The sequence below is a fragment of the Trifolium pratense genome, linkage group LG3 (assembly GCF_020283565.1).
Source record: "Trifolium pratense cultivar HEN17-A07 linkage group LG3, ARS_RC_1.1, whole genome shotgun sequence".
In the NCBI taxonomy this organism is placed as follows: domain Eukaryota; kingdom Viridiplantae; phylum Streptophyta; class Magnoliopsida; order Fabales; family Fabaceae; genus Trifolium; species Trifolium pratense.
In genome coordinates, this window is record NC_060061.1 from 38808190 (window position 1) to 38880278 (window position 72089).

General features: G+C 34.9%; 5 protein-coding genes and 1 pseudogene across 8 annotated transcripts in view; 2 read left to right on the forward strand and 4 right to left on the reverse strand.

The window, feature by feature from the left end:
• LOC123913665 (PH, RCC1 and FYVE domains-containing protein 1) overlaps positions 1-2555 on the reverse strand; it is a 7734-nt gene extending 5179 nt beyond the window's left edge. The window contains exons 1-5 of one of the 3 annotated variants that reach the window (XM_045964479.1): positions 2033-2555; positions 890-976; positions 318-407; positions 91-177; positions 1-9 (exon numbers count right to left, since the gene is read on the reverse strand). The exon at positions 1-9 is cut by the window's left edge and continues 186 nt beyond it. In XM_045964479.1, coding sequence (XP_045820435.1) covers positions 1-9; positions 91-177; positions 318-407; positions 890-976; positions 2033-2101 — 342 coding nt within the window. In that variant the 5' untranslated portion in view covers positions 2102-2555. Of the gene's footprint in view, positions 10-90; positions 178-317; positions 408-889; positions 977-1280; positions 1377-1811; positions 1922-2032 lie in introns of those variants that run through there. The other 2 variants (XM_045964481.1, XM_045964480.1) reach the window with 2 other exon arrangements.
• A 21761-nt stretch (positions 2556-24316) lies between these two features.
• Positions 24317-28976, reverse strand: LOC123916575 (annotated as a pseudogene).
• A 5147-nt stretch (positions 28977-34123) lies between these two features.
• LOC123916217 (expansin-A13-like) lies at positions 34124-36135 on the reverse strand. The gene is made up of 2 exons (XM_045967619.1): positions 35288-36135; positions 34124-34528 (listed from the first exon to the last, which is right to left on the reverse strand). The coding sequence occupies exons 1-2, from the start codon at positions 36055-36057 to the stop codon at positions 34219-34221; spliced, it is 1080 nt and encodes a 359-aa protein (XP_045823575.1). The 5' UTR covers positions 36058-36135; the 3' UTR covers positions 34124-34218.
• A 1187-nt stretch (positions 36136-37322) lies between these two features.
• LOC123916218 (protein REVEILLE 1-like) lies at positions 37323-40631 on the reverse strand. Of its 2 annotated transcripts, XM_045967621.1 has the most exons (7): positions 40207-40609; positions 38779-38919; positions 38570-38681; positions 38374-38435; positions 37909-38232; positions 37831-37851; positions 37323-37734 (listed from the first exon to the last, which is right to left on the reverse strand). In XM_045967621.1, the coding sequence occupies exons 1-7, from the start codon at positions 40216-40218 to the stop codon at positions 37465-37467; spliced, it is 942 nt and encodes a 313-aa protein (XP_045823577.1). In that variant the 5' UTR covers positions 40219-40609; the 3' UTR covers positions 37323-37464. The 2 variants fall into 2 exon arrangements, with proteins under 2 accessions (XP_045823577.1, XP_045823576.1); XM_045967620.1 differs by having other exon boundaries at positions 37831-38232; positions 40207-40631.
• Positions 40632-42941: 2310 nt separating this feature from the next.
• On the forward strand, positions 42942-48433 carry LOC123916534 (FACT complex subunit SPT16). The gene is made up of 2 exons (XM_045968007.1): positions 42942-43400; positions 45023-48433. Exon 2 carries the CDS (start codon positions 45035-45037, stop codon positions 48239-48241), a length of 3207 nt encoding a protein of 1068 aa, XP_045823963.1. The 5' UTR covers positions 42942-43400; positions 45023-45034; the 3' UTR covers positions 48242-48433.
• Positions 48434-52129: 3696 nt separating this feature from the next.
• LOC123919022 (F-box protein At5g07610-like) lies at positions 52130-55599 on the forward strand. Its single transcript, XM_045971245.1, has 2 exons — positions 52130-52325; positions 54248-55599. Exon 2 carries the CDS (start codon positions 54300-54302, stop codon positions 55458-55460), a length of 1161 nt encoding a protein of 386 aa, XP_045827201.1. The 5' UTR covers positions 52130-52325; positions 54248-54299; the 3' UTR covers positions 55461-55599.
• Positions 55600-72089: the final 16490 nt, after the last annotated feature.

Here is a 72089-nt window from a genome sequence, read left to right on the forward strand (position 1 = left end):
CTTGCATATCTACACTCAAAATAAACATGTCAAGCTATATAGGAAAAACAAACGCAAATATAAGTCAAATGTAGATATAAAAAATATTACCAGATCAAGAGAATGTTCACCATTAGCATAGATCAGTGAAAATGAATGGCATTCCTTTTCGGTTTCGTTTTGTCTCTGAGACTTTATCTGAAAAATGGTGAGCCATAATAATTATTAGACCAAAACAGGATTTATTTATTTTTACTCTTTTTATTTCTCTTTCAAGCCTTCATTTTCACATGGATAGTGAATCAAACAAGAATTCAATGATGCTAATTGTTACATACATTTCCTTGTCCTTGAACAATTTTTGTAACTCCGCTCAACCGCAAATGTTTTTCCTGCTGTCCTGAGCACCAGATCAAATTTCTCTCATCCTAGATAGAATCAAGGGACAAAATATATAAGTTAAAACCTTCACAATTATGAAATGAACAAAGACAAATAAATCAATTCTCATACAAAGTTACATTTTTCCATTTTATGCAACAATATAATTTTGACAATAACACAGTTAATCAAAAGTTTACAAAGTGGATATAGCACTTAACAGTTAAAAAACAATTAATCTAATCTAATTTTCAATAAATAAAAGGCATTCAATAGAAAGCAGTATTCAATTTTGCTTTGTCCAAGATCAATTGGATAATTTTCTTTTATAAGACGAATCAAAGAGACAAGGACGGGATCTCAGTGGATCGTTGCAACAAGACCTCTCAGATATACAATAATACCCTGCACGTTTAAGATTGAAATCCCAAAGGCAAGATTTTGGAAATACAAGGGAAATCATATTTTGAAGAAACAATATGTACTAAGAAATGTGATCCATAGAAAGTTTCATCTCACACGTGCTTACCGGAGAAAGTCTGAAAGGGCAGAGCTTCGGCTTTCCTCGACTACCACACTTGAGTAAATATGCACCTTTCTTTATAGATACAATTGCCTGAAAAGTAACACAGAACAATTTTTCAGTTTTGGAGAAAAGCAAAACTAGTTCTCTAGGAGGTAATGTAAACAAAAATAGTAAGAAAATATTGCACAAAGAAAATAACATAACAAAATATACTAAATATCAGTTACATTGGCAAATTTCAAAATAAACACTGAAAGCATAACTTTCATAATTAGAAGGCAACAATTAAACATCACTAGCACCAGATGTGTTGGGTTTCAGTGTGAGTTGTTAAGTCTCACATCGACTATGAATTGGAAGAATGTTTGATTTATAAGAGAGGTGATTCATTAACCTAATGAATTAAGGTTTTTGGGTGGACATGTAGCGTCTCATTATCCAATGATCCTGGAGCATTGACCTCATTATTTCTCCCGAGAGAGATACCCATTAATCTAATGTCTTAAGATTTTCAAGGATGTAGCTTATCCCTCTCTCGTGATCCTGGAGCATTTGATCCTAATGTTTCTCCCAAAAGCTCCCGGGGACTCCTCAACAAGATGAAGGAGTAAGAGGTGCCCTTTGTTAAACAAAGAATTTTGCTATGTCAACAAATCACAAACTTTCATACCATTGAAGTGAAACGCTTTCAATAATCTGATGGTTTTGATTGATCATTTCTAATAAATCACTCTGGTGCCAGAGTCTCGAACCGAGTACCTCGAAAAGTGTTCTTTCAACCAAGTGGCCTCTCCGGGAGGCTGACACTAATAAATCAAATAAAAAATCAATTTTTTTTTGTGAAAAGTGACATATAATCCAAAATCAATCTGTGACATTGTCATGAATAATAAAAATAAAATTTTGGACTAAACCCAGAAGTTACCTTCCAAAATTAAGGACACCCATTAAATGATTTATACACATTGCACATGAAAATTTTCTCCAATTATAGGGTAAAACAACAGAAAAACACAGTTAAAAAGAATGAATTGAAGCCAAGAATTTGAGTCTAAAACACACCAATGTAAAATTTTGGTAACAAGATATTAGAAAGAAAAAAAAAATACTATTTTTTTAACAAGTGAGGAAGAAAAAAACAAGGACCTGTTCAAGAGCTCTATCAAAAGGAACTGTTCCTGGCAAGGAAACTTCTTCATGTTCTTCCATTGTCATATTGCAGTATCATGTGAAGAGAGAAGAAGACAAAGAAAACAGAAGAAGAATGAGGTTGTTCTTGGTTTTCACAATAGGTGGAACCTTATCATTAAGATGCTTTGTTTCTTTCTTTCTCTTTCTATGATTATGTTAAGAAAAAAAAATTGTTTTGTGTGTCTGAGAGAGTGTGTCTGAACAGAAGAACATAACATAACATAAGAAAACAGGTTAGACAGAGTGGAAGAGAGGTTCTTTCTCTTCCTTTTATGGATTCATTTGTTTATTATTTTAAGGATTTGGTGAGTTAGTAAGTGAATCTGTTTTTTCATTTACTTCGTAGGTTGTGCAGTGAATGAATGAAAGAAGCATGTAAAATTGTTTGTGTGTATGTGTGTGTGTGTGAAGAACAACTCTCTGTCTTAACTCATCATGTGCACGTGTATTCCCACATCACATGCTTTTTCCTCTTTTTGTGTCATCAAATAAAACACTAGTAAATATTACCACATGCTATTATTGTCTTTTTTTCATTTTTTTCATTAATCACAATTTTTTTATTAATCTTTTGTTTTGTTAGGAATCGAACTCAGAATATATGGCGTACTATCCAAATTCTTTACCACTAGACCAAATTTAGTGGCTTAATCTTTTGATTCTTACTTCTTAGAAGATTGAACTCGGATAATTTAGATTCTGATTACGTGATAAGTAAAGTCTAGTAAAATAGTTTTCACCAAAAATAGAAATTGGTATTAGGACTTTGGATTCGACTGGTTCATAAATTTTCCCTTAGATAAAAGGTTTAAGAGAATTCGAGTTTAAGTGGAAACAATTTTTGGTTAAATTTTATTTATTTTGCCATTGAATTTTAAATTTAGAAACTAGGGAATTAAGAATAAACAAAATTTGGTAATAATTGATTTGCCATTTTAAAAAGTTCTTGATTTTCGGCTATTCATAAATTAACAATTAAACTTAATTAATAGTAATAATATGCCAATTTAATAAGATGCCAATTTGGTCTTTGGTAGTCTAATATTTACGGATGAAAGCGTAATTACAGACCATATTTTTATGGTACCGGTACAAATTTATGGTATTTTTTAATGCAATTTTTTTTTTGAAAATTATGTATTTTGATTAAATAGAGTCCACGATCAGTTTGTTTTAGAGCATTTTTCAATAGTGATAACCGCCGAGTATCATATATTATTAATAAGGGGTTCATACAATATCATGTAATATTTATAGAACTCATATATATTTTATTTCAACGGTAACGGTAATATCACTTTGAATATCATACATTTATAACAAGTAGTCTTCTCAGAATTGAGTATTGGGTCTAACTTAACCCTACAAAACCGACTTGTAAAATGATGATTGTCTCTAATTTATAAGCACTTAGTCAGGCATATCGCAACCGATGTGGGACTTCTTAACACCCCCGCTCGCGCCAAGTACTATGGGCTTGAGGTGCGGATATGAATGGTGGAGGGCCCGATCAGAAACCTAATTGCAGGCGGCCCGACGAAGTGGCCCAGCAAATCGTGAATAGGCTCTGATACCATTTTAGAATTGAGTATTGGGCCTAACTCAACCCTACAAAACCGGCTTGTAAAGTGAGGATTGCCTCAAATTTATAAACACTTAGTCAGGTCATATCGCAACCGATGTGAGACTTCTTAACTAGTCTATTCTATAATTATTATTTTAACTTTATTTAAATACAAAAAAGTAATATTAAATCGATGATACGATACTTTAAACGTCGTATCATCAATTTTGATATTCTCTATGTCATGTCATAGAACTCCAATAATAAAAAAAATAAAGTACTCCCTCCGGTCCTTTTTATAAGGAACACTTAGGGCAAAAAATTTGGTCCTTTTTATAAGAAACTTTGACCAATTTTCAAATGTTTTAAATGTTCAATTTCACTTATGCCCTTATTTATTATGAGAGAGAATTTAAAAATAAGTAAGTTAGTTGAATAAAGAGTAATTAAATAAGGGTATACATGGAATAAATTTAAATTTATAAGAGTATTAAATGAAAATAACTATGTTAAATGTGCTTCATTGGTCTGTGTGATTTTTTTAAAGTGTTCCTTATAAAAAGGACCGGAGGGAGTATAAATCATTAGCTTATCAAACAACCTAAATTTAAAAATGCTAATTATTGGCATCGGTTTCATTAATAATATTAGCTAAGGCTATGTTTGGATTGATGATACATAACGGAATGGAGCGGAATGGAACATAATGGAATGGAATGGAGCGGAACGGAACACAAATTCCGTTCCATTGTTTGGATATTCAATGATGGAATGGAACAAAATTACCACTCCGTTGTTTGGAAAGTGAACGGAATGAAATAAAATATAACATTTTTATTCGAATTTTACCCTTATTGTAAAACATAACTTGTGAGCTCGTGACGTACAATACCCTGCCGCCGCAATTCAGCTGCTTCCCTCATAAGCATAGCAGCTAGTCTATTTTCGGTTTCCAGATCATCTAATAATATTAGCCAAAAACAAAGTTATAAACACTAGAACTCTAGCATTATACGAACTGATTCAAAGCTATAAAGGGTGGAAATTGAAACAAAGAAAGATGTGAAACTAAATAAAACCAAAACTTTTGCAAATAGAAAGAATCAGAGGCGAAATACAATAGAAAAGTTGAAATCCATGAAAACAAATTGAAAATTGGGGAAAACATTGGCCGGAAAGAAAATACAATAAAGAAAATGTTGATATCACAGAGGAAGAGGTGAAGGAGAGAGTGTTGTGAAGAAATAAACCCTTCTTGCGTGAAATATGAGTATTTGAGAAGAGGAAGAGACAAATTAAAATTGAAAAATGTAGATTTATTGACTTATATTTTATTTTAAATTGAAAAATTAAAATTTTAATTTCTAATGGAAGTAATAACAATTACATAAATATTTACAATTTTATTTAATTTAATAATTAAAATAACACTATATGATAAAAACTAAATGTAAAATTTAGTTAAATAAAAATTTAGTTTAAATAAAGTTTAAAGTCAATTTGTTGAAAAATAAACATCTCACAATATTGATATTGGTTTTTTTTTTTAAATTAAATTAAAACAATTATTTTACTTAAATTACTAATATGCAAGTTGAGTTTCTATTGTGGACTCTTGCCGCTAATATCAAATCATCAAAGTATATTTTTTCACATTTACGATCAATTCATTGTGCACTAAAATAGTATGCTCATTCGTATATTAGTTCTTTCTATATCCCTGTCACAACTTATATTAGGTTTTATGCTATTTTATAAGTTCACACTAGTAAAAATTGTATTTTTATAAGCTATTTTATCATAAACTACTTTGACAAACTTATAATAATATATAAAAATTGCATAAGCCGTTTACATAAGCTCAAAAATAAGTTAATCCAAACAGGCCCTTAATAAGAATTTAAATAGTCTTATTTAATAATTAAAAAAAAAAAAGCAATTTGTCACTATTAGAGTGCCATAAGTATTTTTATATGTAGGGTTTAGACGTTTTTTTAGAAAGCTTTAGTATTGAACGTGCCAATATATAAGTGATAATATGTATATTTAATTATAAGAAAGAAAAAAAATAAACGGGTCACATGTCAACCTACGAGCCCCTGCTTATCCGCATAATCAACAGTTTTATCAGACCAATTCACACAGACCAAAATATAATCACCGGGCCAAGAAAAGTTGGTCTTAAATTTGCGCATGCTACAAGTTAAAGAGATCAGTTCGTAAATCTTAACCCATATACCCAACTCTATCAGTTAACATGACCCTAATTTATTCTTACCTTTTTTCTTTTCTGTGACCATAAGTGATAAGTCAACTAGTAGAGACGGTATCTAATGGTAGGATTTGAATCTGAAAATTTTCAACTCTAATCACTAAGCCACTTGTCCAAAAAAAAATTGATTTTTTTTCACACGGATCTTTTTCTTTGTACATTTACACTTATCTTCTATCTCCTTGATAACTATTTAAAATAAATACAAATAGATGGGGATGTAGTAAATTACTAGTTGAAATGAGGTTATCATGCGAATTGAATAGTAGCGGGATGTAGTAGCAAATCTTGGTCGTCCAATTCTAAATAGATGATCAAGATTCAAGATCGTTAAAGTTGTTTTTTGAATGTATAATTGAAATACTTTGATTGCAAATCAACGTCCAAGATTACCTAACTACTATGTCAAAATGCATAAAATGCCTACTATGATTCGGTAAAATATTTGTTACCATATCATGTATGAATCACGGCAAACCATTATGATTAAGCAAAAACTACACATGTCAAATTGTATAAAATACTTATTCGATAAAAAGTTTGTTGCCATGTGACGTTGGAATTATAGCAACCACTGTAATTCAGCAAAAACTACACTTTAAAACTTTAAAAAATCACCGTGGTGTCACCATAATCTTATAAAACTCACCCTTAATCCAAACAGAATAACTTATCATGGTCATTGTATGTTGTACAATTTTGTTTTTTTTTACTTTGAAAAGTGTAAATGAGGAAGCATAGCATGATCCTCATGGACAAAAATTGGCAGAGAAAAATAGAAGGTAGTTGAGCAATTATATTATGGCAATAGTAGAAATGGTAGATATCTTAAGGAATGGAATGGATCCGTGTATCAGTGATTTTTCATTTGCTTCCAAAGTTAGGTTTACTAAAGTCAGATTAACTCTGTCATTTTGTCTACCAAGTAGGTCCCATAGACAGTTCATCTTGACCTTTTCAAGTTTTTTTTCCCTTTTGTGTGTTTTCACATTTGAATTCTCTGCTTAGTCTTTTCCAAATAGTAAATCTTACAAATTGAGGGGGGGCCTGTTTTTTTTTTCTTCTATATATACTATTCCCAATTCTTTCTATACTAATTAACTTGTTATAGTACCTTACATAGACAATGTTCTAACATGCACAAGTGCTTTCCTAGCTAGATATTGAATATTGATCCATTTTGTTTAGGTGAATTGTATAATTCATTGTCATGTCCTTCACTAGATATTAGAAATTTCTTATTCTTATTCTTTTGTTATGAAAAAGTAATTTTATGACAATACATATCTATGAGTAGTTCATAAAGTAGAATAAAAAGAGAATGAAATGGAATGTATAATGCATTATTCATTTACAAGGTCAATATGACCTTTTTCAAGCCAAAATAAGTTATGTATCACTGTATTAGTCAATGCCATGATGAACTATATATGTTCATCATTTACTTATCAATATTTGAAGGAAACAAATCGTAAGATGAAAGGAGTTTAAGGAGTTAAAGGATTAAAAAGGTAGTTTATAACGTATGAGTTTATATCAAATAGTTTATAAGTTAAGTTTTAATTTATAGTAAATAAATTAATCGATTGAATTTTAGTGTTTGATAAAACTAGTAGTTGAAATAGTTTATTGTTGAAATACAAAAGTAAGTATATTTTTATCGTCTCCACAAGGACTGATGCGATATTGATGCCGTTCAACAATTAATATAATTTTAAGTAAAGTGGTTGATAGAGTTAGTTTATGAGAAAGTACGAAAATATAGTGATGGTAAAGAAATGATTAAAATCACAGAGAGAGAGAGATAAGTTTGATGGGATTTAGACATCGCTAACTCATTCGTATGTATTCTCCTAATCAGTTATATAGATTTTAGTCATCTACCAATATTATCACGTATAGCACGTCGAACGTTTCCGTGTCCGGATAACGCCGAGATATCTATTGTACCTACCTATTAACCTCCGATGTCTCGGATTGTCAATCAATACAATAGCACTAAGATTCGATACTTCAAGTGAATATTAAACCTAAATCTATCTCTAGAATTTAGACTTTAATAGATATCATCCTAGTTCTTAGATTCAAAAGGTATATATGTCTATAACAATTTAAATCCAAAGATAAAACATTGAAATCAAAGATAATATCAACATTAATAGATAATCTAGAATCATACATAACACCATGATCAAGATAAACACATACTAATAAAATTAATTACATCTAATCCCAACAAAAGTGTCTTTAGCTACTCATTACCATGGTAGCTTTACACAAGTGAGAAGAAAAAAAAAGAAATAACAACACCGGTTGATTTCTCGAACATTTGGTGTGCATTCACCTTTGTTTCCTCCGTCTGTTCCGCGCTCTCACTCTCTGCATTTTGCTCTAAAGCTCCCTCTGTTTCTAGTGTTGGTCGTGTTGTGAGAGTTTAGAATGGATTAGATGTGAATGGGCTCTGAAAAAATGAAGTCTGATGGCCTTTTATAAGTGACAGAAAAGTGGATCTTCGCTTAGCGACGGAACTGCTCGCTTAGCGACAGAGGTTTCTTCACCCTGAAGTACTCTTTAACCGCCACAGCTTCGCTGGCTCTCGCTACAGCTCGCTCAGCGACAACCTCTCGCTATCCCTCGCTATCTCTCGCTACAGCTCATCCTGCCACTGACTTGACTCGCTATCCCTCGCTATCTCTCGCTCAGCGACAACACTGATTTTTCTGCATTTTCTGACAGCTTGTGTTGTTTTGTCTGTCGCTTTGACGTCGCTTAGCCAACAACTCATACTCAAAATTTTGATCTCTTCATTCCAAATTCCATTAAATCCAAATTTTCCTACAAAAAGTGTTGGAATTAGATAGAAATAGCAAAAATAACTAATTTTCTCATTAAAACTAATATTTACAATTAGTTGGTTTTTTTATATGAAATTACTTTTACAATAAGTCAATAAGTGCTTAAAATATATATGTAAAATTACCAATTTTTGGCACTTATCATTTATAAGTATGAAACGACATAAAAAAAATGTTTAATTAATTTTTTTTTTCCATATAAGATGGTAAGGGTAAAATTGCAAGAAAAAATGATAAGCTATAAGCTCATAAGCTACATGAAATAGCATTTAAAAAATAAGCTATAAGCTATTTTTAAAAAATTATTACCAAACATGTCTTTTTTAGCCAATTGAACTTATAAGTTAGTATAAGTTAGCTTGTGTGTCTTTTCAAACAGAGTCTTAACGTTTAAGATAGTTCTAATGAATAAAAAAAAAAAGTTAAAATTTATTGTTATTCTTATGAGTTGGTTGCATTATAAAGCTAAAACAACTTGTGCAAGTATAAGATGTGCAGGTGCAACATGTTGAACAAAATGGGTCATACATCTTATTCAGGGGGAGAATACATATATGTGCAACATGTTAAACAAGATGTCCCAAACAATGGCGTAGGACATCTTGCCCCCAGTACAGCAGGCTGAAGAACTTAAAGCTTATCAAATACACGCAAATCTCTCTAAAGTTGTTATACTAGCGTAAATTCAAAGATTGCCAGTTGTTTAAGATGAGATAATAAAGTCTCTTATGATTGGGGATCATAACTAACTTTGATAAAGGATGAGATTAAATCTTTTATCTTATGGAGTTTGTTTTAAAACAAAAGTTTGTTTTAAAACTGAATCATATGAGCTGGCATCTCACAATCTCTACATCAAGAGGAGGCGTCGAAAGATTAACATGAATCTTTAATCTTATGAAGGAAGTTTTAAATCAAAAGTTTGTTTTCAAACTAAAATCCCCTATTAGTGTGCATCTCAAACAATCTATAACCAAGAGGAAGAGCATGACTATAAATAGAGACTCAAGCATACGTTTTCAAGCACGTGCAATAACTGAAGATTGTGAGTCCAAGACCTTGTGCCCAATGTGCAAGGTATACAACCGGTGAATAAGACTTAAAGGTGTTAAGTTCTTAGTTGCTAGGTTGTTATTTTTTATTTTTTTTTTGAAAAAGCTAAAATGAGATATATATTAACTAAAGAAAAACAGCCTCCTCAGCACAAGATGTGCCAAGATAGACTACAAAAGTTTACAATGGGACCAAGAAAGAAATACAACAATCAAAATCAAACAAGGCCCAAACATAACAAAGGACTAGACCACCAACTATGGTAGTTTAAAACTAGAGTAACACTCGTCGTCTTCAACCACCTATAGGAAAAAAGCTTGATCTTGTCCAATAACTGAATAAGGGTACTGGTTGAGCCTGTAAACAATCTGTGATTTCTCTCTGTCCAAATAACCCACACACTAGCAAGCCAAATAAGTTGCAGAAAAGACCGACGCGCCCGAGATCCACCAGCTAAATAAGTGAACTGAACCAAATGATCCCGGATAGTAGTAGAACTCATCAATGGAATGCCAATCCAAGTGCACACTAAAGCCCAAAGAGAACCAAAACAGCTACAAGAGATAAATAAGTGATAAGCTGACTCTGCCTCCCCACATCCAGAAATGCATACATGAGATACAGGAGATAAAATGCCTCGAGAAATCAGGTTGGACTTTGTAGGCAACCTGTCCCGCAACAATCGCCATGCAAATATGGAAACCTTCAATGGAACCTGAGAATGCCAAATAAGGTGCTCCGCATCATCCATAGTGACCGAATCAAGAGTAGTCAAAAGCTCATAAGCTCCCCGGACAGTGTAACCTGTATCAGGATCTGACTGCCACTGCCACCTATCTGAAAACTGTGCCTGCAATGAAAAGTTAGATAGTAAGGTCTGACACTCCCCCAGCATCTCCTCCTCCCACGCCCTCAGCTGCCTCCGCCACACCCACGCTGCCCCATCTGACCCCCAACCTAAAGTGAACATCTCGTTCACCGTGAACGACTTAGTCTCTGACAAGACATACAGACGACCAAATCGCTCACATAAAGGAGTCTCATCCAACCAGGGGTCTGTCCAAAAAAGAGTATCAGAGCCATCCCCAACCCTCCGTACCACATGCTCCCCAAACCACCTGCCCCCTGCCTCATCAACCCCCTCCCTAATCCTCGCTATCTCTCGCCACCACGATGACCCTCGCCGCCCTCCATCTCGCAATCTCCCTCTTTCCACCCCATACCGAGCTGCCAACACCCGAAACCACAACCCCTCTCGATCCACTAGCATCCTCCAACACCATTTACCTAAAAGTGCTAAATTAAACTCCCTCAACTGCCTGACCCCCAAACCTCCGTACTCCTTACGTAAACAAATAGTTTTCCAATTGATCCAAGCTGTTTTCCTAGTATCCTCACACCCACCCCAAAAAAATTTAATTAAAAGAGATTCAATAGAGGAAATGATACCTGAAGGTTGTTATTGTCGTTGAATGTCAATTCAACTTTATTTGTAAAAGACAAAGAAGAAGAATCATCACTTGTGATAGTGGTGAGAGGAAGGTGAGCAGTAACTCATATCTAGGAGAGTAGCTCTTAGGTAGAAAAACACTAGGATTAAGAAAAGACATACATATCAATAGGTTTTGGTATGCATTGTAAGACTAAGTATTAATTTGGAGTAGTATGTTTCCTTTCCTGATTTGGTATCCCCAGAGTAGGTGTGGTTTGCATTGAACTGAGTTAACAATTACTTGTGTCGTTTAATTATTTTCAGTATTTACTTCAGTATTTTTAAGTTGATCCTGCGATCCAGTTGTCGAACCAATTGTCTGAGACATCTAGCAATCTACACAATTGTCCCAGACATTGTGTAAGACATCTGTCCTACCGAGAACAAAATTTCATTTATAAAATAAAAAGTTAAAATAATAATTAATTACTAGCATTTGTCTATCTCTAAAAAAACTATCAATTAAATCGGTCAATTATTACTATTATGGACATGTTTGTTTTAACTTTAATTTTTTTTTTTTTTGTATTTTTAAAAATTATTTTTATGATAACTTAATTAATAATAGTAAAATTTATTTATTTTATAAATTAAAAAAGTGATTATTTATTATTATTATTATGAACTATATATGGGTTTTGGATGGAGATGTCTATAGGGGTATGATATGCTCACAAGTGCACGAATAATTGTCGTAATAAAAAAATATCGAATACATAGAAACTAATGAGTAACATGGTATAATTTGATTCAAGGAAACTTATATGTATTTTATATGAGAAAGTAGTGATGATGATTATAATAATTATATATGATGGTGATGATGATGATGATTATCTTTGGATTTTGGATTCTTTTTATGATCAAAGCAAGCTAGCAAATTAATGATTTGTATTTCTTATACATTAAAACCTCCCAGGATCATGGGTTTCACCTATAACATGAATTTCTAAATCTTTCCCAAACATACATTTGCTATGTGAAAACCTTCTTTTTAAAAGCAAGTTATAAGTTGTGAAAGAAAAGAGATGTTAATCAACCCATATGCTTACACTACTGTAATTAAAAGTAGTTACAAACCCTAAATTATTGACTCTAATTTGATCAAAGACTAAGTAAAACAATAGTCAAAGTAGAACTATTTGTATTATCCATTTAAACTTTGTTTTAAAATTTCATTTCTCATTTTCTTTTGCTTGGCCTTATGAAACTCAATTTGTACCTTTGTGGTGCAATTCATTTGGTGGAACGATAGTGTCTATTTTCATATTTATTTATCTTTAAATTGAAACCTCCAACATAATTGTTTTTGAACGAAATGATTTACCATCACATGTCATGGTGATCAAATCAAAGCCACAAGACAATGGCTGGATGCCATTTTTTTCGATTGTAGTAATTAATAAAATTAAAAATAGAAACAATACAAATTGCATAACCCCAAAGCACACTAATAATGTGTTAATTCTTTGGTTCTAGACCAACAAAAATATGTACACAAAACACCAAAAAATATATTATTTATAATCTTAAAAGGTATTTAACTTTCTTTCCATTTTGAGGAGTGGACCATGTTGCACGTAAAGACGAATTTGTCTTTGTCCCAATGCAGCCACAGCAACAATAATATATTCAATAGAATTGTAAAACATAGTGCTTGATGCATGATTCTTATTTTATTTGTGATATCTTGATAATTTTGTGGCTAAGCAATTCAAATAAACTCAGAGGATGTCATTAGTTTTAAATTGAATAAAAAACTCTTCACTTTTTAATCCGTGGTTGAATACTTTAATTAATTAACAAGTCTATAAAAGAAGGTAATTCTTTATTATTTTCTCATATGTTTTCTCAATTGTGTGCTTTGTATGACTAAAAGGACATTAGTTAGATTAAAAAAACTGAACTATATATAGCAAGCATTGCATCAGCATAAGTGTTATACAAACACAATAATTCGACAAATATTCAATACATGTGAAAATGTGTGCTTTATTATGTGTGGTCTCATGAATTTTCTTTAGGAAAAGTAAATATGAATTATATATTTGTCAAATTTTTATGTTTGTATAACATTTCTCTACTAATAGTAGTAGATTTAACTATATAAAAATTAATAAGAATTATAAATCCCTACATATATGACATATATACATCAAATAACTCGATAATTTGGTCGTAAATTTAACTATCAAAAGAAAAGAAAAAAATACTAATATATGTGAAAATCACACTTATTTAACTAAAACAGAATGAAAAACTAATTTGAAGGGGTAATTTTATGCCTAAATTGATCTTTAATCACGCATCTTCAATGAATTAATAATTGATAAGAAAAAAAGAATAGTGACAACTAAGGTTAGAAGAAGATCAAGAAAAAAAATATTTATTTACAAATTTTTGATAAATTTATTTATAATTTTATTTTTATTTTTTATAAAAGGTAGTGAACACTACAAATCACAAATTTTCTAACCATTTTTCTTTTTAGTTATAATTTCTTTGTATTTCCTTGTATTATTTTTCATTTATTTATATTCATCGTTCTTTTTAATGAATGGTCCAGATTTAACTGGAGGAAATTTACCTGGGAGAAGATCCACTCTCTGGTATGTAATATGAGTTTTAGTGGATTTTAGGATGAAGGTTCTATTAAATCCCTTACTGGTGTATCACTTTATACGACCACTAGATTAAGGGTCTTTTTGTTTCAGATTTTTCACCAAAAAAATATATTTTTCCCAAAAACAAGTCTATTTTTTTTATCTTACTTGTGTTTGTTTCATATTATTTCAAAAATCATTTTATTAAAAAAATCATTTTTTTCATGAGAATCTATTTTCAGTAGCTTTTATCAAAATTCATTTTTCTATCATTCATCATCCCTCACTATCTTAAAAAATAGATTTTAATGATTATAAACAAACGGTAAATAGCTTTAAATTTATTTTAAAATCTCTACAAAAAAATGATTTTCTTGAAAATGATTTTTTTCAAACAAAAAATCATCTTTTTTAAATCTCAAACAAACATGCCCGATAATTTTTGAAAAACATTATGCTGATCTTGATTCTTGTTTTATGGTATTGGGAATTGCCCCCCTAGGATTAGTGTGGCTTAGTTCTCTTTCTTAGGCTTAGAGGTCCTCTTTGCTTCGAGAAAAAAATGATTTAAGTACATTTTTTAATTCATATATACTTATTCACCAAAATATAAATTCATCAGTCACTTGCACTCGTTGCGGCTTTCAAGATGAATCTTTCCTTCATTGCATTCAAGACTTTGAGTTCTCTCGTATCTTTGGAACCACATTTGTTTTAACAATCATGATTTCTTCTCAAATTTGGATGTGTGCGATTGGTTCAAGCAGGGTGTCACAGGTTCACATGCCCTCATTTTCTCTAGGGGTGGCAGGAAAACCTAAACCCGATAGACCCACCCGAATCCAAACCAAAGTCAACGGGCGAAACTCGAGTTGACTGAGTTTGAGTTTGGGTTTGGGTGACACCCGAATATATGAGTGTGGGTTTGGGTAGTATCAAACCCCAAACCCACACCCAAAACTCATTCACCCACCCGTTTATATATTAAATTACTTATTTACCTCCATGTATTTTGCTTCTTTTTAAGTTTTTGAATGTTGTACTGGTGCATGTTGTAGTGATGATAACATTTGATGAATTATTTCGTGATAAACCGCACAAACCGAACAAACCGAACAAACCCTAACCGCATTGGTTTGGTTTGGGTGACTTTTCAAAAATCAACTGAACCAAACCGCATGCATTTTTATCTCGCGGTTAGGATGACTTTTATCTCAAAGAATCAAACCGCACTGCGAGCATCCCTAAATACGGCACGATCCAATAGTTGGGGGCGGGGATTGTCTCGCGTGTAAATGTGACGGCAGGGAGTCCAGTTTTATCATCCACCCGTTATTAATTGAACAAAAATGTGACTGGAACCCTCTCCCCAATAGTTATGTTAATTTTTTGTCATTTTTTTTTAAAAATTAATGTCTAGATTCTAGACAAAAACCTGTCACTAGAAGTCAATTATTTTTTAAATAGTTTTAGTAGATCTTGTGATTTTGAAAGAAGTAATAAATTAGGGGTATGAAGTAAAATTCTCTTTACAACATTAGCCATAGGCCCATTATATGTATACCCGAATGATGTTTTCACTTCCGACCCCCGATGTTTTCACTTCCGACCCCCGATGTTTTCAACTTCTTGAAAAAAAAATTCGGTTTCTAGAAACCGAAATTTACTCTGAATTTGTACTAGAAAAAATTCAGTTTATACGAGCCAAAATTTTATGCAAGGACAAAATTGGAATATTGAGAGGTGTACAAGAATCGGGGTGGTCGGAAGAGAAAACATCTAGCCAACTCCTACCTCACCCTAATCTCAAATACTCTTCCAACTTTTTCTCAATTAGGAGAAATCATTAATATATTTCCAACTCTTCTGTATGTCAAATTTCTTTCTTTAAAAATTATTTTATTTTCGGTCCTCATATATATTTTTAATTTGAAGGGTCAATCACATATCAAAAGTGATTCTCTTAGTGCTATTCATTTCATCTGTCAGAGTTACTTAATAGGTCATCCTTATTATCCTATAATTACCTTTTCATTGCTTTGATGTAGTTCCTAGTTTTTTGTTTTTCCCTAATGACTGATGCTGCTGCAATCAATTTTCCTAGATATTTTTAGTTTTGATTTTTCTTGAACCTTATTCCCGTTTGTTCATTAAAAAAAAGCTCAACGTTTGATAGAACTAAAAGAAATGGTAGGTATAGAATCAACGTTTGTATGAGTAGATAAAAACTACTTATACATGTTTAATTTTATCTACCCAAGTTGATAGCTTTCATTAGCAAATAAGTAATTTTGGACCACTCTGAAAAAGTTCATATGACAAAATATTTATTCAGTTAAAATTAGAGTGGTCCAATTCAACCATATACACAAATGTGAAAGGTAACATATATTTATAGACTTTGGTCATGTGTATACAAATAAAATACTCAAAGTCAGCACCAATGATACCCAAAAAAGTGTGAAATGGAAACATTATACTATCATCTAAATTCCTACCAAATTTATGATTGAAGTGAATATATCACTAAAAAATGTTTGGCATGCATATTTATAGACCAATTAAAATTTGGTTCAATTTAGCTCATTGATTTGCACATGCTACCATCAATAACCTTTCAATACAAACAAATTTATCAAATGGTTTTGATCTTTTACATTTTAATTTAACATAAGAAAAAAAAAACAAATATAATAATAACATTTTGTATTCTCTATAATACAAAAAATGCATGGAAAAGCTATAAAAAAGTATAGAAATGGTTCAAGCCTAGATCATATCATGTCTTGCTGCAGGGGACAAGTCCACAATTATGGATCCCACCATGGACCGAATTGAAAACTGACAAAGGGATCATATAACTCTGCATACATTAAAGTACAAAGGATATAGTGGAGACCTATGAGCAGCTTTGTAACATGTCCCTAAACTATCTTATGGTTGATACTAGCTCTGGTTCATGTCTAGTAACATTTTCATATATCATGTGGTTGGTTGTATAGACTATAGGTTATCATTCCATGTGTTTACAGCATGAATTGCCTTAAATTTAGGATACGAATTTAATTTAATTTGAAACATATTCACATGTCCTGATTTGATGTCCCTTATTGCAATAAGGTCATTCACATGGTCCATACCGTGATGAAATATAGTTACCCACATTTGAATTGCGGCGGTTGATTTGAGATCAATTGATTCATATTACATGAGAAAGGATTTTCTTAAGTTGAAAAAAATTGAGGAAATAATGTTGGTGTTTGGATCATTGGATTGTAAATATAAAACAATATTTAAATCTAAAAGAAATGGATTAAAGTTGATTGATGGTGGAGATGTGAAAATTGAGGAAATTTAAGAGAAAATAAATTGAGAGGGTCCTTTCTCACATTTACTAAATTACTGCTAAACAATCATTACCGATGATTCAAGACTGAACCACTTACACCCACATAAAAAAATTTGTTGACTAATTATTTTGCTCATAAGACCTATTCTGTGCATTCACATATTTATGCATTTGATGATTTCTGCCATTAATTTTGATCAGATGATTTTTATAGTAAGATTTCTATTTGCTGTTTGAATAACTAGTAATAAAAGAAAATAACGAATAAAACAAACAATGAACACACCGGAAGTTTGATAACGGAGTTTCCTAAGTGGTGAGTATACCTCTGACCGTAGAATTCGCTGCAGTACATTTCTATTGGATTTCAGTGTTACAAGTGGTATTTATAACAATAATAATCCAGCGCAGATAACCTCAAAAAAAAACCCTGAATCGTACTGTGGGGGCTAACGCCCCCTAACTCAGCTTCTGGGCTGCCCCCAACCTCTGATGCCTATGAGTCATACTCAATGATTACAAAAGTTGAAATATAATCCGTTTAATCCTAATCAAATAATTCTTAAAATATTGATTGTGTGAATGCGGGATTCCTAATTGCGGAGACTCAAGTCGGCTCAAATTCTCCTAATAAGTGCTTAAATCCTTTTCCAAAGTGCTTTTCCACAACTATAGCGATAGATTATTAAGAAGTAATGTTTCTTTTGTTAGCCAGTTTTAATTTGGCTGATTTTCTTGGCACTTAATAAAAAGATTTGAATTTTTTGTCTGACTAGTCAAAACTAGTAGTTTCTCTATCATTAAGAGCCACAAATTGAAGTAACATATATAATTTAGTAACAGACATATGTATAAGGTTAAGAAAGATTAACTGATTGATTACATTACAAGAAAGGTTCTTGTCCAAGTTGAGTGTTAGTTTGACTCAACATTAGCTGAATCAAACTTAAATGATTAATCAGGGTAAGAACAAAGATAACTATATAGATATTAATCCACTAAATGCTATATATAATCAAGTCAAATAATGAAGAACAAGTTTTAATTTGACTGGAAACTTATAAAGTTATAAAGGGTCCAAAAGAAATTCATGCATAATTTGAATCATTCTGTTCAAGTGCATTCATCTATGCAATTAATGATTAGTATGGTTAGCATATGATTATCTAACAAAAACCAATGATTAACATGTCAAACAACTCCCTTATATATATAACTAATGATTAGCATAATTATATCAAAATCAAATGCATAATGCTTGGCTAGCTGATAGTGCATTTTTCCAATTATTTTAGGGTAGCTTTGTTTTGGTAACAATTAATTCAAGGTAGTTGTCATTCCCTTTCAAATTTTGAATAATTTCACCCTGCCAAACCTATATATATCTCCATATTGAAAAGTCTTATTCACCCACCTAATTGATTTGATACTTATAGTCGTTTTCTCAATATTAGTGCTCAACTAAGGATGTTGAAGCTTTCATCTTTTACATATAATTTGACTTACATATAGGGACTTTGATCTTTTATTTGCCAAATAATATGAAACCTTTTTAACTCAATATTATTCATTTTTTTTTTCTACTTTACCTTAGAATTGAAGTTGGTTCTAAATCCATGGTTGGAATAACTAATAATAAAAGAGAAATAAATAAATGCAAATAATGAATATATGATGTTTGATAACTAAGTTCTCCAACTTGTGAATACGTCTTCGACTATAGAGTAGTCACAGTTGTTTTTTTATTAATTAACTTGAATGAATTAGAGTTTCAATGTTATAAGCGGTATTTCTAATAAAAATATTTCAGTCTACATAAGAAAAATATCCATTCGCTTTGCTACGCTACCTCAACTCATGGGCCACCCCAGCTCTCTTCCTAATGCATACGAGTCCTACGCAACATTAGTCTCACAAACTGCCTTATATATTTAATACGTTTTTTTAATTTGACTTGACACTCACTTAAGTCCTACAAAACTGACAATGTAAATTGTAAAGTAGTAAAAGATGTCCACTGTTTATATAATTAAGAATTGGTAATGTTTTTAATTGAATAAAGTTTAGAAGAGATGGACACCATAGACTCACTAAGATCAAAGCAAATCTTAAAACTTAAAAAGTGTTGATAGATGCATGTTTTTACATATTATCTACCAAGTAATTCTTCATGCAGAGTAAGAGTTACATTCACTCTATTTTAAGGGGGAATGGATTCTCTCAAGTGTGATTTACACTTGAGAGAATAAAGTGTAATCTAACACCATCTAAATTTATTTTCTCTAAATTTTTATATGTTTATCTCTCTTGATCAATGGTAACAAACCACACTTTATTCTCTCAAGTGTAAATTACACTTGAGAATTTACACTTGAGAGAATCCATTCCCATTTTAAGGCATGTGTCAATTCTTTACCGACCAAATTAATCAATATTTATTATAGTCTTAGGGCATATTGTTATTCAATTCAATACAAAATTCCAACATATTTATTTATGCCCTTATAATAATGCTAGTCTAAAACAGGACTAACTCAAAGGTTAGACCCCTAAAATCCTAGCTTCATACCTCACTTAAATAGGGACATGTGGACAACCAAAGTTAAACTAATAATAATAGCTTTAGGCCTCATTGTATTAACAACATATGGTTCACCTAGTACCTATAGCTATAGGCTATACTTATCTACTTGCATGTGTCATAAAAAATCCTACTCTTACATTAAACCAACCATGATCTAAAACAAATTGTCTAGATTGCTTAAAACATCTTGCTTAGTACAAAAAAGAAAGCAAAGCAACATGAACAATATACATTATGTAGCCTGGCCCCTAACCAATTAAAGAGAGTCTTTGTGTGTGACCGACAAAATCCAACTTGGGATTCTTGTAAAAAGCAAATAATCATGTCAATTCATATAATAAAATTAAATCCCATGGTTGGATTTATAGTGGTGCTATGTCTTTAGTAATTGCTTGTTATTATGTTTAGCAACACAAGACAAATAAGACAGTCCATAATCACTAAAATACAACAATTACACGTGCCGTCTATTCCTCATATGGACATTTTTTTTGGTTCACATATATATAACTTTAATTTTAATTTAAGCCCATTCCATGATATACCCCTACTAGACACAATGACCCATATTGTTTGTTTCTTTCATTAATTCATTTGATATAACCCCAATATCTCTATGGAGTGCATGCATGGGATTGAAATTGGATCTACTATCCTATCCTATAACATTTAATGTTATTTCAATTATTATAATTATTGTGATTGTGATCATAGTCAAATTAGTTTTAGAAATGACCTTATTATCATGCTATGCTTCTTTTGTATAGTTCATGACAATTACAACACTACAAGTTATTTCTCAACTACTATATTGCAAGCTAAGGGCACGTTTATTTGTACTTTTTCTTTAATGTTATAAATTGTGATTGTCTAATTAGTTTTAGAAAAGATCTTATTACTATATGCTCTGCTCCTTTTGTATGGTTCATGACATTTACAACACTACAAGCTATTTATCAGTTACTTATATTACAAGTTAAGGTATTTGGATTCATGTAGTGAAATAAGCACGCAGTTTCACGTATTAATAGATCTCGGCCGTTAATTTAAAATCGAATGGTTTAAATTTTAAATAAAATTTTATAAGCAAAACAATCTTAGCCATTCATTATATATCTGACGGCTCACATTCGTTAAAACACTATGCTATAACACTTTGCTGTAACCGTGGGAAATCCACTTCCCAAGTTAGGGTTTGTTTGTAGGTTTTTCCTTTAAATATACTTTTTTCTAAATGCGATAATTATTATTAATTGAATTAGCTACTACTATAATGACCATTTTCAATAGGTTAATTCTTTGATGACCAACTTACATAGTTGAGTACTGGTATGCAAAATTCATTTAAAATATAATTTTTTAAATATAAAAATATGACAGTGTTCATTTTTTTAATATTGCTCTTGAGAGAATCTCAATTGCCAAATAGCTATGTAGCACTAACATTTAAATTAAAAATGTTTGATGTCCGACACCAATACGACACCTATCAATATTATTAAATTATTTTTATATTTTCAAATTATATTTGATGTTAAAATAGTGTTATATAGTATTTCTTAGAAATGGGAGATATAGTATTTTTTACAAATGAGAGTTGAGCTTTAACTTATCTTTACAAAAGACGTGAGACTTCTTAACATATTTCCTCACTTTTAGTACTATTAGTCTTGGAAAGACTCTGATATCATCTTAGACATGTGAGTTGGGTTTTAACTCATCCTTACAAAACTAGATTGTAAGATAAAGATTAATTAACTCTTATTTATAAACCCTTATCTAGACCAAGTCACATCTAACGTGGAACTTCTTAACCGTATTAATCTTGAAAACACCGATTAACAAAGATGAAGGCTATGCCTCGGATATCAATCAATATATGTCTTTGTCATTAGCATTTGGAATACATGGGTGTGCACTGTGCAGTAGTCTTATAACTATCATCATATTCATGTATATATTGATGAAGAGTAGACCCATTAATGGATGCTAATGGTTAAATAGGGTTGGCCATTTTGAAAGGGACAACCAATCTAATCATTAAAAAGAGTATTACTATTACCTAATTCAATTGTCAGGTACTGTTGTGAGTTGATAATATTCTTGTGTTGTTGGACTTTTTAACAAAAAATAGTTAGGAAAATATAAAAACTAAGTTATTTTGAACAGTGTCATTTATGTGAGATAGTGAATTTTGAATTTGGAAGAAAATGAAAAGTTTCATTTGTAGTTGCTATATTAATTAACAGATAAAATATAATGTCTCTTTCATGAAACAGATAAGAGGTATACAGTTGTTAATTTGTCCTGTTGTTTTTTTCTCTATGCCTAAACTTTCCTTCATTTGGTTTAATGACAAGAAACAACCTGGTTTTATACAGATATGCTCTGTATCATATGTTTGATGTTTGATGTTTGATTTGAGGGAAATGTGTGGATGAAGAGAATTAGATTTGTTTTCTCATTTTGTCAGAAAGAATATGTATGTATATAATAAAAAAATATTAAATATGTTTGTAGTTAACTTTCATTTTGTTTATTGTTATAAATAATTTAGCGCTAGAAGTTCCACCTTTAAGTGGGGTGTTTAAGTTTGAATTTTGGCTCCTACATATATAATGTGATGTCCTACTAATTGAGTTAAACTCATGGGGACAATCAACTTTCATTTTCGTTCTCTCTAAAAAATTCTTTCAAATTTTAGTCTCTAAGTTTTCAGTTTTCAATTTTCAATTTTAGTTTAGGAGAAAACTTATATGCATTTCTTTAGATGCTGTTTTTCCTGTTCCTCTCACAAAAAGGTAGTTATTTATATTTTTTAATTAAAAAAAGAAAAAGAAAAATGTTTTTAAATAAAAATAACTTCCCCCATTTATCTAGCACAGTAAAAACTGTGTATATGGAACTGTACATAAGTTTGGTCCTTTAGTTTATGCTTTTTTACAATAGTTCATGTACCATATTTTAAATGACTTTATCATGACATGACATCGTTAAAACTTTAAAATATCATTAGATTAATAATTTAAATATTTATCTTTAGTTTAACAATTTAATCATTAATTTGAAGTTATAGATAAATTAATAAATATTAAAGTTTAAATAGTTAAATCTATCTTGCAAAATTTTAATTTTTTTTAAACTAGCTAGGGATGAACTACATATGGTTTTTTTCTTAATGTTTTTTGCACTTAAAAATCCATATTTAATTTTTTTTTCAAAAAATTCTAAATTTTTGTGGAAGGAAATATTCTAATATTATAAATAAACATGAATAAACAAACTCATTCTTAAATGGGAAGAGCACACATGAGTTATCTTAGGGTGTGTATTGGATTGGGATTTCGTGGGATTTTAAAAGACTTTTTTATGACAAAACAATCTTGAGGTATTCAATCAAGACTTTTACAAAAGTTAAATAAATCTTGTGGTATTCAATTAGGACAAACAAGATTTTTTTTTCAGGGCAACAAAATCTATTGGTATTCAATTGAGATTTGTTATTACTTTTAAAATGTCTATTGGTATTCAAAAGTCTACCGATTTTGATGAATTCTTCTTTGGAATAGATTTTGAGAGACTTTTTAGTTGAAAATACACTTGATATACTTTTTCAACAATCTCACAAAAAGTCTTGAGACTTTTTTAAACTCTCCAAGACTTTTTACTTTAATCATCATTATACCGGTTTCTTCTTCTTCTATCTAATATGTTTTTTTTGAAAAAAAATATTTTAACAAATTCTACGTATTTTTACAAACTTTATACTCCAAAGAGGTCTGCATGTTCTCCGCATTCATTTTGGGGTCAACTTCTTTGCAACTTATATCGTGGTTTTCACTTATATGTAATTTTTCTTATTGCATGTTCTTGGAATGATGTGTTTAAGGTTTGCATTGTACATAATAGGCACATTGGTATGGAATATCTTTTCAACTGGGGAGAAGATTCTTGACTAAAGAGTGTGATGATGTCAAGGAAGGTGTGGCTTATATTTAGCAATGGAGATATAAAAACCGATGGAACAAGGATCATATGACCAAACACATAAAGTTATACACATGATGTAGAAAAAGAGATAGCGTGGAAGTTTTCACCAAAAACCATGGCCTTTATTTTAACTTCTCACCTTTTACAGCCAAACTCACTTTATAAAAACATGTTGCTCCTTTGCAAATATCTATTCTGCACAGAAAATTGACATAGTTTCCTTCCACCTGTAAAACTTTATCTATAAGCACAATCAAGCTTAAAATACATGTTACTTGAGTAGCTTTACATCATGTTATCTAGATAGAAATTAGATTGCTCGTATTTTTTAGACCTATCTTACAAATATCATCGACGTCTGTACATCTACCATGTTTTGCCATTTAATTTTGGTTTTAAACATGCAAGTGAGGTTACCATTGCCATGCACATGATATAAGCTCATCCAAGAATTTCCCTACAGATAAATATCTTTAACAAGGTATTGTTCTTTATAAGATAACCAAGTTAAAATTTTGTAAGTCTACAACTCAACATTCAAAAGGCACGGCACCGGCAGGATATATCAGCAAGAATAGTCTATTCCCACCATTAATTAAACTCCCATCAAACCTAGGATATTCCTTCTAGAACATCAACAGTGTTAATATGAAATTCGGCAAGAGTACAAAGTGTGTCATATTAGAAATTTAATCAGCTAAGGGCAACGTGATTTCAGAATCTTTACTACTGCAATCCACAGTATTACAAACACTTTTGGGGGCAATATTGATGACAAGAAGCAATAAAACAAATCCTAGATAATAAACATTCCATCCATCCAATGATCTGCAATGGTCATAACATAATTATCCATTCCACCTTAGACTTAGTTCCAAGCATGCTTAGTATTCCAGCTATTTCATGTTAATAACAGTAGATCACAATGAATGTTGTATACAGCTCTTGGTTATAGTTCTATCAGACAAAAGTTGACAACCAAGCTCTGTGAAGCTGTCAATGTCAAAGATTACTAACTTCTGTACAGATACTTTGACAGTGGGAACTTTAGGCTCCTTGCAACTTGCTTAAACAATATTGAAATTACTATTCTTCATTATACAGGCGTGCGAGCATGGAATTTTGATATAATATAACAAAGAACTTTATGAGATTATTAAGTGAGTGAGACAAAGATTTTACCTTTAAAGCCAGGTCTTCAGATATAGTTGATTGATACCGAGTCGAGCCTTCAATTGGACAACTCTTTCCATTGAAAATAAAATTAGCATTGCAGAGAGTGGATAGCTGCAAAAGAACATCAGACATCAGTGAACCGCTGCCACATTGAGCTCCTAATTCTTCATTGTTTTGTTCCTCTTCATCAGATTGATCTTCTCCAACAGAAACAATACACTGAAAGATGGCTATCAATCTCTCCAATGGGAAAGTTCCTCTTCTAACATTTCCTTCTTTTCAAGCGCTTTCTCAGAGGCCCTGTGCATTCAACAACAATAATAATTGAGCAATGCTAAATAAAAATGTACTGTGGGCACATACCAAACTTTTATCAATAACTATGAAAAATATAAGAAATCCATCCAGACAATGGTTGGAACTTCAATGCATAAAAAACCAAGAAAGGCTTCGCTTAAATAATAAAGAGATATCAAAGGTAGTAAACTAGCGCTGAAATCTCAAAACATTATACAGAGCAATGTTTTTTGGGCACAGAAAAATATTGTTTTGAATCACAATACTTACTTCCTCTTTCGCTTTCGATTATCAGAACCACCTTTGGAATCAAAAAGTGAAGCATCAAGAGTAGCAGGGTTTCTGGAGGCAAGAAATGCTGAAATAAGAAGATACTTTGCATTGGTCGACATATGAAAATCAAGATCACCGATTTCCTCCGATCTCTTCAGATTTCCCTTAAGCTTTGTCTCTTTACCACTCTCAGCTTCACTTGAAGGAGGAGATGAAACCTTAAATACATCATTCAGAGAGGAAGCAATATGAGGCTTGATGTGATTGAATAGCCTCCTCTTCATGTCTTCATTAGGAACAACTCCCTTTCCCTTATCACTTAAAGGTTCGCAATATTTTTCAAATAGTGGCTTTAATGCAGAAGACAACTCACCAACTTGCCTAGTAATTCTGCAGAAAGGCCTCAGAGCTACGCTGCATGAAAAGAAACAAAAGTCTTCACTATATGAGATCGTGTAAAGCTTCAAATGGAAACAGATATTAGTGATAAAAATGTCTTACTCGAGAAATGAGGAATACAACTTCTGGTTTGCTTGGTTTCTCAATAAGATTTGACGCATATCACCTTCTGTGTAATCCGGAAAGTAAATGGGGATAGGCTCCACATAACCCATGTTAGTAGAGTAAAAAGTATCTGGTGAAGTACTGCTGATGAAAATCAGACTAACCTCAGGCATCTTTAGCATATCATAGAGATTAAACAGTAAGGGCAATATCGTCGAGCTTTTGTCCCAATCTCGAACAAGATGAAAATTGTCAAATACCAAGTAGATCATATTTCCCATTCCCCCATGTATATTCTTTTCTGAGATCGATTTTTCTGATTTCACCTTCAGATTGTCTATAACACTGGTCAATGCTTCGCGAAGAAAATTGATAAAATCGGACGGTCTTTCACAACGCTTTGCATTTGTATAACAATTGGCAGCATTTTTTCTATGGAGAAGTAACTGATTTAGAACAGACTCGAACAAGATACGTTGGTTATAACACGTCCTACAACTAGAATAAACAAGAGGCCTTTGGAGATGTTTGAATAATTGAAGAATGATACTGGTTTTTCCAGTAGAAGCACCTCCATACACAAACATAGGAAGTATTGGCGAATTCAAAGGTCCTAAAAGACGCACAATCTCATGAATCTGAGTACTTCTACCGGGAAAACTGGAAACGATATCATCTAGGCTAATAGGGTCTCTATAACACCCCATATTGATTTATCTATAATATCAATAGGAGCACAAATAACTGAATCGGGAAAAATTAAACTAATCTTTTACACAAGTAGTCCGAAGGAAATACCCAATATACGTGATTTAATTAAATTGAATCAACTGTCATAATGTAATTGTTAACAACTTTACATCAGAGCCAAGATAACTGATAAATACATGTATACGTGACATTATCCTATACAAGAGTTTCTTACGCTGGAATCAGGTAAACATCGAAAAGACTTCCATTAGCCTTGCTTATTTGTCCAATCCTTAAACTTCTTGAACGAACAACCTGTAACCTATAATCAAATAATCGTGGGGTGAGACTACTAAGCCTCGCTGAGTTTCTTACTACCCTCTACTTGGTGTACCAACACCAGGGCCCTGCAAATAGTTGATCGCTAGTAACTCATTCATTAAAGAATAGCATAATATAAATAAAGGTGTATCACACAAACTTATCTTGGTTGTTTTTATAACTCACGGACACTTCGAGGTGAGCGGTTCTCGAAGGCCGTGCTATGGTCCCTGATATTAAATGTAGATCAGAAAACCACCTCAGCTCACAATTTAACTAAACTGATTCTCACTAAAAGTGTAGAATCTCTCCTAGCATACGCTAGTCTCATAGCCCAAGGCTACATACTCTGTGGTTCGGGATCAACCACTACTTAATCAGCTATATTAATTCTAAGATTCTTACTTAACAACCAATCCCGGGGAACTAATATAGCTTATGTTCTCATGCATCTTTACACGGTAACTCGCAGTAGACGACTAAAGGTTTTATATACATTGTGCTAATCGCTTAGAATTCAATAGTAAGTAAATTGTTATGAAATCAGTCAACTCTAAATTATTACCACAATATAATACCACAATCGAATATGGCGTTAACGTGTCTAAATATACGGAAAACTCGCACGAGTCATAAGCTCTAACTATCATCAAACCATCCTAAAATTGATGTTGAAATGGTGTGTGAAAATGTTTAATAATCAAGGGCCATTACCGTACGAGTCGGGAGTCATCCGGGCCTTAAAACAACATATTTTCATAAAAAATTTAAGTTCTTAAAACAACTCTTAACAATACCTATTGACTCCTAACTTATACCTCATGAAACTACAATTATCCAAATATATTCACAGCACATTTGAGCATGGGGAAGGGAATTACTCAAACATTTCAAATTATATCATTTCTAAGCTAATTCATCAATTTTTCTAACATAGTAATTACTAATTATGAATTTCTATGCTTTGGACTTATGGTTGCCATGTCTCTACTTAAACAAACCCACCTGATAATTTGATGAACTTGATGATGAAACTTAAGCTCCTTACTAACCCAATCAAAAGACTTCGAGTAGCCCAATATGTAAGTCTCCTACTCACAATGAAAGAGTTTCATCACCTACTCAATTATATTATCAATCCTTTGATTGAGATTCTTTCAATCACCACCACCATACGTGTTAACAGCAGCACCCCCAATTTCCATGTATGCACAACCACATCCACATTTGAAGAAACTTCAAGTTTCAATTCTGTTCTTGTTCTACAAACTCATGCATGCTTTGATCTAATCAATCACAGCAACAATCCAATACAACCAGCCCTAAGTATGGTTTCTTCAGTACCCAGAAGCTCCAAAATTGGATGAATTCAACACATGCTACTTTTGGGTTAATGACTATTTCACCCTTCTCTATCTCTCCACAAGGCATGTTTGTTATCTTCAATTAACTCATAAATCCAAATTTTATTTTCTAATTAATACTATCTTTATTAATTAGAGCTGGGTTGTTACAGTCTCCTCCAACCAAAAGGTCATTGATTGTTAGGGATTCAAGGCTGTTGTTTTCTTTTGATGCAGTTTTAGTATTTGAAGTGGATGTTGAAGATAAAGACCTTGTTGTTCTTCTGGGGATTTGTGGGGCTTCCTCTTTATCCATGTATCTTAGCTGCTCAAGAACTTAGTTTCTGATGAATGAGGGAATAATCAGTTAGAAATGAAATTGCAAAGATCAACAAACAGTAGGATTTAGGAATGCAGATTATTAGTTAATGCATATAATATCCTAATCCAAACACACACTTGTGACCCAAAACACAACTTTATACCTTACAGAAAAAATGCATATCAAATAAATATTTTAAATATAACATATATTATTATCTTTAATTCAATCCTACCTCTCCCTCTACCCAAAAAACAATGCAATCATTTAATTAACACCTGTACATCAAGGGCACCCACAGCCCATTTCAGTCCACAAGAACAAACACATTCCTGATCTCTTAACTTTTTATTTTATTTTTTTATTTTCAGTTCCTAGGGAAGGGGCCCTAATAGTCCAGAGTTCGGGGCGAGTTCTTGCATTAAGTGGTTCCATAAATGAATGACACAAACACAAAACACAAGTAATAATTAGAGAAAACAAAAGTGAGTTTATCTAACCAAAACAAGTGTCATAACGATGTACTGTCATAAAAATGGACTCCTAATAAAAAATACTACAATTTTTTTTAAAAAAAAAACATCATTTATTTAAATTGTAAATAGCATCAACAACTTCAAAAGTAGTTATTTATCCGTGTCACTAACATAAATAAAAAAAAGTCATATCTCCCAGCTACTAAAAAAAACCTCCCTTCTAGCTTTTCTTGAAGCAAATTCTTCTACTTAAAAATTAAGAAATAATTAGCAAAATTAAACTAACATTTACAAAACAAAGTAGCAATTAAACATTTACAAATTTCAATTTGATGTAAAAGTACGAAGCATCAACAGCAACATAAATATATCATTAACAGGATGTTAAATTGTGAATGTGTGATATAATTATTTTTAGCATTAAGAAGCATTTCACAATTATGAAGCATATCAACAATGTACATCACGAAGCATCATCACAACAACAACCTTATTTAGATAGTATCACAAATTTCAATTTTTAATTTGTATGAACAAATTGGAAGATAAACGGTGAACAGAGGGGGCTGAGAACTTTGCATTCGCTTTGTTGATCGGAGGAGTTTTGAAACAGTTTGAAATAAATGACAATTAAAGTTAAAGGCAGTTTTCTTAAGTACTTTCGAATTTCTTCTCTATTTTGGTAACTGGCGCTATATTTGATTACTATTGAAGTATTATCCGGAGATTAATTTTTATTAAAGTAAGCCTAGGCTCTGTTTGGTAACATAAATAAGCTAGCTTATAGCTTATTATATGAGCTTATAAGCTTGTTTCAAAAAATTAGAGATGTTTGGTAACAAGCTTTTTGTACTAGCTTATAGCTTTTTTTCAGATGCTATTTCAAGTAGCATTTGAGCTTATAGCTTATAGCTTTTTACACTTTATTCCATTTTTACCCTTTAATTTAATAACTACACACTCTAAAAAATAAACTACCCATTATCAATTATGTAATTTTATATTTAATAACCACTTTAAAAGCTAATTTTACCAAACACTTTAATTTCAATAAGCTAGCTTTTCAGCTATCAGCTATAAGCTAGCTTTTCAGCTATAAGCTAGCTTTTCAGCTATCAGCCAGCTTATAGCTTATTTTTACCAAACAGACCCCTAGTATCACTATACTTACTTCTATTTTAATCTGCTTAGGTTGAGTCAATTAAACTAGGTTTAGCCTTCGTTATTTTGTTTCCTTACCCTTAACGAGTTCGGCCTTAAATAGGCGTCCTTACCTTTAGAGGTTCAAAATCTAACAAGTTCTCTAGCTTAAATGGTTCTCTAATGTCAGTATAGAATTTAACTATTTTACGTCACCTGTACGGCCTGCCACCCGAACAAATCGAAGATGTAGATGATCGGAATTGGATCTAAATTAAATAATTACTGTTCTTGTCGATTTTACGATTTTCAGTCTGAGAATTTTTTTTTCTACCCCTACATTTATCTCTTTACCCCAACATATTTTAAAATATTCTCATTTTACCCTTATATTAAAGTGTGTTGGTATGTTAAAAATGTGCTGATATGTTAATTAAAGTGTGCTGATATGTTAAAAATGTGTTGATAGTATGTTAAAACTGCATCAAAAATATGCTGGTATGTTAAAAGTGTGTTAGTATATTAAAATTATATTTATCTCTTTGAGATATTTTACGGGGAACAGATGCCATAGTCACAGTATACTCATCACTGTCATCAGGTTCAGTCATCCTGTGTACAAAAAACAAGTTGAGAATTTTGTACCAAAATCATTACTTTGTTTGAAAATTTCGTTTATGTTAACAATGACCGCAGACCACAAATTGTACACAGTTACACACTCTTCATTTGGGAACATGTACTAGGCATGGCAATGGGGCGGGACGGGGACGGGTTTTGCCCTCCCCAAATTCAAACCCATAAAGTTCTGGTTTCCCCAAACTCATCCCAAATTCGAGCGGGGATAAAAATGATAACCCCAAACCCATACCTAACGGGGATCGGGTATCCTCATCGGGTTTCGGGTATCCCCATTACGCCTCTTTCGACATGAATTTAGATTATATTTTAGTATTTTTTTATTAAAAAAAAGTTAAATGTCCAAAATTATTTTTTCTCAACAATATTTTTTTAAATAAAAAAAAAGAGAAAATGGTTTGTTTAATACTCAAATTAAAATAAAAAATAAATATATGAACCTAATTTAAGAGATTGTTTAAGCGTTTCTAATTTAAAAAAAAGTAAAATCTAATTTTTAGTATAGCGGGACGGGTTCGGGGACGGGTTCGGGATGAGTATCTACCCATTACCCGCCCCAAACCCATCTTTTGAAATCGGGGAAAACCCAAACCCGAACTCAAACTCAGTCAACTCGGGTATTCCCCGTCAAAACGGGTATAATTTGGATAAGTACCCGCGAATATGAGTTTTATTGTCATGCCTAACATGTACAGATCCAAAATCAAGATTGATAGCTATATGCCAACATGATTTAAACAACAATAAGTAAATCACATTTCAATGAAATCATGTAACATGCCACTGCAACAAATCAAGGAAACTTATTCACACACAAACCAAATTCTTGAATTTCAATGAAGACATGACCATACCTAATTGCATTCCAAAATCACACAAAAACACGATATGCAGTATCTGACAACAGACCACAAATTGTAGACAGTTACACCACACTCTTCATTACAAAATAGAAAAATATTACAAAGAATTCACCATATTTGGGAACAAGTACACAGACCCAAAATCAAGATTAATAGTTTTTTCTTAAAAACCATCAAAACTTACCGGCACACTGCCAGCAGATTTTTTACTCAGTTTTAACATACCAGCATATTTTTAACATATCAACATACTTTAATTAACATATCAGCACACTTTTAACTAGGGGTGTTCATGGTCGGTTATTTTGACAAACCAAACCATATCCAAACCAAAACCACTTATATGGATTTGGATACATAACCATAACCATATTTTTTTATAAACCGGTTATATAACTAATTATAAATTTGGATACGGATACATAACCAAATGTTTTTATAAAACTGGTTTAAAAGCGGTTAATTTTTTAAATCCAATTTTAAATTGGTTATTTTTAAAACTAGATTAATAACCGGATATTTCTCTTGCAAAACTGGTTTTTTTTTTCAAGTAAAAAAAAAAAATCAGATTTTAAGACCAAATTTTGCAAAAACAATTTTTTTTTTAAAATTTAAAGTCAATATATAATTGAAGGATTTTTCAGACACAACTGCTAACTTTATTAAATACAAAATGTTCTCAAAATGATAAAACTCCAAACCAAAATCACATTGCAAGTTCTTAATCTTATATTTTTTTAATAAGATTTCAACTGCAGACCTTGAAAGAATAAAGCATAGAGAGACTATAACTCTATATGAATTATCTTCAGCTTACACATGAGATTCATTGACAGAAGCAACATGAAAAACCAGTTTAAAATTCCACAGTAGATTCATGAGATTTCAAACTGCAGGTCTGATAACAAAGTTGAACAGAAAATCAACATTCAATCTATAACATCCTGCATACACAATTGTAAATTGATACACAGACCAATTAAACTAAGCTCAAAACATGCTAAAAGAAAGCACATAAGCTTAAGCTTATACATCATCATAACAAATTATCCATAGCTAATAGTCTAATACGAAACAAAAAAAAACTCGTCAATCTTCATCGAGAGCAACTGAGGCTGAACAAGCATCACCAGTTTTCATAGTAGCTACTTCTACAGAGAAAAACAGAAATAAAACTTATTAATAACCAACTTATAATCTAATAAATCATAACTTTAATTAGACTATTAGTGATATCATCATACCTTGCTCTAATTTCTCAAGTTCATTGTAATCCTCAATAATAAGTGAATCAACATACCAACACACTTTAATATAAGGGTAGAATGAGAATGTTTTAAAATATGTTGGGGCAAATAGATAAATATAGGGGTAGAAAAAATAAATCAGTCCGTTGCTCAAGCCTAGTAATAGCCAAGTCTGATAAGCCCACTTCACTTTCGTTTGTAACCAAACAAAAATTTTAATAATATTCCAATACTTCTCCTTTCCACTACTAGTAACGTTCTCGGCCCCTTCATTGAACAAACTTTCTCCCTCCCACGCAGGCACCACTGTTATCTCCGACAGAGTGAACTTCTCCTCTCTCTCTCTCTCTGAAACAAAAGGGGTAAAACAAAACCAAGAAAAGGAAAAACAAATTCAAGGTTAGTTGCTAATTGCTCAAATTTTTTTCTTTTCTAATTGTTAATTTCTTATTCTTTGTTCACCGTTTATCTTCCAATTTGTTCATACAAATTAAAAATTGAAATTTGTGATACTATCTAAATAAGGTTGTTGTTGTGATGATGCTTCGTGATGTACATTGTTGATATGCTTCATAATTGTGAAATGCTTCTTAATGCTTCATAATTTGATGAAAAATCTGAAACAAACAGGCTCATCATTGGATCATGATCACAACGAAATATTAACAGAGGTATCAACACAAGAATTAGTAGCTTTGCGATACGAGTAACAAACTTTAATTTACCAATCCATAGTGAGCAATTGACGAATATGCCGCAACAACCTCCAATCAACCACACTATCTAAGGAATCCTTCAACAACATATCAACAATCATTATTGGAACTTTACTCACATTCGTTGTAATTTGGTTCATGAAATTTTGAAGTTAGATGATCATATTTATAAGAATTAGTTTTTCTCTTGTCATCTAAGTAGTGTTTATCATCAGTAGGTATAAAGTGTTTTTATGTCTAAAAAAACCTATTATTTCATTCCCTCAAACTCGGAAAATAGGATATGTGACAAGAAGTCATGTTGAACTGATCAAAACTGATAATAATCCTAATTTATGGTCCTTTGAAACAAGTTAAGTTCTTATGCTTTTTCTAAGACTCAAATTGCTTGCCTTCAAAGGTTTGTCCAAAGCTCCAATTCTTGGGAGCTACACTGTAAGATGTAATGGTTACCCCATCACTACTAGTGACCTCAAATGAAAGAGGTTGGTTTTGTAGCAAAGCATTTACATGCCAGTTTTGACCCCAATTCCGACCCATAGAAATCCAACCAGTTCTTGAACCTTTAACTTTGACACCAACAATGTCTCCTATGCCACCCACATTACTGATCAGCACTGAATTGAAGATGCCGGAACCAGTAATCGTAAACCGCATTCCACCTTCCCTTATGCACTTTATCCTGCTCCAAAAAATACCATCGAAATCACGTTTATTTTTAAGAAATGTTAGACTTGGAAGTTGAAGAAAATGAAAGTTAAGAATGATGTACTACATATATTTCAGTATAAATTTACTTCAGGCAGAAAAGCTTCAAACAAATTAAAAAGAAATCTAAACATTAAAAAAATTAATTTCATATTCAATCTTTAATTGCATGTCAAAGACTTTTTTTATATATGAAGTTTTCAATTTCCTTTAGTATAAGACGGATTGAATCTCTGACCACCAGCATAAAGGACTAAAGTCTCATACCATTTGAATCAATTTATTGTTCGTAAAATCAAAGACTTTTTAATACTTAGTATTAGTATTAAGGAATATAACTTGTAAGTTTATTCTTGTAAAAGGGGAATGATGTGTAAGTAATCAATCTCATACAAAGGAAAGATTTCGGTGGTTTGCTCATACTTTTGGTAGGGCAGCTTTCCTTTTAATGAAAAATGTATCCGTTGGTTTCATAGTGATCATTTTTGGGTACTATCATATGATTTTAATTTTAATCATTGATTATTTAAATTGGTCTCCCAAATGGTAACCTATGATATGATTAAGCTTACCCCAACTCTTTTAACCGTTAACTTAATTAGTTCAATCAGTTGAGCTAGTCATCACACGCGATGCACTTAATAAACTTGGTAATACAAGTTAATAGTTGTCTTGTCACACATTCATTCATTCATAAAATATTCAAAATTTAGAAAGAAAATGAGCAGTGTACCTGCGATACTTCACCGGCATATTACCCCCTTTCCAAATAGCAATCTTCTCAAAAGCTTCAACCGGAAGCACAAAATGTTGTTTAGGAGGATTACAATGTCCACCTTCACTCTCCGCATCAAAACCATAATTCGGAGCACAGAAATTAGTAGCAGTCACAACAATCGACTTACCGGAGACACACCACCGACGATCAAAAGGAACATCCTCCTCAAGACATCGAAGCTCAAAGCACGCACCACAGATCTGACCACGCACGAATAGAGTTTCACTCAGAGCAGCTGATGCCGTTATACCGTAACCGTCTCTGTGAGTGTCTCCGTAGCCACACGCTCCATCTACTGCGTCTCTGGTGTCATCAGTGGCGGAGTAGTATGTGGCGTGAGCGGAGAGCCAATCGGAGACAGTGGAGGAGGGTGGTTCGGGGGAAGATTCGGAGAATGGTGTGGCTGGTGGTGATGGCGAAAAGTAATGTGAAGTAGTAGATGATGAAGTTAGTTGGAGGGTAATAATGTAAATTGAGATTGAGATTAACACACGCTGTGACATTTTGTGTTTGTTTTTAGTTATAGAGGTTGAGAATTTGAGAGTGAAGAATGAGTAGTAAATAGAACTAGAAGAACTTGTTTGTTCATCATTTTTCAAACCTTCGTTCAATTTTTTATTACTTGAGTTCTTGAGTACTGACACTTGTGTCACTGTGTACTGCAATTTACTAGAAGAAAAATGTATTTGTTTTTTTACTAAAAAAAAATAGTGTACCTTAATCATTTGGTCCTAAGTTTGATTCGGACACTGCTTGTGGAGAAGCATTTATTGAAAAAGGTCGACTACTTAAATAGATCTCATTAGTCTGTGCAGTCGAGCACGCAGAGAATACTTGATTTAAAAAAAAACAGTTTAGTAATGTTGGATTTCAGCGTTTGTGGTTCACATGGGAACTTAGATAACGATTTTTTGGGTGAGTGCGGTCCCCTTCAGCATACATGGACGGCTTGGAATGCTCCTCCCCTTTGTACTAGAACTGTATTTTGATTTGATTTACTGCTGACAGCTAACATAGCAGCAGAATTCTGGTTTTGGTGTTTTTCTAATCCTACTAATAATCTAATCTAATGGATAAAATAAAGGAAAATGTTATGAATGTCCATGTACCATTGTTTAAGTAATATTTCAAATTTGGTCAAGGCTCATTTTTGCATTGGACAGGGTCACCCCTATCATATCATTAATGAGGTAAAATCTTCTTTATATTTTTTCTATTTGTCCTTCTCTATTATTATAGGTTTGAAGAAGGAAAATGTTATTCAAACACAATTCGCTAACAAAATTATAATAAATATACACTTTTTATTTTTTTTAATATTATTAGCATACATCGGATTCAGTATTGTGAGTGGAGAGAGAAGATGTCGTATTTTTGTCCCACAAGTTCACGTTGATATAACACACATCAATTTTGAAGAATTTTAGAAATGCTAATTCTCTTATTGTAAAGCCTAACTCGTAGTTATGTTATATTCTAACTTTAAAGTTTCAAACCACAACACTTACTTAATCATCCTAAAATTAGAATAATGAAGAGTGAGAAACCTGTAAAACTGAATAAGAAGAAATAGAAAAAATAGTAATATTAAATTTTTGAAATGTTATAGTTACTATTTTTTCTATTTCTTGGGAGGGGACTAGGTCTAAAAAAACTCTTTAAAAATAGAAAAATAATCTTTATTATATAGGCTATGAATATTTTGAGCAAGAAATCCCACACATAGTGAAAAGAAACTTATATAGAGTTGGCGGTAAAGAGTGCCTTTGTTGGTAGTAAAATATATGTAACATAAACACTTCCACTGAGCATAAAGAGTTGTAAAACAAAAACACTAGACAAAAAAGGAAGCTTTGGACATTTGAACAACAGAACAATTTGCAACGAAACAAAAATGTCAAAATTTATAGCTCCCTCTTCCATGTTACTAGTTCATCCACCATATGTATGTTAGGATACACCGTACACGTTCAATGATGATGTCTATTTCTCGCATCTTCGCTATGGTTTTTCCCAAAGCAATAAATTAAGAGTTTCGCTCCTAACTCGTACGGTATCATTGTTATATTGAAGAGTGATTTTATTTCTTTGACATGCACCTTTTATATGGCACAAACCCTTTACCACAAGTTTCATGTCTCACTGTTACGTACTCTTAGCTTTGATATAGCTGATTTTTCACATAGTGAATTATTGCCTAGAAGTTCCAATTTTCCTTCCACCTTACTAAAATCTATGTTAATAGGTATTGGTTTGCATGCCTCAATTGTTGGAGAAGATGTTCTGCGAGTATCGGTTACAAATAGAGTCATCCCGAAAAGTTTAAGAGTTTGACGAGACGATTCTTCTATGATGCCGCTTTCTTTAGCAGAAACTATTTCATTGGTGAGAATCTCAAGTTTCTAGCAATAAGATCAAACGGAAGAATATGTAAATCATGCATAATTTTATCAAGATATTGTTGACAATAAGATAAAATGGATTCGGAAGTTAATTACCATAACGGCTTTTTCATCAGAAGCCGAATCAGCATCTAGCCTAGCTTCTTCCTTTGATGGTGTTTTGAATTCAGCAGATGTAAAAACACTTGCGCAAACACAGCTAATCGATGATATTGGAGATAAACTTACATTTATTGTATCTGAATCGGACGAACTAAGGCTTTCGGAACCAGGTGTAGATAGTACTGATTTGGGAGATTGGTTTTCTTGATCAAAATCTGATGTCTTCAGAGAAATAGGATTCATTACCTTTTTCGGGATTGAAATTCCTTTACTATCATCGGTCATCTCAACTAGCTTCCGAGGATAAGGATGCACAGGCTTTCGTTTGGGTCGAGGAGGAGGAATTTCAATTGAGCCCTTAGTTTTTGTTGTATACTCACTTTTATCGCGAAGAACCTGACATGGATTCAAGACAACGAAGTTAAGACTTAAGAGTGAAGTTTAAGCACAAATAGACGGACGAACCCTTCTATCTCAAAATCTTAACATTGTTTTGTTTATGATTGATGCTACAAAAAAATTTGCCTGAGAATAAACCTTAGAGAAAAACTTCTGAGCATGACTTCGAATTTGTACCGCAGTCTTTGTGCCAACATGTTCTGTGGTGAAAATAACGAATCTTAAAGCTTAAACCAAGTATAATCATACTCCTTAATTACTTAGTTCCCTTTTTAGCTATAAATCATTACAAAGCATACTTTCCTAATATATGAAAATATTAAACCAATGGTACCTTCAATGCGTCGCCAGGCCCGGCCATACAGCTTGAAGGCTTCTAGGAACTTGTTATGTTCTTCATCGGTCCATTTTTCTCTGTGTTTTGTTATAGTATATGGTTTCCTTATCTATTGAAGTAGAAAGTAAATTAATAAATTAATTATAACAAACAAGACACTAATCATGAATTTTTTTGCTATGAAGACACAGGAATCCATAGAGAACCTTAAGAGCATAGTCATTCGCGCAAGATAAGTGATCGCTGAGTTGAATATGTGTAACAGAATGTGATCCCGAATTCAAAGAAACTCCATTTCCAATTGAGTTTGAAGGGCTAACACTGAAACAAGTTAATCCATCTTGATCCTACATTTAGAAAAAGAGAAAACAAATATAATCTATATTGTAATCATTAAGAAGTACTAAAAAAAATTAAGATACCTTGTAAACCAAAAAAAAAAAAATTAAGATAACTTTAAGAGCTTACTAGACCAGAATCATTTATTCATCTATGTAATCCTATCTCTCAATTCTAGTCATTTGACTCATTTCTAAGGGGTAAGCAAAACACAATTAAGGTGTCTCTGTGAGCTTAACTCGGTTGATATGGACATCGCGTTTTATATACAGGGGTCGGAGTTCGAACCGGACACTCCACTTATTCACCTTAAGAGTGGAATTTCTAGCCACAAGGTAACCTAAAAAAACACAATCAAAGTTCTCGTTTTCAATGTTTTTAAAGGTGTTAGTTCAGTATAGTTCAAATCATGTTGGTGACATGAAATGTTTATGATACTGATTACTGGTACCCAAAGTTGTCTCAACTAATTTGGAGGCTCCGTTCTAATCTTAAAAATTGGACTCTAAAAGAAGCACAATTTTTTTTAAAAAAATCTTTATTCAAATCATAAATAACATCAAATGATATAAAAAGAGACATCCTAATAAATAAATAAAAAAATCATGTTTTAATCAATAATATCAAAATATAACTTCAAGATCAACTTTCTAGAGGTTTCAAATAAGGATGTGTGAATAAAAATTAATATGCTAAAAACATTTTTTTTTGAACAAGCAAGTATTATGCTAAAAACTTGTACCCATACTAACCCTGAGGTCATGTGCTAAAGGTTGTTGCACTTGCACATAAGAGACTGTTAGTACTTAGTACCACTTTAATTAATAATAATATAAATTTATATTTCTCTAAAAAAATTAAATAAAAAAAATTCCATTTCAACATCAATTGATATATATTTTGGATGTATATATATAAATGACATTTAATACTTAAAAAAAAACCAGTGTAAATATTCATCTGGAAATCATAACAAATACAATCACTATTCTGCGATCGGGAGGAACTGAAACCACTTGATGCCAGAACTGACCCCGAACCGGGAAGGGGTTGGAACCATTTAATGTCAGAACTGACCCCCGAACCAAATTCAACTAATGGTAAAAAAAAAAATACAATCACTATTCAATCTCAACCACAATCTCAGTGTTCAATAAAAGTGAGAGTAAATATATAGTAATAAAAAAAAATGAGAGTAAATTATCATAAAATGATTAATATCAAAGAAAACATAGCATAATCTTCTTATATAAATACAATACCTTACCAAAAGAATATATAAATATAATACATACTTGATTCGCCATATATATAGCTTCAGAAACCACTCTTCAAAATCTCCTTCTCCCCTCTTAGCTTTCTTCAATTTTGCCTATGGATTTAAATCTCCTAAATCAATTGCATGGATGTTGAGGTTACAGAATTGATCAGAATAAGAACATATAGATTGAGAAGCTTATGATGAAATCACTATATGAGAGAGTTTTTGTGATTTTAGTGAGAAAAAAAATACTAGAAGCAAAAAAGTGGGGGTGACACATCAGATGTTGATTGGAAAAAAATTAAAAAAGCACAAATTAAAGTGTTGTTATTTTAATTTATTTATTTTTCTTCATTATTATTAGTCCTGGATGGAGAATTTGAATGAATTTTGTGGCTCACGTATAAAGTTGTTGTGAACTCGTGTCGTACTTGTGTTGCACCTTAGCACCTGAATTTTATCTTAGTTTTTTTAAATTGAAATTTTGGGACAGAATCATTTTGTGGATAATTTCAAACAGTATATCTAGTGTCACACTGACTCGAGTGAGTTGGAAAGTGTCATTTGCAACATAATAATAATGAAGTCATGATTCTTTCCATTTATTTATCTATTTTTCTTTATAAAGGAAATAATAAATAATTGAAAATTCACACACATAAAGTGGATAGATTAATGTTCGAACGACGATTATGACATTCAATCTAACAATTTTAACATTTTTATCGGTTAAATTAAGATTTATGGACTATTTTTCTCTTTATTATTACTCTATTTTGAGGAGTTTTAGAATGTATATTATTCTAGTATTTTTTTCACAATATTAAATAACGAATCATATTTTCACTTTATCTATTATTTTTCACGAAATTTATTTTTTATAGGGACTATAGATTTCACTTATATTACTGGGACTAAAATAGGGATTGACCATATCTCTATTTGGGTAGGTAAACGAAATAACAGGTTATTAAACCTAATGTTTTTTAAAAGTGAAATGCTTATAAATCTAATGTTTTAAGGTTTTCGACACAATCCTGATATTATTTTTATCTCTTAACCATGGATATGCGTTTAGATGACCTTCCTAAAACGTGGTTTAGTAGTTTACAACTTAAACTTTTTGCAATGAACACTAGGAAAAATCTTTTGCCTAATCTATGGTGTATCCGTAGAATTAGTTTGAATCCCATTGTTTTAGCTTCTGATGATCAACATGTGACTTTCTCTATCTCTAATAGTGTAAAGGGGGTTTAAGACACACGGAGAGAAGGCTGGATAGAGTTGTTTGTAACCAAGCCAAGCTTGATTCATGTACTTCTTTGAAAGCGACCAAGGGTTGAATTTTTTAGTTTATTTTTTTTATTGTTATGTTTAATACCGTAAAAGGGAAAATGCTATGGTGCATTCCTTATTTGAACTGTTTTGATGCAGTCTTAATCTGACCAATGAGAATGCAGTGTTGACTCACTTTAAATTATATCATACAAACTACTTACCATGTATCTTTACATCTATTAATATTTTAACTAAGTCTCTAACTTATTAAAAGTTACAAAAGTAACCCAACATGTTTAAATTGTTTTATTAATTTTAATTGTCATTGTGAAAATCAATTACAACAACATCACAACAACATCATTGTTCTTTTAATACTTCAAACAAATGGTTTCTTCCATTACTTTTAAAAATAAAAATAAAAACTTGTCTTCTTCCATCATAATCATCAATTTGGGTTTACAAATAAATCAAAAAAATATTTCTTTATCTTCATTCCGATTGATCGAATCTGATTTATTAAAGGAAGTTCATTGTGTAGATCTATAATCTAGTTGATTGATGAGAAAAAACATAAAAGAAAGTTACAAAACATAATAGATCTGTTTAAAAAAAAAAATAGTAGATTTGTGTTCATTATGACTTAATAGATCTGGATTCAAAGTTGAAAAATAAGAACGAACATACCACTTCATCAACAAATCAAATGCAACAACTTTGTTGATGTTTGGGTAACCGTTGAATCGTTTTCAAGTTTTTGAAAATATGATTTTAGATTTTTTGTTTTAGGTCATTTGAATCAAAATTAAAATCATAAATGTATTGTAAATGATTTTTGTGATGTTTCCGGGCAATTAATTATTATTTTCGACGTTTAAATGGATCTGAAACCGTCGGATTTAAAGTTTTGGTTCACGGGTCGGAGTAACCCAGCTGAAGGTTAAAGATGATGTTATATATTTCTATCTATGGCTTGGTATATATAGCACATATCGCAAAACATGTCAATATATAGTCACCTGTCCGAGTAGTTTACCCTTTAGTCAATTGCTAAGATATCTCAGGTTCGATTCCTTGTTGTAACACTATTTGAACAAATATTTTTTAAATAGCCTTCAAACTACAAAAAAAGAAGGAAAACACTTAAACACTTGGCTGTTGTTATCTATCTACTGTATTAAGCTAGTATTAAGCTAATAGTTGCACACCAGATATATATTTCTGTTTATCAGTGCTGTTATCATTTTAATACCGTAGTTATTTTGAATTAAATGTCTATATGAGATATATAATTTTAATTGATTAGAGAGTAGTCGAAACATCTTTAATTAAGTAAAATTATTTTGAAATTATATTAATAAATTATTTATCAAAATCAAAATATTTTTAATTATTATGCAATATTAATTTTATTTTGAAATTTTAATAATTTTACCAAATCTTTTTGTTTTTTATTATAATAAAACTTGTGTTGATAACTTGATTAATCCCAGTCAAAGGGTGAGACTAGGGCACACACAATATATTTCGCCCGCGGTAGTTTGGCGCAATTTCTCCAAATTTTCCATTTATTTTTTTTATTTATATATATATTTTTCCCAATTTCGTCCCCGTGAGACGAAACACAAAATCCCTCTCTGGTTTCTTCTTTTCTTTAAAACCAAAAATGAACCATCGCGGAGCACTACATGAACCCTAATCTCCCTCTCTTTCATCTCTCTCTCCCTTTCCATCTTTCTCTCTTTCGTTCCCCACGACACTACTCACGCCTATAAAAACCCTACTCATTCATCATAACCACAACATTCTCATCTCTCACTCTCTCGCTCAAAATTAGGGCACAAATTTCCCAAATCAAATTCGTCTTCCTCGGAACTCTTCAATCGCTCGCTCATTTCAACAACTTGCTTGAATCGCAGAAAATAGTCTTTCCATCGATTCTAACTACAGGTATTTAATTTTTTCCTACTCCATCTTGTTCTTCTTCACAAATCGCAAGAAACAATTTCTCGATATTTTAGGTTTTTTAATTTTTTTTTTTAATTTTTTGATTTTCGGTGGTTGATTTTGATGTTCTGGAAATTGTGTGTGTATATATTACTGTAACGTAACTTCAATCGAAGATGCGATGTTGTTAATTTCTTGAGTCTGAGATTCAGAAATTATCCCTCTGTCTTACTGTGTTTTGGTGGAAAACGGCGTCGTTTTGGTACTATTTCTTTTGCGCACCTTGTAACCTTGAAACCCTAGATTTCGTGTGAGGAATTTTTTAGTTCGGAAACCCTAGATTTCGCCTGAGGAATTTTTTAGGGTTAAGATGTTTTAATAATTTGTGATAGTAGAAATTTGAAGTTTTTGGCTGAATCAGTGGATTTAATTTTGTGAGAAGATTTTGATGTTTTATTATTGTTTCTGATTCTCGTAAAAAAACTTCTATTTGCTGTTAAAAGTATGTTTGTTTTATCAACATATTTGATTTTGAACGTTTTGTTAAATTGAAAACTGATTAAATTTCTGTGTTGAATTTGGGAATTTATGTAGAGTTCTTGTAATCAGGGTGTTCATTGCGCTTTTGCATTGCAATATTAGGCAAGAAACTTGCTAGTTTTGAAACCCATTTGATTTTCAGAGTGTATATTCTGTGGAACTGATAAAGGTTTTTATGGGATCTTGGGTGAATGAATATAGGTTTGACAACGAAAGCTGGTTCATTGTTCTTGATTGCTACTTCTAAATAGTTGTTTCTAGTTTCTTTTGCTGTAAGGTACTATTTGCTAGAACCATTCACTGTAATGCATAAAGTTTGCACACATATTTTGTTTGCTATTATCTTGATATACACCTAATATTTGAAGAACTTTTTTTCTGCTCTCTTAAGATTTCCTTGGGGCATTGGGACTGTGTGCATTGGTCCATTTGATACTGTTTGTGTGTTATTTTTTATTTCAGTATTGAATAATTTCCTTGTTTACTTTTGAGGCTCAAATGTTGGGTGAGGATGGCAAAAATATATACCGAAATTCAAGTAACTGCAATTACTTGATTGATAAGACAAATATAACTGTTATATGTTAAGATATGTAAATAATTTTTAATTTTAATCCTCTGTACTGGAACATCATATTTTTATCCTTAACTCATCCATAATCTGCACCCCAAGGATAATGAGATGGAGTTTGCCTACGTCAGAAAATAAGGAACTATCTCATAATATCTTTTATATATTATGTTAGAATATCTCAAGTTATTTGTTAGGCTCAGTTTATAATTTTAGAGTATCTCTTTGGATTATATTGTTTGTATTATTCTTGTTATGATTTATTAAAAAATAAAAAAAATATATTCTTATTGTGATTTGTTTTTGATTTATGATTGAGTCTATGTATCCCTATAAATAGGGATTAGTTTTTAGTCTTTTGTATCAATCTACTATTAGTCGGTATCAATAATATTCAAGGTTCTTATTATTTTCTTTCTTCCTTTTATCTAAATTCTCACAGTTTCACCAACATCTATAATTGTTCTTCTAATTTCTTATCGATGTTTTTTGTCATTTGTTCTTTTTTTCCTAGAAATAGTAGACCATGGCAGATCATCGAAATGGAAGCACACAAGCTGCCAATGGAAAAGCTAGTGCAGCTGGATCGGCCTATACTATTGATCTGAATACCTTTCAAACCAGACTGAAGACATTTTATAAACATTGGGATGAAAGCAGGACAGATCTTTGGGGCTCTTCTGATGCAATTGCTGTTGCATGTCCTCCACCTTCAGACGATCTAAGATACCTGAAATCCACTGCTCTGTTCTTGTGGCTGCTTGGGTTTGAGTTTCCGGAAACTATAATGGTCTTCACAAAGGCACAGATTCATATCCTGTGCAGCCAAAAGAAGGCATCTATTCTTGAATCTGTCAAAAAATCTGCCAAAGAGTCAGTTGGTGTGGAGATTGTGTTGCATGTCAAGCCTAAAAATGACGATGGAACTTCTTTTATGGATGCTATTATTCGTGCCATTCGTGTTCAGTCAAAGTCTGATGGCCACGATTCTTCCACCGTTGGACACATAGCTAGAGAGGAACCCGAAGGGAAATTGCTTGATGCATGGGCCGAAAAATTAAAAAATTCAAAATTTAATCTGAGTGATGTGGCAAATGGGTTTTCTGCATTGTTTGCTGCAAAAAGTAATGAAGAGATTACATCCATTAAGAGAGCCGCATACCTCACAACCAGTGTGATGAAAAACTTTGTAGTTACAAAGCTTGAGAATGTAATTGACGAAGAGAAGAAAATTTTACATTCTACATTGATGGAGGAGACTGAGAAAGTCATACTGGAACCTTCCAAAGTCAACTGTAAACTGAAGGCAGATAATGTTGACATTTGTTACCCTCCGATTTTTCAGAGTGGAGGGAAGTTTGATCTTAAGCCCAGTGCTGTCAGCAACGATGAGCCACTTTACTATGACTCTGCCAGTGTGATTATATGTGCTGTCGGAGCCCGGTACAAGAGCTACTGCTCAAATATAGCTAGGACCTTCTTGATTGACGCAGACCCTATTCAAAGTAAGGCTTATGAGGTTCTTCTGAAAGCCCATGAAGCTGTTATTGGTTCTTTAAAGCCCGGTAACAAGTTGAGTGCTGCATATCAAGCTGCAGTTTCTGTTGTGGAAAAGGATGCCCCTGACATGGTTTCCTGCTTGACTAAGTCTGCTGGGACAGGCATTGGGATTGAGTTTCGAGAGTCAGGTTTGAATATTAATGCTAAGAATGAACAGATAGTTAAAGAAGGCATGGTATTCAATGTGTCGCTTGGATTTCAGAATTTGCAGTGCGAGAACAGTAAGGCTAAGAACAAGGTCTTCTCTCTCTTGCTTGCTGACACAATCATCATCAACAAAGACAAGATGGAAGTTGTGACTTCGATGAGCTCCAAAGCTTTAAAAGATGTGGCTTATTCTTTCAATGAGGACGAGGAAGAGGAAAAGCCTAAATCAAAGGTTGATCACAGTGGCGCAGAGTCCTTGATGTCTAAGACAACTCTAAGGTCAGACAATCATGAGATTTCAAAAGAGGAACTCCGAAGACAGCATCAGGCAGAATTAGCTCGTCAGAAAAATGAAGAAACTGCTAGGCGACTTGCTGGTGGTGGTAATGAGACAGGAGACAGCCGTTCCTCTTCCAGGTCTTCTGCAGAACTGGTTGCCTACAAGAACATAAACGACCTTCCCCCTCCCAGAGAGATGATGATTCAGATTGATCAAAAGAATGAAGCAGTTCTCTTGCCAATTAATGGAAGTATGGTTCCTTTCCATGTGGCTTTCATTCGAACGGTTTCCAGCCAGCAGGACACCAATCGCAATTGCTATGTAAGAATTATGTTTAATGTTCCTGGGACTCCTTTCAGTCCTCATGATTCACACTCAATGAAGTTCCAAGGATCTATATATTTGAAGGAAGCTTCATTCCGCTCCAAGGATTCAAGGCACATAAGTGAGGTTGTGCAATCCATCAAAGCACTCAGGCGTCAAGTTGTAGCCAGGGAGTCTGAGAGAGCTGAAAGAGCAACTTTGGTTACCCAGGAGAAACTGCAGCTTGCAAACAACAGATTTAAGCCAATAAGATTGCCTGACCTTTGGATTCGCCCTGCTTTTGGTGGTCGTGGAAGGAAGATACCGGGCACTCTTGAGGCTCATGTGAATGGATTTCGATATTCTACCACCAGATCTGATGAGCGTGTTGATGTAATGTTTGCCAATATAAAACATGCATTCTTCCAGCCGGCAGAAAATGAAATGATTACACTCCTGCACTTTCATCTGCACAACCATATTATGGTAGGAAATAAAAAGACCAAGGATGTTCAGTTTTATGTTGAGGTAATGGACATGGTCCAGAATGTTGGAGGCGGGAAGAGATCAGCTTATGATCCTGATGAGCTTGAAGAAGAACAAAGAGAAAGAGAGAGGAAGAACAAGATTAATGTAGAATTTCAAAGCTTTGTGAATCGGGTAAATGATCTATGGGGACAACCACAATTCAATGGTCTTGACTTGGAGTTTGATCAACCTCTCAGAGAACTTGGCTTCCCTGGGGTACCTCATAAATCTTCAGTATTTATTGTCCCTACTTCAGCCTGCCTTGTTGAACTGATAGAGACTCCTTTCCTTGTTGTCACCCTAAGTGAGATTGAGATTGTCAATCTGGAGAGGGTTGGACTTGGGCAGAAGAACTTTGATATGACAATTGTATTTAAGGACTTCAAGCGGGATGTCCTCAGGATTGATTCTATCCCTTCTACATCACTTGATGGCATCAAGGAGTGGCTTGACACAACAGACATAAAATATTATGAAAGCAGGCTGAATCTGAACTGGCGTCAGATCTTGAAGACAATCACAGATGAGCCTCAAAGCTTCATTGATGGTGGTGGCTGGGAGTTTCTGAATTTGGAAGCTACTGATTCAGAGTCTGACAACTCGGAGGAATCAGATCAAGGTTATGAACCATCAGATGTGGAACCTGAATCAGATTCTGAAGAGGAGGATTCTGAGACTGATCTAGTTCCATCTGATGAGGATGATGATACAGAGGAAGATGACGACGATGATTCAGAGGAAGAGAAAGGAAAGACATGGGAAGAACTGGAGAAGGAAGCTAGCAATGCAGACAGGGAGAAAGGGAATGAGTCTGACAGTGAAGAAGACAGGAAAAGAAGGAAGGCAAAAGCTGCCTTTGGTAAGTCACGAGGCAACCTAAGTAGTAGCATGCCGAAGCGGCCCAAGTTAAGATAGATTATGGTTTTTGCTCTTGGTCATTTTGATGTTCAAGTATTGTTGATTTGCGTAGTTGTGTCTGGACGAGTTGTCTTTATGATTGTAAGTTAGGTTCTCCATTAATATAGTTCAGCCGCTTGACTGGAATTCTTAATCCTTGGCTCCAATGTATGTCCTTTAAATGCTTACGTGGTTATTATGTCTTTTTAAGTACTGCTGCTATTTTTATTTCCATCATGCTACTCGATCTTTCTTTTGGTTATGTGCTTTTTTTTGTTTATATTTTCTTGTCTTTTTCCTGTTGGCTGTTTTCTCTACAAAACAGTAGATGGATGAACATTGAAGGGTGAAACATTATGCTGGATGTATTTTCCTTGGAGCTATGTTATTTCACCGAAGTTTTAGAGACCTTAAAAATTTGTATCTTGGGTTTTGTTCATCTTTTGATAACAAAGATTTAATATTAGAAATTAAAGTAGTAAACTAGGAGGATCTTGTCGCCTAGATGTAATAACATTAATAACAATTTGACTCACTTTCAAACATGATATAAGAGGAGTCCCTTTGTATTACTTCACTGGCATATCTTCCTTCATAGCCATACCTTCACCTTCAATTGTGTTAAGCCTTCCATGGACGATATTAGAGTTCACCTTCAATTGTGTTAAGCCTTCCATGGACGATATTAGAGCCTGCTAAAACAAATCTACCTTAATGATCATGTCTGAACAACCCCGAACCTGTTGCACCAGCTGTAGCAAAGAAACTTGCACCTACATTACATTACAAATAACCTTGTCTTGGAGGCAGCCATTGCTATGTCACACGGCGAGCAACATGGTGTTGCGCTGTTGTATGAATCTGGGCAGCAAGTTCGGATTATTACCAATGCTAGAATCAAAAAAAGAGGATCAAGAAAAGTATCTATCCTTGAATAGGCGAGGAACCAAAATGTGTTTGGTTTAGAGATAAAATTTCATTCTTGTTCTGCCAGCATTTCCATACTAAACATTTGGAAGTTTAAAAAACGAACACCTCCATCTTCTTTGGGACACACCGATCTTACCCAAGATAACCACCATATACCTTTATTGTTAGTACCACCACCCCACCAAAAAACATTGATCATTCTTTCTATTTCGGTGACTAAAGAATCTGGTAAGAGGTAAATACTTATAAGTTATAACATAAGAAGAAATTGCTTGCAACACGAATTTAACCATAATATTTCGTACTAGATTCAGAAAGTGAAGCACTCAATATTGTTAGTACCACCACCCCACCAATAATGGTTTCTTATGCTCAATAAGTAGAGAGGGGATATATTAAGATATATCAAGTGCGATTTAGGTCATTGATTAGAAGAGTTGAAGTTAAACATATAAGTGTGATAACCCATAAATATCATGTTTCAAAGTTTTAGGTGATGACCCATAAGTTTTATAGTTTAGTCAAAAAAACAAAATTATAGAAAAAAACAAAAATAATAAAATGACTATAGAAGTTTAGACATAAAAAAAAAGATTAGTACAAAAATTACTAACAATATATTAAAAGTAATTGCAACCAAGTTACCTAATTTTTCCTCATCAATTTTAATAATTTTCTAGATTTTCTACCCTTAAATGTAATTTTATTCGAATAATAATTTTCAGTTGCAGAAAATCTACGCATAAAAATATGAACCACCCAATCCAATAACATAAAAGAAGTTGAGAAAATCGCCGCATAAGAGTGGAGTCGGGGTTCGATCCCCAACACTTAATTTTTTTCATTTTAAAAAAGGTGAAATTCCAACTATTAGGTTATTTGACCCAAAAAAAAAATTATTTAAAAAAATACACGGAACAATAGATTTAATAAAATAAATTTATAGATTTTTTTTTGAAAAGGCAAAAATAAAATATATATTAACAAATAATCTCCTTAGCACAAGGAGTGCAAAAAAAAATACAAAATGTCATGAACAAGTAACAACATCAGAACTAATATATGCCAAAACAAATACACGGGCTCGACCATCAACTATGGTAGTTTGAGACTAGATTAAAGTTCGTAGTCTTCAACCACCGATAAGAATAAAGTTTGACCTTGTCCAACAGTTGAGGTAGGGAGCACTCTGAATTTCTGAATAATCTCTGATTTCTTTCATTCCACACAACTCATACACAAACGAGTCAAATGAGCTGCATGAAAGATCGTTGTGCATGGAGACCACATGACGAGAAAATGAACTGAATAAAATGGTCTGATAAATGTTGAGTGTCGACTGACGAGAAACCAATCCAAGACTGAACCGGCGACCACATGGAGCTGAAAAATCTGCATGAAAGGAATAAGTGTTGAGCTGATTCAACACCACCGCAATCGGATACACAAAAATGAGCGTTTGGAAAAATGAGATGCCTCGAGTCACCAGGTTTACTTTTGTGGGCAACTTGTTGCGCAAGAGTCTCCAAGCAAAAATAGAAACCTCTAGGGACCTGTTTGTGCCATATAAAATCTTCAGTTTTTTAACAAATTTTTAAATATTTTATTTTAAATAATTTTTTTGGTAGAGTCTATATAAATTTTCTACCTTAATATAATAATAAACTTAAATATTGAATAAAAGTCATAGACTCGAGCGAATGCATGAGTCTCTAAACTAGTATTATCTAAAAAAGATGAAAAAACTGTTACAAACATACTCTTAATTACTTCTAACAGGGACGGATTCAAAGGGGGGCAGGCAGTGGCCAAGGCCCCCCCCTCCCCCTCATATATGTATATAATAATATATATTATCAAGTCTCAATTCAACTATCTATTTATAACACTTTAGTTGAGTATTATACATACATAAAATAATATTATAATATGATAAAAATACACGCATAAAAAATAGTATATATATGAGGAGAGCAAACAATGATTTCTTCTTTAAATATATGAGATGTTGTCAATACAGTGTATTGAAATAATAAAAATATTTTCAAATCTGTCTATTATTAGTAATGTTTTGGACAAATCGACTAATACAAAACATATTTGAGGACCAAACTAACAAACAAAAGATAAATTTGAGGGTTTGAGAATCAAAATAACTAAAAAAAAATATATGTTTAAGAGTCAAAATAATTGTTCTTATTTTCGGCCCCCCGTATAGTAAGTTTCTGGATCCGTCCCTGACTTCTAATAATTTGAGAAAAAATTTACTGATAATAATTATTTTTTATCTATTTATTTTCTCTTAAAGAAAATTGATCCTTAAGAATATGATTTATAATAATGATTTTAGAGGGAATGTAATTTTTTTATTCAAATGGAATTAATAATATTATTTTAGAGCAGTGCTACATGATACGACGGCTTCTCTCGTCAAATTTACTCATAATTTGTTTATAATTTTAGAGGGAATGTTTATAATTTTCTCATAAATCAACTTCATATAGTATAGTTTATACCGTTTCAAGGATAAATTAAACTAATTAAACAAAAAAAGCAAGCATAAAGTGACCAAATACTACCATACTCTTTAATTGGAAAAGTTACACGTATATACCTTTTTAAAATATATACAGTAATATAGAAATTTGTTTTTTTAAGGGTATGTTTAGAATTTTTAGGATTAATTTATTTTTGGTATAGCCATGATAGATAAAACAAGAAGTTAAGATTATTCTTCATGTAATACGTACTATATCTAACGAGATGTTCTCATATTAATATATATATATATATATATATATATATATATATATATATATATATATATATATATATATATATATATATATATATATATATATATATATATATATATATCCACTAAATTATGCAATTAAAAAAAAAAGTTTCTTGGAAGATAATTCATCAAAAGGGTTTCTTGAAAGATAATTCATCAAAAGTTAGTTTCTTTGAAACTTCCATGATCCACTTCATTTTTATTGGAGGGTCATTCCCCAAATGGGCCCACACCAAGTTATATAAACGAAAACAAAACAAGAGAGCTGCGTAGAAAGAAGTAACGTGCGCGAAAAGGAAAAGAAGAAAAGAGAGAACCGTAGCGCGGTCGCATTAGTTGCTGCTTTTATTGTTCGGTTTCCATATTTCGTAATCGGTTAGTGTTTTCTTTCTTCTTCTCTTGTGTTACTAGGATAGGTTTATCGTACCATTATAGCGATTTTGTTTTTGCTGAATTAGGTATGAGTTGTCTTTCACATTTCTCTTTGGGTTAATTGGATATCTCCGAGCCTATTTATAAAGACTAGGGTTAACTGATGATCTTAACTGTTGACTAGAACAGGTGGATGACCAGTTGACAGTCCGTTGAACAGGTGGTTGATAGCGGGTTGAGTAGCTGATCCACGGAAGGGGTTGTACCTGCAAGTGCTCCGATGCCAAAGTTAGAGAGTAAATGAGAGCACAGAGATACAAGAGAGAGAAAATTAATGAGTGAAAGTTAGGAGAGCTTATATAGCCCCCAGCTCTGGGCCAAATGTCCTCTTATTGGGTTGGATCTGTTTAGGCCCAATAAGATGGACTGCCAAGATATTACCTTTAGATAGTTTGTGAAACAGTAATCTGCTCATATCTTGGTGGAGAGGTTCCACCATGTTCTGCTGACATGGATGTGGTTGGGCAAGCCATGTTGGGTTTAGAGGGTGTAATGCTGGACTAATTCTAGTCTAGACCAGACCAACTGGATATCTCCGCGCATAACTATAAAGACTAAAGCGGTGTTTATTTTGTGAAAATATTTTTTGTTTCCTGTTTCTAAAACGTTTGTTTATTTCAAATTGATGAAAAACTATTAGACCGAATCATTGTGATATTGACAGATGATGAAAACAAATTAAGGATGATGATTCTCGGAGAAAATCAAAATAATTCTTTTCGCATTCTCATTGTTGAAAAAAACGAAACAATTGTTCACTTCTCTCTTACCTCTTATAAGCAAGTAAAATTAACATAGCCCAGTGGTGTTAGCTTAGGATCTTGGAGTATATTTCTCTCAAGATCTCATGTTCGATTTCTTGGTGACAATTTCGGTGGGTCGGTCCATAAACTCGGGCTTAAATGGGGTACCACAAGTGGGGCAGTGAAATTGGTCCCTTCGGATTAGTCGATCTTGAATCTATAAATAATTCTAGCTTGCATATTCGTGGAACTCAATTTCATTTTTAAAGGTTCTATCTATCTTTTGACAACTAAACGAAAAGTTTCACTACTTAGACCCTATAGCAACCTTTCTAAGGTATAGCCTTACAATTAGATTGACAAGGCATAAGTCGCTTCCTCGAAGTGGCTTGTCAACCACGATTTCCCTCCCTCAAAACAATGCTCCTCACCAACCTTAACGGGCCTTATTGTTGAGTATTGCATTCAAAACTAATAGAATAAAAATGAATCCGTCTATATTTAGTGTACATTATATTGATTCTATAATTATAAATTATTAGTTTCTTAAATATAGACAATTTTATTTTTATTCTATTAAATTTTTTAGTTAAGCTAGAGTAGTCTTGTTACTTAGAGTGTGTTTGATTCGCAAAACAATAAATACTGGACAGAACAAGATAGTACAGGACCAGACAAAATTATACCGAAGAAAGATAGGGTGATAATATTTTTTTTATATTCGAAAATAAAATAGGTATTTTCGTATTTTTTATAGTGGTACTGTGTGGACAAAAAGTTGTCATGTGGTTCAGTGGTGGACACAAATTCTTGTTTTTGTCATGTCCCTTGATGCATATTTTGTTCCCTTGATGCCTATTTTGTTCAGTCCCTTAAGCAGTTTTTGTGGAAACAAAAATTGTCCTGTCCAGTCTCCTGTTTTTTAGCAGATCAAACGCAAAATAAAATTAGATTGGATGTTTTTGTCTCTGATATTTTTTATTGTTATTTGTAATGTTAAATTGCATTTTTATATTTGCCTATATAAGAAAAGTGAAAGAATATGTATTCCATATACTTTCCAAGAAAATTCCACAAGCTTATAGTCAAGTCAACTAACCAAATTCATTTATCTTTTCACAGGTGTTGAAAAAGCAATAAGCTCATTCATTCATTCATTCTTGTCTCTGAATGCATGGAGCAAAAGAATTCTCAAACAATTTCCACTACTTCTTCTCATGACAATAACATTTTGGATCTTTTTGGCCACTACCAGTTTGAAAATGGATCATCTCAGGTTTTATTTTTAGATGTTAATCAGAATGAAAAAGGTGGAACTTTCCTTAACCATTCCTTAAGCTTCTCAGTTGAAAATTTTGTCCAAACACTTGCTTCATGCAATGGCTTAATTCTCTTCTCAGGTTATAGTATTGAATCTATTGATCAATCTTGCTACTATGTCTTCAATCCTCTCACAAAACAATCTACCATGATTCCTCAACCTTGTATACAAGGATATGTTGTTAGTGTTGGTTTAGCCTCTAATGATGATAATAATCAATTTAAGATTGTGCTTATTGAAGAAAATTCTTCCAAATTGATTAATGGACTAGAATTTCATATTTTCTCATCTGATGATGACACAAACAAATGGAACAAGGTAAGCCATTATATCGATTTGACTTTGCCTTCTTTGCCCGAAATCGAGTTTAAAGAACTTTCGATACATCCTCTTTACTCAAATGGTTCAATTCATTGGGAAATAGGTGGATACTTATTGGTGTATAATGTTGAAAAAAACAACTGTGAGTTGATAGAACTGCCGAATTTTTTCGAAGACTGGTCATGGCAATCGACGATGACTTATCGTCGATGTTTATGTGAATCGAGAGGACGTGTTTACTATTGTTATACTGATTTTGATGGTTTTCACATTTGGGAGCTTCTTAAGAAGAATCATAATCTTGGGCTTGGGCCATTCTATGATTCCAAAAAACTTAGATGGAAATTAGTTCATAGTGTCATGCATGAATTTTTTCTTTCCAAGCATCAAGTTTTTTGTGACACTTTATTTAAATGGGAGCCTTATAAGATTGCACCTATTGCTTATAGTGAAAAAGCACAAACTATATATTTGCAGATTCCAGGTGCTGTTGTTGGTTATAATTTTGATACAAGAAATTTGAGATCAATTTGTAGATATTCATATCAAGATATGAACTTCAGTTGCTGCTCATTTTTTTCTACATTTGCTTTTGGGACTCACAATGTGCTTAGAGGAAAGGACTTGGTAACTAATGGAGAAATAATGGAGCTGAATTTACCAATAGGAGAAATTGAAAAGTTGTCTTTTTAGATTAAGGTTTGGTGATTTTGTTTTGTAAAGAATTCAATTATGCTACTATAGTTATTTTCACATTTTGCTTGTTAAACAATTATATAGGAATGTTTGTGTTTTGAAGTACATTTAAACTTGATACAATTAGACATTATCATCTCTCTTTTTTTTTTTTTTTTTTTTTTTTTTTAATTGATCATTTGGTTGTATTTACTTTTGTGTGATCATCAAGTAATTTGTCTTCTTGGTCAATATAATAGTAAAAATTATATAAATATGATATTTTGAAAATACTCATCGAGATGAATCCAACAACATCTTATATGCTAATATTTATTTTTATTTATTAGTAGAAAAATAGAGTCAAAGTAAGATATGTGAATAGTGTATATAGTCAAAATGACTCACTCATTTTGGGACGGAGGGAGTATATGTTTCAAAGTGTGACGTATCGGTCAAAAAGCCTCATTATGAATCTATTGATCGACCTTTAGTTGTAGAAGTAGTGAAGGCCGTACAAATCTTCATACCTTTTATTCTTCAAATATATAGCGATACTCAAATGCTCAGATAATCTTCATACTTGTTTCTTTGGTAGATAGACGAAATAATAAAGCTTATTATAAACTCACACATACAAGAGAGTCGGGATTTCAACCTCGATCATGGACATTCCATAAAAATCGTTCTGATCCGCTAGCTCACACTCCTTGTCCTATTCGGTCAAGCAGTTTCACTCTTCTCAAATCCTATTTTATCATCGATGTCCTAGTATTGTAGTTGATTAGCCAATAACAACCCTCGCGTGGAGCTCGGCGTGAAGAATATAAGAAGATCTGAATAAAAACTTCGGTTTCTACTAACCGAATTTTTATTCGGTTTATGTTAACCAAATTTTTCCTGAATTTGAACTAGAAAAAACTTCGGTTTCTGCGAACCGAAGTTTTTATCAAGAGCAAAATTAGATTTTTGGGTATAAAAGATACGTGGGGGGCCTTAAGAGAAAACATCATAGAGAAATTTCAAGCATGGAATATCACAGGCCACTCTACAGGCCATTCATTCACTTGGGCCTTATATGACCAGCAACTTGTATCATTTTTGCTATTTAAGTAGCAGATATTTTAAAATGAGAAAAATTGATAAAATATTGTCCACAACCTATTATGTGAACTGAGTTCGCTACTTAACTTGTGAACGATACGCAGACCGGAACAAAATGTAGTAAAAGTATTGGTTCATGACTTAATAATAATTAAATGCGAAATTAATAAATTCCTCATTTATCTTTTTTTTCTCACACGGGGTCGTTTATCTTATTTATTTATAACATATTCATCCTTTATCTTATTTATTTATAACATATTTGTTTTTTATCTTTATAAGCACGCACAAGTTAATCCTTTATTTTATTTATTTGTATAAGGTATATGTTGTTTATCTTTGAGAATTTATGAAAATAAGCTAAAAAAAAATAGCTTTTAAGAAATGTCATAAGTAGTTTTGATCAGTTCATTGAAAGAATATTACAAAATTTGTGCCAATAGATAAGGTCAAATAAACCAATTCAAACAAACATTTATCTCTCAATATAAACACTTACGAATTTGTAAACAAACTTACGGCATGTTCCAACTAACTTCCATAAGCTCTATGAGATAGGTTATGAAAATAATTTATAATTATAGCTTATATGGAACTAATTTAACTTATTTATATTTTATTATGAAAATAACTTTTATATATATATATATATATATTTTTTTTTTTTTTTTCTTTCTTCAAGATAGTATATATGATCGTGTTGACCAGAATGATGCGACTTCGCCGGCGTTTGCGGTGGTTGAGAGCGTTTGAGACCCCTGTTGAAGCGGAGGGGGGTTGTGTACCTGCAGGCACTCCGACGCTCAAGTCAGTTAGTGTGTAAAGGTTTTCTTGGCTAAAATAATGCGTACCTTGCAAATGAAGTGGAGATGCATATATATAGCCCCCAGCGCTGGGCTAAGGCCCTTGATGGCATTAATGGCCATCAAGTGGCTGCCGAAAAACGGCTAAGGAGCCATGATGTGCAGTTAATGCTCATCATTCCGGTGTCTAGACGTTACAGAAGCCATGGAGAAGTAGCCGTTGGTATCCCGAGCATTTATGGTGTGCCCGGTGGGTAAGGGTCAGCTCGACTACACAAGCTCGTTGGATTGTGTACCGAGCTTCTAAGCTCGGCCCAGAACAGGAGCCCCCCAAGTTGTTATGCTCTTAACTGAGGATAATAACTTTGGAGTCACACCATCTGATGCTATACGAGGGAAACGGCACTTCAGGAGCGTTTGCTCGATTCTTTGAGGAAATTGGAGTGATAACTCCTATGATCCGCTTGGTTGATAGTCAAGGCTTTCAGGGGAATCCATGCTATTTTCCAAGGCAGTCAACTCCGAAGCTCGTGTACGTCAGACGGGTCAATCTTTGGGAATTGCAGCCGCCCATTCATTTATTGTGGGCCTTTTAACGGAGGTATTGGGCTTTCTTGAAAAGAGGCAACCTTTTTCTTATAAGTACTTCCTGCTTTTTCTAACCCTCATTCGTGTTTTTAGGCAAGCAACGATGGAAAGGCAGAATACTCAGGAAGCTGTCAAGGGGAAGAGCTCTCGCAGAGGCAAGGGAACTGCGCCTTCAAGGTCTCATCCTCCTCGCCGATCTGCCCGTTTGAAGCGTTCTACGGAGGTCAAATTTGAAGTGATCGTACTTTCTTCCGATTCTTCTGACCTGGACGAGATTGATGAAGACTATGCTGAGTTCTTGAAGGTATACAAACCTCAGGATTCATATCCTCAAGCTCTAACCTCTAGCGGCGAGGAGGGTTCTCAGAAGACGGTGGAGTCGAAACCCGTAGTTGTGGTGGAGGTTGATTCGGATAACGAGCAGTAGATGTTCATGTCTTTTGTACCTTTGTTTCTTGCTCTGTACTCTGGCCTTTTGCCCTTTATAATAATAATAACAGTTTCGATCGTTTCTAGTCTTTTTCTTTCGAAATTCACAATTGTCGAACTGTACATTTTATCGCGAGCATGTGTTTAGTTTCGGGCGTTTACCAATTCCGTAGGTATCGTAAGAGATTCCTTTGGTTTTGCCGAAAATCTCGGATAGATGGCGCCCGAAATTTCGGCAAGCGCGTTGGACGTTATCCTCCGAGATCATAGCTTGTTGGTTTTCGCGAGATTTGCGTGCAGGTGGAGGTGACTTGAAGGGACGAGTCGTTTCGTTTCCCTACGCCACGTGTGGAGGCTATCAAGGTAGCACTCGAGTGGCTATTTGAGTTATTTTGGATCTCGAGGCCTTATCAGGGCCGTTCGATTTTCGCGCCTTTTGGTTTTTTGAGAGGGCGCTTCTGGATCGTTGGATCGCTTCCCATCACACCCGTTGGATTAAAACGACGGTCCAGATGCGTGGTGGCGTGATTTGGCGTATGCGGTCGCCTTTGCCTATATATATGAGGAAGGGTCATTTTTCGAAACTTTACAGTTTCCTTGCAACCTTTCTTTAGTTTTTTCTCCTGCTCCTGCTTTCTCCACCTTCCAAACTGCAAGCTTCGTGAGTTTCACTGTCTCTTTGGCGTGTTCCTTCGACCATTCTCTACTCCGAAGCTTTCCTTTCTTTCCATCGATCAAGTAAGTGTTTTCTTTTACTTTCTCTGGTTTGAATGGTTTGTTTGGTTCGTTTGCCTGGTTAGGGTAGATGTTTAGGGTTCATCAAGGCTCTTTGGATAGGATTTTATCGATTTATAATGCTTTAGACTTGAATGTTTAGTCTTGGCTTTAGGTCGTTAGTGTAGCGCTTTAAAAAGCTTTAGGCTGTTAGTGTACCCTTGTCTGGGTTTTCTTGCGCTCGTATTTAGGGTTTTCGAATAGATTTCCCCCTTTGTTATTGTTTCGCGTTCGTGGCGTGTGGGCGACCACGCGCTCGCTATTATCCACGCCCTTTCACTTGATTTGGCGGTGGAAGGGTGGATTTGATGTTGCGAATGTCGAATTCACATTTCCTTCCTCTGCTTTCAGGTATTCGATGGAGGGCGACCAACCCAGGCCAGACGAGGGCTTACCGCATTTGTCCGTAGATATTTCGTGGGTAGCGAATGAGGTTCGAGAGACGCCCTCTATTTTCTCTGGGTGTACCGGCGGCCACAAGGAGATGTTTTACGAGGTCGAGGATCCCAGTGTTTCCAATTGGGAGATTAGGGTGCCCCCTCTTGGAAGGAGGATTTGCTCTAACTGGGGTTGGGGAACGATCCCGGTATACCAAATAATCTTCGAGCATATGGGGTATCGGCTGCCCTTTAACGACCTCGAAGTTGTCGTATTCCGGTACTTGAGGGTGACCCCATCGCAGCTTCACCCGAACTCGATGGCTTTCCTGCGGGCTTTCCAAGTAACGTGCAAATTTCTGAACATTGCCCCCACCTTGAAACTGTTTTTCCATGCTTTCTTCCTCCAACGCTCGTGTCCCAAGGGCGAAAAAGCCAAAGGGAAGGCATTCAGAAGTGGCGAGGTGACGGAGGGTAGTAAGTTCGGATGGGTGTCCTTTCGACAGAGGAAGAGCTTTTTCCGGATGTATGAGGATTCAATCCGAGGTTTCAAGGAGAGATATTATGCCGTTCGTCCCCTTAGCGTGGAGGGATGGAAGCGCGTTTGCTATCAAGGGCCTAAGAAGGATGCAAACAGGGAGATAATCAGGGACCCGAGCGGTTCAGCGGTGGAGGTGGACTATGGGAGTTTTCCCTTCTATTGGAATAAGAGTCACTATGACCTCCTTCCCCGGGATTTGTCCATTAAGAAATCCGACCTAAGCCCAGAGGAGGTGGCGGATTATAAGAAGTTGGAGGATTATGTAGGCTCTTTTCCGCAGGTTTCTTTGGAGGATAGCAACGGTAATCTTATCCGGGACGAGGCAGGCCGCCCGAAAAAAGTTCCGAAGTTAATCGATACCAAGAGGCTGCTGGCCTGTAAAACTGATGGGGATGTGGCCGCTTTTTTCCGTATGCTCGTTTATTATGCCCTTATTTTGTTTTAGTTTTCCATTTGGTTTACTTTACTGATTTTTCTCCTCTTTTGTTTGTGCAGTTGAGATGTCGAGCGCTCAGGCAAGACTTCGCCAGGCTAAAACTGTCAAGAAAAAGATTATGCAGGCTGCTGGTGGCTCGCAATCGATGCCGGCCAGTTCTTCAATTCGGCAGGATCCCACCCCTTCTCTCGAGATTATTGACGCATCGAGGGAGAAACGTACCCGTGAAGAGGATCTTGAAGACACGAATTCTTCCCGTCAACATCGCAGGGTGGATGATGTTGATGATTTAATGAACTCGACATCTGGTCTTCACAAACTTCAGCCCGGCAAACCTGCAGCCCATTTTGTTTTCCCTCCCGTGTATGCTCACGACCCAATCTTCGACGATCAGACGGAAATTTCTGTATCCGAACCCGACTCCGGCATCCTCTCTTCTTTGGGACCAACCGCCATCAGAGCCGAAATCGCCAAGCATTCGGTGGCGATGTTCAAGCTTCTGGAGATGGTAACTTTCCTGAATGGTCGAGAATGCCATTATTTGCAGGAGAGGGATGCTGCTCTTACCAAGCTGAAGGAGGTTTCTGGTCACCTGAGCTCGACTCAAGCTGCTTTTTCGGAATACCAGAAACAGTATGCTCTGCAACTGGAGATGCAGGAGTCCCTAAAGTCTGCTCAGGTGAAGTTGGAGGAGGTCACCAAAGAGAGGGAAGCGTCCTTGGCGAGGGTTCAAGAGCTGGAGGGTCAGATTCGGGAGTTGAAGTTGAAGCTGGAGGCATGTGCCAAGCAAGTGGTTCCTGAGGTTGTTGATGAGGAGGAGAAGGATGTGGATCCGGCTGGTGTTTATGCTGATTTCTCGCGAGCCCGTCTGGTGCGGACGATTATGGAGCTGAATGATAGCATGATTGATGCTACGAGTTCTCAGTTCACCAATGCCGTGAAGCAGTTGAAGCTTTTGAATGCTGACAAGGATCTGACTTTGGAGGGTTTGGACGAGGATAAAGTGGTGCGTGACGGGGCTATCCTTACCCCCCCTGAAGACGAAGTGTAATTTTATTTTTCTCTTTTTATCTGCTTTGTTTGGGCGTTTGCCCTTTTTGATGTAATTGACAATTATGGTCCTTCGGGGTCTTTAAATATCAGTACTTTAATTTACTCTCCTGCCCTTTCACCTTTATCTCATATCTAGATTTAGGTTTTGTATGACGATGTTTTTAATTTCCTCTGAATGTCGAATCAATCGTTTTGCATGCTCGACGCTTTTAAGCTTTATGCTTTGATTGTCTTTTCATGGTGACGACCTAGATGCATGGTGTTTTTTTTGTTTGCGCTCGACCAGTTTTGAGGTTTTTAACTTAGTAGTTTTCCAAACATTCTATACGCCGAACTACTTGTTTCTTCGCGCTAGTGTGTGCTTGGACGGTGGTCATCGTTGTGGTAGCTGGTACCATTTGATGCCGGGCTTAGAAGGTGCGGGGAACCATTCTAAGTGTTTGGAGATGTTTATCCAAACTAGTAACGAGGAGAGGGGCTGTTGTTAAGCTTTCCTCCTCGGGGTGTGAACATCCCATCGCGAGCTGGGGTTCTACCGGGCGTGTACTACGACGATGGTGTTCCGTGGTCTAGAACTTTCCTCGCCAACATCATCGAGCTCCTAATGTCTCGACTTTGTTTTATATTTTAAGATTCATGCCCGTACCTAAGCACTCCTCCGTTGTATAGGTGTGCTTCTCATGGGCGAAGACACAGCCTTCGTCGAGGGATGGCTTTGAGCTCCCCTCAACTGTAGTATTGTTTGAGCTTTTCGGCATTCCAAGGTCGAGGAATTTCTTTTCCGTAAAGATCTTCCAAATAATAAGCACCGTTTTCGGTTTTGGCTCGGACACGATAAGGTCCTTCCCAATTTGCCGCGAGTTTACCCTCGCGGGAATCCTTTTGGTTACGTCGGAGCACTAGTGTCCCAACGTCGAATTCTCGCTTGATGACCTTTTTATCATGTCGTTTTGCTATTTTTTGTTTCAAAGTAGCTTCTCGGAGGGCTGCGCCGTCTCGGAGTTCCTCCAAGAGGTCGAGCTCCTCTCTGAGCATTTCGTGGTTGTCTTCCCCTTCGAGGGGTACTTCCGTTCGGAAGGAGGATGCTCCGGTTTCTACTGGAATTACGGCTTCTGTTCCGTACGTCAGTCGGAAAGGCGTTTCTCCCGTTGTAGAATGTGGAGTGGTTCGATAGGACCAGAGTACACTGTGTAGTTCTTCTGTCCATTTTCCCTTTGCTTCATCCAACCTCCTTTTGAGTCCTCGTAATATAACCCTGTTCGCAGCTTCGGCTTGGCCGTTCGTTTGAGGGTGTTCGACAGAGGTGAAGTGTTGGGTTGTACCTATCTTTGCCATAAACTCTCGCACTTTCTTGTCCGTGAATTGAGTCCCGTTATCTGTAACGACGACTTGAGGGATCCCAAACCTCGCAAGTATATTGCGTTTGAAGAATCGCAACACGTTGAAAGTTGTGATGTGGGCGAGAGGTTCGGCTTCGATCCATTTCGTGAAGTAGTCGACAGCTACTATTAAGTATTTATTTTGTCCTGCTGCCGTTGGAAACTGTCCTAAGAGGTCCATCCCCCACCAAGAAAACGGCCACGGGGACGATAGCGTTTTTAGCTCGTTAGGAGGGGCCAAGTGCATATCCCCGTGACGTTGGCATTTGTCGCATTTTTTGACATGCTCTTTTGCGTCTGTTTGCATGGTAGGCCAATAGAATCCTGCTCGCAAGGCCTTTCTGGCCAAGGAGCGTCCACCGATGTGCTGACCGTTTATTCCTTCGTGGATTTCGCTGAGGATCGAGGATACCTCGCTTTCCTCGACGCACCTTAGCAGAGGGATGGAAAATCCTCGGCGATACATTTTTCCATTCAGGATTACGTATGTGCAGGCTCTTCTTTTAACCTTAGCTGCCTCTTTCTTGTCAAGTGGAAGATTTCCTGTGTTCAAAAATTCGAACACGGGTGTCATCCAGCTGTTGGCGTTGATTTCGCATATCAGGAATACCTCTGTGGGTTTCACTATGCTTGGTTTGGATAGCGTTTCCTGAATAAGCGATTGATTTCCGCCCTTCTTTTTCTTAGTGCTTGCGAGCTTTGATAAGATATCTGCTCTTGCATTATGTTCGCGGGGGACATGTTTGACCTCGGTTTGTCTGAATTTGGTTAATTTTTCTTTGATTAAGTTTAAGTATTCCGTGAGTCGCTCGTCCTTTGTTTGGTATTCTCCGGTTATTTGTGATGCGACGAGTTGTGAGTCCGTGAATATCTTAATTTCCTCGGCTTCCATATCCTGAGCCAACCTTAATCCTGCCAAGAAGGCTTCGTACTCGGCTTGGTTGTTTGTGGTTGGAAAGGCGAGTTCGAGTGAAACTTCTATGAGCACTCCTTCACCGCTTTCGAGTATGATACCTGCACCACTCCCTTGTGGATTCGAGGATCCATCTACGAAGATGGTCCATTTGTTTTTATCCGGGGTAGATGGCGTAGTCATTTCGGCTATGAAGTCTGCTAGCACTTGGGCTTTTAAAGCCTTTCTGCTTTCGAAAAAGATTTCGAATTCGGACAACTCGAGCGACCATTTTAGCATTCGTCCTGTCATGTCTGGCCTCGCAAGGAGTTGCTTAATCGGTTGATCAGTTCGAACAACGATGGAGTGAGCTAAGAAATAGTGTCTTAGCTTCCTCGCGGCCATGACTACTGCTAAGGCCGTTTTTTCAATCTGTAAGTATCGGAGTTCTGGTCCTTGTTGAAAGAACTTTCGGCAAGTATGTTTCAAATATCGTATCCACAGGGACTAGTGTGATATCAATTGTAAATACACAAATTCCATGATTCTAAGTGCGGGTTTGTTTCGATTTGGTTTCGTAACATAAAATTGCGATAAAAGTGCGTGATAAACTTTTGAGATAAAAACTTGTTGGAATTGGATTTCATCAAATCATTCACATGTATCAGTTAACTATTGATATATATATTTCATTTACCAATCAATATCGTCACGTATTACTCGTTGATCATATCCGTGTCCGGAATATGTCTTGAAATCTATTGTATCTATTAACTTTCCGATGTCTCGAATCATTAATTGATAAAATAGCATTAAGCTCTAATACTTTAAGTGACTATTAAATCTCAAAATCTATGTCTAAACTTTGAACTTTAACAAGTGATTATCCTACCTTTGATTCAAATAACATATGTCTATATCATTTAAATCTTTTAATAAAAGCTTGAAAACAAGGACATCACTAATATTGATTGATAAATAAAACACATATAGCAAAGTTAAACTAGATTCATGATCATAATCCAATTACATCCAACCCCAACAAAAGAGATTTAGCTATGAATAGCCATGATAAACTTACAAAAGAGTGAAGATGAGAAGGATTGAAAGACCATAGAGCTTGATTTCTCAAGTTGTGTGGAATCCACCTTCAAAACCTTACTAAACAGGATCTATCTATGAAAATCGTATTTTTCTATCTGATATTAGTTAACTTGATATCCTACAAAATGATCTAAAATGCTATTTATAGACTTCTGAAATGGGCCTGTTCGCTAAGCGAATCCTTGTTCGCTACGTGAAGAAGTTGCTTAGTTGAAGAGGTTTGCTGACACGTGTATTTAACTGTGACTCATCCTTTGCTCGCTAGGTGTTCGCTGCAGCGAGCTTTATTCGCTGCATGCTCGCTGGGTGTTCGCCAAGTACCCTGGACTCCCTGCCTTCGTTCGCTGCATGCTCGCTGATGCTTCGCTGCAGCGAATGCTTCAGAATTTTGTTTCTTTTCTTAGTATCAGCATAAACCTAACAAAATGGTTGGATTTGATAATTCTTGCACCAATTCTTAGTACACACTATATTTACATCAAAAGTGATTTATATTCCAAGGATTTGTTATCAAAATTCATTCAATAAGTGCTTTTTAAACTTGTATTTTAACCAATATTTAGCACTTATCAAGCCTTACTCACGAAATAGACGGGTTTTTGCCCTTGCTCGGTTTCTCTTATGAGAACGGCGCTGATGGCCTCCGATGCTACGACGAGGTAAAGGTATAGGGTTTCCCCTTCGTTGGGTCGCGTCAGGACTGGGGGTTCGGATAGTGCTCATTTTAAGTGCTGTAGCGCATCCTCGCATTCCTTTGTCCATTCGAATGCGGATTCTTTTCGAAGTAATTTGAATAAAGGTAGCGCGTGTTGAGCGGATTTTGCGACAAAACGAGATAAGGCGGTGAGCATCCCATTTAATGATTGGATTGATTTCTTTGAGTCCGGCGTAGGAAATTCAAAGAACGCTCTGCATTTATCGGGGTTAGCTTCGATTCCTCTCTCGGTTAAGTAGAATCCGAGGAATTTCCCAGCTTTTACGCCGAACGTGCATTTTTCAGGATTGAATCTCATGTTATACTTTCTCGCTTGGTCGAATACTCTTTTCAGATGGGCTGTATGATCGACTTCCTCTTCGGATTTGACGATCATATCATCCATGTAGACTTCGAGCATGTCACCGATTTCATTATTGAAGACTTTGTTCATCATCCTTTGGTATGTGGCGCCTGCGTTTTTAAGCCCGAAAGGCATTATGTTGTAATAATAATTACCGGATTCGGTCATAAATGCTGTTTTCTTTTTATCGATTTCAGCCATTTTTATTTGATTATAACCCGAGTACGCGTCCATAAACGATAGTAATTTAAATCCGGATGAATTATCTACTAATTTGTCTATGTTAGGTAAAGGGTAAGCGTCTTTAGGGCAAGCCCTATTAAGATCGGTATAATCAACACACATGCGCCATTTTCCATTCGATTTCTTAACAAGTACAACATTGGATAGCCAGGTGGTATACCTAGCTTCCGAAATGAAATTTGCCTCGAGGAGGTCTTTTACAGCTTTTTCAGCAGCCTCCGCTTTTTCGGGAGACTGCTTCCTACGCCGCTGAACAACGGCACTAGCCCTAGGATCTAAAGTCAATTGATGACAAGCGACCTCAGGGTCGATACCGGGCATCTCTGCAGCGCTCCAGGCGAACAGTTCAGCATTGTCCTTAAGGCAGGCGATCAGCTGTTTTTTGACCAAGTCGGGGAGCCCAGTTCCAATCTTGATCCCTTTGAGGGGGTCTTCGCCCAAAGGCACCAGCTCGAAATCTCCGTCCGGGATGGGGCGGTAGATTTTCTTTTCAGCATCGGTGAGGTCTTTCTGCTTCTCTTCCTGATGCTCCTTTTTTGTGAGTCGAGCATCGATGTCGACGGAACCTCCAATAGTGTTTACCCCCGGATTTTTCTTTTCAGTTTTCTTAGGGGTCGCCACGGTGCTCAGATTTTTTGCCGCGGCCTCAAAGCATCTCCTCGCAGCAGCTATGTCGCCGTTGATGGTGGCGACCTGGCCGTCCGGCGTGTAGTATTTCATCTTCAAGTGGACGGTGGACGACACAGCAAATAGCTCCGCTAAAGTAGTTCTGCCGATGATGCAGTTGTACAGCGAGGGACAGTCGACGACCATGAATTGTGTCCTCACGGATTTCATTGCCTTCTCCTCGCCAAAGGTGACGATCAGGTCCACGTATCCCCAAGGCTTGGTAGTCGACCCGTTGAATCCTTGGAGGTCGGGTCCTACATAGGGAACCAAGTTCTTCTCCGACAGCTGTAAAGTTTTGAAAAGCCCCGAGTACATTACGTCGCACGAGCTCCCCTGATCTACGAGGATGCGGTGGACGTCGAAGTTCGCCATGCGAGCTCTCACCAACAGTGGTATCTGATAGTTTGGCGAGCCCCCAGGAACTTCTGATTTGTAGAAGGCCAGCGGGTCGGAGTCTCCCTCAGGTTTGGAGATGGTGACGGGAGTCACTGAACAAATGTTTTCCAGCTCCTCGAATTTTCTTTTCACTGAGCCGAGGGTGATCTTGCTGAGCCCTCCCCCTGTTATCACCAGTGCTTTGGGGAAGTTCTCCCATGAGCCATTCAGGTGGGCGTTGAAATGCCTCATGAGCGCTCCCTCGTCCGACCCCGGGGATGGGAGTGGGATTTCAGGTGCCGAGATGGCAAGTGCCTGAGGGACGATGCCTCTGTTTTCCTGCTCGGGAACATCAATGGCCATTGCGACCTCTTGAGGCTCCCGCCGTTGTTGTTGTTGTTGTCCTTGTTCGTCGTTCTGAACGTATCTTCGGGCATAGCCCTTTTGTATCAGAATCTCGATGGCGTCTTTTAGGTGGACACAGTCCTCAGTAACGTGTCCATGGCTTTTATGATAGCGACAAAATTTCGTCTTATCAGTATTTGCCTTCATGGGCTGCTGTCTTGGGAAGTGGATCCCAGCCTTTTTGAAGTCCGCAGCGGAGACTTCGGCGAAAATGCGATCTCTTGACGCATTTAGTGGAGTGTACGTTGTAAACTTTCCTCGAGGAGGTTTGGAATCCTTAATCCTTTCCTCCTTTCCCTTTTCGTTACCTCTTCGCGAGGTTCCAGCTTCATCTTTTTCGTGGTTCCTGGTTTTTTCTTGACTTTTAGGCCTCCTTAGATCTATGGCCCTCTGTTTCTCCTCGTAGGCGATGTACTTCTTTGCCTTTTCGAAGAATGCATCCAACGTCTTCGGCTCTTCGATACCGACAGCTTTAGCAAAGTCGCTGTCCCGACGTAGTCCCCTGTCGAGGAGATACAGCTTCATGCTCTCCTCGACCTTTACTTCTACGGCTGCTTTGTTGAACCGTTCGAGGTAGGACCTTAGAGGCTCGTTTTCGCCTTGAATGATGGCTTCGAGGGTTGCTTCAGTTTTTGGATGACGCCTCGAGGAAGTGAAGTGAGCCCGGAAGCGGGCGCACAGGTCCGACCAGGAGTCTACGGATCCTGGCGCCAAGCTCTTGTACCAAGCCATAGCGCCTTTCCTCAGAGTCGTGGGAAAGAGCTTACACTTGATAGAGCCTCGTACATTTCTGTACTCGAGGAGAGCTTCAAGATTCTCGATGTGCTCGTCCGGATCTGTCGAGCCATCGTAGGTATCCATTGCCGGTGGTTTCTCGAGTCCGACCGGTAGGGGGAGTTCTCGTATCCTTCGGGAGAGGGGGCCTTGGTGGCTGTCCCTTTCTTCCGGGGATCGGTTCCTTTGGCGGCGAGGAGGGTTGTCCCTTCTAGGGGAATGTCTCCTCGGTGGGGTGGAGTTTCGAGATATTGCCTCGTTTCTCCTTGGGCTCGACCTCCTCTCGCTCCTATGGCGAGGTGGTGAGCGTGACCTGGAGTAGGTTCTGCTCCTCACAGGTGTGGGTGAACGGTGAGCTGGGCGAGCTTGCGCCGTTACCCTTGATTCAGCAATTGCGTCGATGCGACGGCTTTGTTGCTCGAGCCTTTGATTTTGCTGCTCGAATCGCTGGTTCTGCTGCAGTAATAAGTCCGACTGGCGGTTGATTGCGTTGACCAGCGCAACCATCATATCCTGCATGGGAACGCCCAGAGGGATAGCCGCTGCCGGAGTCGCCTGTGGCGGGGTAGCCACAGGGATCTGCGGTTCTTCTGGGTTGTAGGGCTCGTCATGCACGTTTTGCCCCTCTTGGCCATCTTCCGTTACGGAGGCGAACTGGCCGTCCAACGGGTGGTACGGCGCGTAGTTCATCGGTGCTCCATGGTTCTCCGCTACTTGCTCCGGGATTTGGTGGTTGTTAACGCCAGCCATTGGTCGTGAAGAAGGTGTTTTGAAGGAAGTTTTTTAGTTTTTGGTTTGATTAAACAGGGAAACTATGGTCCCCACAGACGGCGCCACTGATCGTGTTGACCAGAATGATGCGACTTCGCCGGCGTTTGCGGTGGTTGAGAGCGTTTGAGACCCCTGTTGAAGCGGAGGGGGGTTGTGTACCTGCAGGCACTCCGACGCTCAAGTCAGTTAGTGTGTAAAGGTTTTCTTGGCTAAAATAATGCGTACCTTGCAAATGAAGTGGAGATGCATATATATAGCCCCCAGCGCTGGGCTAAGGCCCTTGATGGCATTAATGGCCATCAAGTGGCTGCCGGAAAACGGCTAAGGTGCCATGATGTGCAGTTAATGCTCATCATTCCGGTGTCTAGACGTTACAGAAGCCATGGAGAAGTAGCCGTTGGTATCCCGAGCATTTATGGTGTGCCCGGTGAGTAAGGGTCAGCTCGACTACACAAGCTCGTTGGATTGTGTACCGAGCTTCTAAGCTCGGCCCAGAACAATATATATTTAGAGATAGTGAGCATTAAAGAATTTTTAAACACTCCAACTAAGTTGACATTCTCAAACCCCCTCATCCCCATCCTCTACTAATTTAGAGATCCGTACATTCACACAGGTCAATTATTGATGTGCATAGTTCATTTTATTAGGATCGATCCTGAGTGTTTAGAGACTCTGTTCAAATTGACCCCCAATAAAAAATGCAACCTATTAACATTCAAAAATTAGAAATTATATGATATGATAAGAAATGCTACGTATAATTCAACTTATGATGATATTATATTTATATAATTACAGATTTTACAAGGTTGTTTAACTGAAATATGTGTTTTGTTTATTAGCTAAAAAAAAAAAACGAAATATGTGTGTTTACTTTTTGGGTTGTATCACTTTTATTATTAGAAAGAAAAAAAAAACGAAATATGGATTTATTTTGTTTCCAGACAAAAATTGTCAAAAAGAATGTGTGTCAAGTGCGCTTGTTACGAAGGTGAGCACGAGATCATAAGGTGTTGGTTTTTAGGTGGGCATCCTATAGGAGAAAACAAAACTTAAAAATCTAGCCTAGATTTAAGACTAATATAAAAGATAAAAGAGTGTGAATGTAATTTTGTCTAAAATAAACTAAAAATATATAAATGACACGACTTGGTATAAAAGACTAATATAAAAGATAAAATATTGATTTTAGTCCTTACAAAATCTAAAAAAATTTAAAATGATCTCTGAACTAGTTTTTTTGATGACATGTCAAATTTCTGATGATTTGATATATGTTGACTACTAGACTTCCTTTCCTGACATGAATATTTTAATAACATTTCCATTTAAATTAAAATTTTAAATTATGTACCAAAAAAAAAAATTTAAATTAAATTTTCATTTTTTTCATAAAATAAAATTAATTAACAAATTGAATTTGGTCCGTTTAAAATAAAAAGGAGTAAATGAAAAATTAGGATTTTTGGTCAATAAATATAACATTTACTTCTGTCACTATACCAATTTCTCGTGCGCCTTACGCGTATCCGTTTTACCCTTCCGCTACTTAAATAGTGAACGTTATGAAAGTATGATGTTTTGGGATATCCACTACCTAAATAACATACAAAAATATTTTTATAAATTCATAGAACATGCGAAAAAATAAGTAAAGTAACAAAAATAAACCTTAAATGTCCAATAAATTGCAGTAAATATTCATTGGTCGTTCATCAGGACGGAATTTTGTTTTTACTTTTTAGAAAGAATTTTGGATGATGGGACGTTGATTTTTTCAAAATAAACATGTTCAAACAATGATATGAAATCCAATCGACCACACATACATTGGCAAAGAGGAACCCACGTCCTACATGATTGATTGGTGCGGGTCCTTCTCATTTAATTATATTTTTTCTTTGGGGAAATAGTCATTTTGGTCCATCAATGTGCAACTCGATGTTATTCTGGTCCCTCACCGAGGAAAAACTATTAAATAGTCCCTGAATCTGCATTTCGTTAGTCAGTTTAGTCTCTGCTGTTAAGTTTGGCCATTAATTCAACAAAAAAGCTGACGTGTCATTTTTTTGGCACACATCAGCTTACTGAGTTGGCACTAGGGACGAAGAAACAATCATTTTGGTTTCTGAATGTGCAATTCTCTGTCATTATGGTCCCTGACTCAAGGAAAAAAAAAATACAAAATAGTCATTGACCCTGCAATCCATGGGAGTGGTTATGGTGCATAAGCTTTTTCCTTATGCACCATGCATAAATAATGAAAATTGCTTAGCGCTCCCCATATACTTAGCGCACCCCCAAATTTTCTCGCGCACCCCATTATTTTCTCACGCACCCCCAACCAAATTTTCTCGCGCGCCCCCCAATTTTTGTTGTAAAATGATTTCAAATTAGATGTACTTATAATGCTAAAATCATTTTTACTGTCGAATGGTTTTAGATTGTTGTAATCAAAAATCATTCTGCTTGTAGAATGGTTTTGTGTGTTATTTATGTTGGGGGGGGTGCGCTTAGCAATTTAGGGGGCGTGCAAAGCAATTGGGGGGCGCTAAGCAATTTGGGGGGTGCGCTAAGTAAAATGGGGGGTGCGCTAAGCAATATGAGGGCGCATTAAGCAAACTGGGGGGGCACGCTAAACAATCTGGGGTACTTATGCATGGTGTGCATAAGCCTTGCTTATGCATCATAACTTATGCCGCAATCCATTAGTCACTTTAGTCCCTAATGTTAAAAATAGTCGTTAACTTTATAAAAAAGCTTATGTGACATTTTTTAATGACACGTGGCACGCAGAGTTAACACATTTATATGATAGCTTGATGGATGATGTGGTGAGGGACTAAAATAACATTAATTTTTTTTTCTC

Coding starts and splice junctions, on each gene's coding strand:
- LOC123919022 (XM_045971245.1), top strand. CDS start 54,300: ATGGAGCAAAAGAATTCTCAAACAATTTCCACTACTTCTTCTCATGAC.
- LOC123916217 (XM_045967619.1), bottom strand. CDS start 36,057: ATGATTAAGGTACACTATTTTTTTTTAGTAAAAAAACAAATACATTTT. Junction 34,529..35,287: donor ATGCCGGTGAAGTATCGCAG/GTACACTGCTCA, acceptor TTTTTGGAGCAG/GATAAAGTGCATAAGGGAAG.
- LOC123916534 (XM_045968007.1), top strand. CDS start 45,035: ATGGCAGATCATCGAAATGGAAGCACACAAGCTGCCAATGGAAAAGCT.
- LOC123916218 (XM_045967620.1), bottom strand. Junction 38,682..38,778: donor CGAATGACTATGCTCTTAAG/GTTCTCTATGGA, acceptor CTACTTCAATAG/ATAAGGAAACCATATACTAT. Junction 38,233..38,373: donor CTCAGAAGTTTTTCTCTAAG/GTTTATTCTCAG, acceptor AATCCATGTCAG/GTTCTTCGCGATAAAAGTGA.